The sequence below is a fragment of the Diplotaxodon limnothrissa genome, linkage group LG7 (genome assembly GCF_057381915.1).
Source record: "Diplotaxodon limnothrissa isolate DT_005_m linkage group LG7, D_limnothrissa_male_GT1.1, whole genome shotgun sequence".
NCBI classification, from domain to species: domain Eukaryota; kingdom Metazoa; phylum Chordata; class Actinopteri; order Cichliformes; family Cichlidae; genus Diplotaxodon; species Diplotaxodon limnothrissa.
Window position 1 is genome coordinate 69,936,441 of NC_140602.1, and position 70,295 is coordinate 70,006,735.

The 70,295-nt window shown below is 45.4% G+C and overlaps 4 protein-coding genes across 4 annotated transcripts in view; 1 reads left to right on the plus strand and 3 right to left on the minus strand.

Moving 5' to 3' along the window:
• The window catches only part of LOC146629749 (calmodulin-like protein 4), an 8,260-nt gene extending 2,135 nt beyond the window's left edge, over positions 1-6,125 (minus strand). Inside the window, exons 1-3 of the mRNA XM_085358850.1 lie at positions 6,071-6,125; positions 3,228-3,368; positions 2,015-2,203 (exon numbers count right to left, since the gene is read on the minus strand). Coding sequence (XP_085214976.1) covers positions 2,015-2,203; positions 3,228-3,368; positions 6,071-6,125 — 385 coding nt within the window. The remainder of the gene's footprint in view (positions 1-2,014; positions 2,204-3,227; positions 3,369-6,070) is intronic.
• Positions 6,126-7,858: 1,733 nt separating this feature from the next.
• LOC146629750 (ceroid-lipofuscinosis neuronal protein 6 homolog) lies at positions 7,859-14,450 on the minus strand. Its single transcript, XM_085358851.1, has 8 exons — positions 14,371-14,450; positions 13,169-13,289; positions 12,822-12,920; positions 12,545-12,733; positions 11,916-11,971; positions 11,575-11,697; positions 8,366-8,494; positions 7,859-8,006 (listed from the first exon to the last, which is right to left on the minus strand). The coding sequence occupies exons 1-8, from the start codon at positions 14,448-14,450 to the stop codon at positions 7,859-7,861; spliced, it is 945 nt and encodes a 314-aa protein (XP_085214977.1).
• Positions 14,451-15,625: 1,175 nt separating this feature from the next.
• Positions 15,626-20,779, plus strand: fem1b (fem-1 homolog b). Its single transcript, XM_085358852.1, has 2 exons — positions 15,626-16,275; positions 18,606-20,779. The coding sequence occupies exons 1-2, from the start codon at positions 16,028-16,030 to the stop codon at positions 20,239-20,241; spliced, it is 1,884 nt and encodes a 627-aa protein (XP_085214978.1). The 5' UTR covers positions 15,626-16,027; the 3' UTR covers positions 20,242-20,779.
• Positions 20,780-23,786: 3,007 nt separating this feature from the next.
• LOC146629752 (integrin alpha-11-like) lies at positions 23,787-60,322 on the minus strand. Its single transcript, XM_085360220.1, has 30 exons — positions 60,253-60,322; positions 53,311-53,422; positions 46,950-47,059; positions 46,511-46,602; positions 45,873-45,987; positions 45,670-45,797; positions 45,158-45,306; positions 44,423-44,567; positions 44,144-44,309; positions 43,889-43,959; positions 40,792-40,936; positions 40,224-40,372; positions 39,961-40,104; positions 38,326-38,529; positions 38,098-38,228; positions 37,308-37,480; positions 34,243-34,382; positions 34,046-34,156; positions 30,541-30,626; positions 30,244-30,448; positions 30,068-30,166; positions 29,336-29,412; positions 26,771-26,854; positions 26,571-26,667; positions 26,378-26,491; positions 25,893-25,979; positions 25,692-25,802; positions 25,433-25,528; positions 24,579-24,692; positions 23,787-24,448 (listed from the first exon to the last, which is right to left on the minus strand). The coding sequence occupies exons 1-30, from the start codon at positions 60,299-60,301 to the stop codon at positions 24,368-24,370; spliced, it is 3,585 nt and encodes a 1,194-aa protein (XP_085216346.1). The 5' UTR covers positions 60,302-60,322; the 3' UTR covers positions 23,787-24,367.
• Between the last annotated feature and the right edge of the window lie 9,973 nt (positions 60,323-70,295).

The following is a 70,295-nucleotide window of genomic DNA, read 5'->3' on the forward strand; positions in this document are numbered from 1 at the left end:
AAAAACATCGATGGTCTGTTTCAGCCAAACAAGTCTATCTTTAATTAGTCGTGCAGAGCGCTTTCTTCCAAAGAGGCGGCTCTTTGAAAGCACAGTGTGCTCAGTGCAAAATAGTTTTGCAGTAATATTCTTCTAAATGAGGACAGGCTTCATTTGTTTCTCTTTTATTTGAAGTATCACAAAACATGCTCTCCTCAGTCGGGTCAATGGTCCTGGACGACTCATGACTCTTCTTACAGTGGACTCGTCCATTTCTAATAACTGGGAGCATTTTTAAATCTCTTTCCTGCTTCTCAACCTTCTCTTTAGAGAGCCTCAGAGAGCTACTTAGATCAAGAAATGATGACATAAAATACTTTAATTACCAATAAGACCGACATGTTTCATGAGCTTTTTGACTGAACTTAAACTAAACCAGCCATTTCTGTAGTTTTTATATTAAACGTTTCAATAACTATTAGCATTTTTTTAAGTTAAATTGCATTTTAGCGTTGCACTTTTTTGACCCGTCAGTGACTTGGTGGATGTGTTGATCAAACATGGCAGTTCTACTAACAGGCCAATCATTTAAACAGAGATGCAGCCAGTTTGTTTCAGTAATGATGAAAGCAACAGAAAGAAAGAAGGATGGATTAGTGTAAGGTGTTCCCTCTCTCTGGAAACGACACAATCATTCAGATGGATTACACGCGTCCTCGGGGAAATGACGTGTTCTGATAGGAGCTCCTTAAACGACCTTTTATCAGCAGTTAAAGTGGAGAATGGGAACCAGTCAGACGAGTGCAAACCAAAACCCTGCAGGATGTGGAGAAGAACACAAAATATTATGAACCTCCTTATTGCGGCTCCTCCAACCAACGGCCGCGGCAGGCTAAACATGAGGACACAGATGACGCGCAACAGGAAACACATGAGATGCACTTCTGTACTATTTGCTCCTTTTATTCCACATGGTACTGTCCACTATACGAATCAGCACATGGGATCAAACTATTAAACAAATGCACAGACTGCACAAACAAAATAACTGCAACTCACAAAAAATTCCCCCAATTACTACACCAAACTACAACATCGGCCTGTGGCATAAATTAGTGCATAAACCATACATCAAGTTACAGTCAAGCTGACTCAAGCTGCGGTCGACAGAAGGTTTCCCCTCATGCTCACCCTACTTTTCTGCTCATCAACATCAGGTGCGGTGAACAGGTGAGTGCAACCACATTTACCACCTAACACACCCATGAGTCACGCCCCACGCCCGTGCACCAGTACAGTGATTGCATTTAAACCAACCCACTTAATCAAAAAAGGAACAACTCATATGGCTCCTACACTCCTCGTGTTCATTCCACATGCATAACAGCACGCATTCTTCTTGCTATGTGAGGCTTCAGGTATTAAAGTCTACAGAAACAATCTCGCTCAGCCATCTGTGGGCAACAAAGAAGCAAAATGCTGAGTTGTTGGTTTGTGATGCTGCAGAGCTCTGTTTTCACTGTCACCAACTTCTGTGTAGAAATGGAAATGCTGAAAACTGCAGAGCTCAATGAGCAGTAACTTTGCTGCCTGTAACAACACCGTGCACGAGGATTCACTTCCACTTGTCAAAAGCATGTCTTTGTCCTGTCTTCCTTATATCACAGCAGATGGCCCCGCCCCTCCCTGAACCTGGTTCTGTTGGAGGTTTCTTCCTGTTAAAAGGGAGTTTTTCCTTCCCACTGTCGCCAAAGTGCTTGCTCATAGGGGGTCATTGTTGGGTATATCTCTCTATGTACTATTGTGGGTCTACCTTACAATATAAAGCACCTTGAGGCGACTGGATTAACCCTCTCAGGCTCAAATTAAGTTTTTGTTGCTAATGCACAAGAGAATACCTGCAGTGGTACTTCTGAGTAAAAAAAACTCATAAAACATGTATGTGGGGTAATCGGGTTGTTAGTTTTTAACTGTTGCAAATCTGCAACGCCTGCCTCGAGAGGGTTAAATGTGAGTGGTTTTAGGAGACACTCACCCTCTTTGTCTGTCAGTTTCTCTCCCAGCCCGGTGAGTTTGGCTCGCAGCTCAGAGGCCAGGATGAAGCCTTTCTGCTCCTTGTCGGCCATCCTCATGGCCTCCAAAATCTCCTGCTCTGGCGCCTCCTGCTGGAGCTGCCGGTGCATGATGCTCAGGAAGGTGGAGAAGTCCAGCTCTCCTTCCCGGCCTGTGAGCAGAAAGAAAACAGAGATCTGCTTTTACTGGCACAAAGAAATGAGGCCACTGCAGGAGAAGGGAAGGGCGGGGGAGAAAGTACCACACAGTGTATATGAAATGAGCAAACACTAAAGCAATAAAAGCAAATGTAAAGAGTGTGGCTGTGAGGTAGCTGCTGACGATATGCAGTTAATTAACCAGAACACACACAGCTTCCTCCAGGCTGATCTCAGTGTGTATGAGAGAAACAAGGAAAAACAAATATCACCTCCTTTATGGAAACAGACACAAATATCAAAACTACAGCAAATTTAAAATTACTCCTCAAACTTTCGCAGCTTTCCAGGAAATCTAAGGTTCAGGGGCGCTGACATGGAAACAGGAGCTTCGTTCAGGCTTGCTGTCTTCTTACAACAATGACTGAATAACTTTTTCTTGATCTCAGGATATTAAAATCTTTATCTTCAGGTAAATCCATTAATCTGTCCACATTGGATTATTTATCTCAGCCCCTTCTGTCAAACATGATGGAAATACCAGCCCAATCTTGCATATCAGGGTCTCATTCCTCTGCCACGTCCTCCACCTGACCCAGCTGAGAGACCTGATCTCAGGGATCTGCCCCGGGGTCTCCAGTCTTTGGAAAATAAGGTGAACATTATCCAAACAGTAACACTCTCCTCCAGGACCTCCACAGCCTCTCGTGAGCATACGGGGGAAAGTGGAGGCCGAGAGAATCAATCATCTGCGTCTCCGACAACTTTTCACATGTTTTTGACTCCGTTGGTGCGGTGAGGAAGATGAAGGCAACACAGGGGACAAAGCAAGCAGGTCAGGTTTGATAAACACAAATGGAGCCATTAAGATCACATGAGGTGATAAATGCTTGGTTTGCTCACTGAAATAGCTGCGCTGCTCGTGGGCTGGTGAGCTGAACTGTTTCATTTCAGCACTTTCCCTGATTTGAGTTATTACTGCGTCACCTCAGAAATCAGAAATAAGGAGTCGGAAGGATGATTTCGGGAATACTCTACCCATGTTGTGGCTCAGGAGGTGGCGCTGGACCTCGGAGGGGGTGGGGCTCGACCCAAGGCATCGCATCACTGTTATCAGCTCCTTGGCTTCGATCTTGCCTTTCCGCTGGCGGTCGTACAGCGAGAAACACTCCTTAAACTCTGCGGACACATGAGCACGTTATACACATGTGCAGGAGTCCACATTGTTGCTTTGTCATGTGGACAGAGCAGGATCAGTGATGTCAGCAGGTCTCAGCCTGAGTGCGTCACCTGCTGGGAGAAGGTGGATGATGCTAACAAGGTGCAAAGGAAACTAAAGAGCAACTTCAGCCTTCACTCCTGAGACAAACGTGTTAAACTTCACTCACAGCTCCTCCAGAGGCAGCGAGACCGATCGGACACGCGTGCCCGTCCCATCTGCTGCAAATGAGCCTCAAAGGCGCCTTTATCTTTCTGTACCAAGGTTACATCTGTTCACATACTACAGTGGATGCAAAAGTATTCGGCCCCCTTGAACTTGCCCACAAAGAGTGTGGCTGTGAGGTAGCCCCACTTTGCAGTTATTTATTTGTACAAAATGTATGATTTGTGTTCCATTTCTCACGTGTGCACCACTTTGTGTTGGTCTTTCACCTGGAATTCCAATAACATTGATTCATGTTTGTGGCTGTAATGTGACAAAATGTGGAAAAGTTCAAGGGGGCCGAATACTTTTGCAAGCCACTGTACATACTATGTAATACACAGCCGTGCTTCACAGGACTCTGCATTCACTCCAGCCGAAGAACCTGTTTTAGCACCAATAACGTGCAGTGATGTCTTTATTTGCCTCATCACTGTGGAGGAGTTTTAGTTGCGTCGCCTCATTGAGGTTTGCAACATCTGCTCATGCACAGCTCTCTGAGCTCTGCAGCAGCTCCATTCTTTCCTTCTTCAGTCGTTCTGTTGCAGATCTGCTGCTGTGCTGGGATCTTTGTCCTGTTGATGAGCCGGTTTGGTCCAAGCTTCAGCTGTGGGACACACGGCCTCACACTGACTCTACAGAGGAGCTCATGGTCCACTCAGATCATCGTCCCTCCTCCACCGTGCTGACGGCTGTATGAGGTCTTTGGTTTCTTCAAGCTGCTGAAGTCTTGTTCTTTGTTTACATGCAGCTTTGATTCAATTCAATTTTATTCATATAGTGCCAACAACAGTCACCTCAAGGCGAAGATCAAGATGAAGAACAACATCACAGCGATGTGTTGTATCAGAGTTATTTCTTGTTAAATCATATTTCTCATTCAGTTCAGTTTTATTTATACAAATCACAACAACAGTCGCCTCAAGGAGCTTTATACTGTAAGGTCGACCCTACAATAACACATACAGAGAAACCCAACAATCATATGACCCCCTATGAGCAGCACTTTGGCGACAGTGGGAAGGAAAAACTCCCTTTTAACAGGAAGAAACCTCCAGCAGAACCAGGCTCAGGGAGGGGCGGGGCCATCTGCTGTGATTGGTTGGGGTGAGAGAAGGAAGACAGGATAAAGACATGCTGTGGAAGAGAGACAGAGGTTAATAACAGATATGATTCAGTGCAGAGAGGTCTGTTAATACATAGTGAGTGAGAAAGGTGACTGGAAAGGAAAAACTCAATGCATCATGGGAATCCCCCGGCAGTCTACGTCTATTGCAGCATAACTAAGGGAGGATTCAGGGTCACCTGGTCCAGCCCTAACTATATGCTTTAGCAAAAAGGAAAGTTTGAAGCCTAATCTTGAAAGTAGAGATAGTGTCTGTCTCCTGAATCCAAACTGGAAGCTGGTTCCACAGAAGAGGGGCCTGAAAACTGAAGGCTCTGCCTCCCATTCTACTTTTAAATACTCTAGGAACAACAAGTAGGCCTGCAGAGCGAGAGCGAAGTGCTCTAATAGGGTGATATGGTACTACAAGGTCATTAAGATAAGATGGGGCCTGATTATTTAAGACCTTGTATGTGAGGGGCAGGATTTTAGGCTTTGAAAAACTAAAACGTGCTGCCTTGTTCTTTTTAGAGAGACGAGTCTTGTTTGTTCAGTCTGTTTCTAGCTGCACTGTCACAGATTTTAACCTTTAACCTGCTAACTGAGGTCTGCAGAGTCTGAGATGGAGCTCTTGGGACTTTTGGTGTTTCACAGGCTGGATGCACATCGAGAACACATCCTGTGACCTCAGCTGAGATATTTCCAGTCCACTCTTCCATCCTGTCAAACTGTTTGACACTTAAAGACATTTTAATGATTTTAACAACTCAAACAAGAAAAGCCACTTCTTCCCTTTCCATTGTTGTGTTTGGAACATCAGGGAAATCTCACGATCTTCATCTTTTAATGACTCTTCCCAGCTGATTCGACTGTCATCCACGCAGACACTAAGTTTGCTGAAAACACTAAACTGATTGTAAAATGAGTGAATAAAAGCTGCATCTGTGCATGTTCACCTGTGTCAGAATAAACTTGTGTCCCGTGGGAAGCCCTGACGGCAGTTTAACAGACTGGAAGATGAGAAACCACCAAACACAAGCAGACTGAAAATCAGTGTTTGGATGCAATACCTCCTCATTAGGAAACACTGCGCTCGGACCCTCGCTGTCTGATCGCGTTAGCGGGTCAGGGAGGTCAGCTGAACTGGAACAAGCGCTGCTTTGTGCCGCAGCGGCCACACAAGACTCTTCTGTCTGATTAAAGTCCTGCTGCCTGTGGCTGAAATAATAACCTGTCCTTCCTGCTGCACAGAGACCATCACGGTCAACGCTTCGTCATCTGAATGCATCAGTTTAAGTTCCAGCAGTAAGCAGCTGTGTCAGGACAGCAAGGGCACACGTGTCAGCATCTTACCGTTAATCTGATCCTGAGTCAGGAACTTTGCCTGGAATGAAAGCAGGAACAGCATTAACAGAAATCTGGACGACAGCGTGAAGCTTCAGCGGGGACGTTATCTCACCATTGTGTCTGCTGTTGTGACGAAGCAGCCGGCTGTCAGCGCTCAGGAAAACTGATCCACGCTCTGAAAGATGAGGAATGTAACGGGAGCGGACGGCAGATGCTGGCTGGGACAGCCAGGCTCATCCCTCTGCTGCTGAGGTGTCGCGTTTATGTTTGAAAGCATATATATTTAATATCACACATGCTGCACATACGAGCAGCTGAAAGCCTCCTACACACCTCTGTTCACCTCTGACCCACGTGACCAGGGTCAGAGGTGAACAGTCAACACTGGAGGACTCCTGAACGCCTAAAAACTGCTGCAAAATCAACAATTATTTGAAACAAAATTCAGTTTTCATTAGATGGAGCAGATACTCTCAGAGAGTCGATGCACAGGAGCAGAAAAGGATTAAAGGTTAATATTATTTCTAGAGCTACACATATTTTTTTTTATCTTAAATCTGTAAAATGCTGTTTAGTTGGAAACCTGTGAATTCTTCTGTCTAAAGACAGACTCGGTGAATCGCTCACTGTAGGTTATTTAAAAGTAGAATGGGAGGCAGAGCCTTCAGTTTTCAGGCCCCTCTTCTGTGGAACCAGCTTCCAGTTTGGATTCAGGAGACAGACACTATCTCTACTTTCAAGATTAGGCTTCAAACTTTCCTTTTTGCTAAAGCATATAGTTAGGGCTGGACCAGGTGACCCTGAATCCTCCCTTAGTTATGCTGCAATAGACGTAGGCTGCCGGGGGATTCCCATGATGCATTGAGTTTTTCCTTTCCAGTCACCTTTCTCACTCACTATGTGTTAACAGACCTCTCTGCATTGAATCATATCTGTTATTAACCTCTGTCTCTCTTCCACAGCATGTCTTTATCCTGTCTTCCTTCTCTCACCCCAACCAATCACAGCAGATGGCCCCGCCCCTCCCTGAGCCTGGTTCTGCTGGAGGTTTCTTCCTGTTAAAAGGGAGTTTTTCCTTCCCACTGTCGCCAAAGTGCTGCTCATAGGGGCTCATATGATTGTTGGGTTTCCTCTGTATGTGTTATTGTAGGGTCGACCTTACAGTATAAAGCTCCTTGAGGCGACTGTTGTTGTGATTTGTATAAATAAAACTGAACTGAATGAGAAATATGATTTAACAAGAAATAACTCTGATACAACACATCGCTGTGACGTTGTTCTTCGTCTTTATCGGAGCTCTTATCGCGGTGTGCTCGTATAAACCATACTCTGAGCCTGAAGCCTCTCTCTACATGAACTGAGGTTGTATTAGAGCACGCTGCTGAATTTAATACATTGAGGATGTTTTTGAGGCATAACTCCTCCAAATTAAATTAAAAAGAAGGTTAAATTAAAAGATCTGAGAACTGAGACTTTGGGTATTCAGATACATTTACTTGGTTCAGTTTTATTCACATATATATCCACGCATATTTAAACAAATATTTGATTTTATATATTTCAGCTGCATTTTTCATGTTTCTTAGGGAAAATCCTTGAGCGTGAGCTGAGGAGAATGAATATTTTTGCTGGTTTGTGAGCTGCTTTCAGTTTTTGTATCCCAGTAATAAACAGGTGGAAAAGTGTGGATGCTGTGAGGCTGTATTTCTTATATCCAGTGAAAACCATAAACAGTTTCATCATGGCGTTCCTGTGATTCTGCGACAGATCCTCATTCTTCTCCTTCTAACTCCGTCATATGTGGCTCATCTGGTGGAGGTGGAGCGTGTAGACGGTGCAGGGCCGTGGGATGTAGATCAGTCCGGGGACTGTCGTCCTCAGGATGCTGTCGTTCCACAGACAGGCCACCCAGATCGCCACCAGGATCAGAGCTGCAGAGAAACTATCAGCACAGAGTCAAACAAAGGACGTCTTATTTGCAGTTTGCAGGAAGGCAGCAACCACTCAACAAGCAGTTGGGAAATGCTCATTTTCCCCAGCGTGTCACCAAACAGTCGCCTGTGTGAGCGGAGCTTTGGGCCCACAGATGGAGAAGAAAAGGTGGAGGACAGTGAAAACGAGCCGTCTGCGTTAATGATGTGAGATGTTGTTTTAACTATTATTGATCCTGAGAGCCTGAATGAGTCGGTGTATTACCAACTTAACCTTGAACCTTTAATGTTGGTCGACTAAAAACCTGAAAACATAATTATTTATGTTTCCCAGTTTGCTCATTCGCTGCGTTTTCTCTTTTTTTTTTACCTGTAGAACATGAAAAGCCCATCACTGTTGAGAAACAAGCCCCGCCTCCTCTGATGCATCACTGTAGTGGTCATGGCGAAGAAGGTGAAGGTGAAGAGGATGAAGGTCTGTCCTTCTGTGATTAAATACCTGTCGCCAGGGACAAAGAGAAGCATAACCAATCAGCTCAGTGGCTCCATCAGGTGGCCGGTGGGTGAAGTCGCCCTGCAAACGTCCACTGGTGTAAGCAGACCAAGCCGCTTCAGGGATCATTTCAGGGGAGGAGCCAGTCGGTTCGTTTTGAAGCTGTTTTTCTATAGGTGAGTGTGAGGAAACTTCCTGCCATGTTAAAAATGTGTTTTCCACTCAGTTTCAGTGTAATTCTAACTGACCAGAGTGCAACATAAGTGCACATCGGGCAGTTTTCCACCGTGTGTGTTTCAGTAAGGTGACCGTATTTTGATTTTCAATAAATAGGACACTTGGAGCAGTCATGAAGAACTTTAATAACACTGTTTCATATTTAAACTATGCTTTCTCTGTACGGTTAATGAATGGTGACATAAAAAAGGTCATATAGGCTTTTACAAGTCAACGAGTGCAAAAAAAGAGGACGGTTGGTCACCGTAGTTACAGTGAATCACAATCGTTTGAAACTTCCTGCATCCGCCAGCAACCTTTTGCTATCCAGCTGCAGAACGCACTTTGTCTCCGTCACACTCAGAGGTCTGAGGCTTTCACTATTTGTGTGTCAGAAAAATGATGAATTTTAGGTTTGTGTGTGAAAACAGCCATTCACCTGTTTGATGCGTTTATGTTGAAGGGAGCAGTGAACTGAAAAAGTTGCTTTAATTTAACAGCAGAGAACGAGCAAAGGTTTAAAAACTGCAACCAGCAGAAGCACAAAGTAAAACACTCGTTTGGTATTTAAAGGTCTGAGTCGACCTTCACTCGCTTCTTGAATTCTGTCCTCACTGCATAAACCAGGAAGTCAGCAACACCTGAGAAGCAGCTAATCAATTATTACTAACAGCTGGAGGTGATCACACACACACACACACACACACACAGCCTCAGGTGGTCGGGTATTGTTCTTCAACTATTTACAGGTGAGTTCAGCTGTTACCTGGTGGGAGGACAGCCAGCAGATTAAAGCAAAACTTTCAAATGTCCGAAATTCAACATAATGAAGATTTAACTTATAAGAGTTCTAATTACTGATATTTCTTTATTAAAACTCAAAATATCCACGATTATCTGTGACTTCAGCTGTGACCTGTGATTAAAACAAATATTTAAAAAATGATAATATTATTTTATCACTTAGCTTCAGTCCAACTCGGCCACCACAAAGGTCATTTTTGTCCATAAAGAAGCAAATATGGCGTCTTAAACTAAAAATAAAAACATGCTTTTATTTTATACTCACGCACTAGTCAAAATTCATTCTGTATATTTTTCACGTCCACGCATCTAAACTGTGTGTGTGCCGCTGTGATTGTATACTGGGAGAATATTTCATGCTCTGTAACTTCAAAGCTTCTCCGTTGTGTTCGTTGTTTCTGCTGCTGGGAGCCACCTGACCCCTGAGCTCTTTAGATCTTCTTAATTATGAATGAATTTAATTTTGTTCTGCCTGGCTGGCTGTGTGAGTGAGTGTCTCAAAAATATGGAAATGTCCTGGAGTAAAGTCGAGAATGAGCCTCTGCACGTCTGACTCTCACACAATACACAAACCTCTCACTGCAGACTAATGCGGGACCAACATCACCCTGCGCGCCACCTTTTCCATCTGCTGCCCTCAGGGAGAAGGTACAGGTCTATACAGGCCAGAACATCCAGACTGGCCAACAGCCTGTATCCACAGGCTGTGAGGCTCCTGAACTCTCTGCCCCCCTCTCACGGACAATAACCATATCCAACTTCTTAATAGCAATGAACTGGTCTGCATTGGTGCATCATATCTTTATTCTCTTCCCCCTCCTGCCCCCCCCCCCCCCCCCCCCCTCTTTCTTAAATAGATAACTATCATATCTGATATCATATCTCACAGTACAATAATATTGAATGGGTTGCATTGTTGTATTTTGTCATGTTTCTCAGGTCTTTGTCTGAATTTCTACGAACATTATTGCTAAGGATTGTCTTATTGCATTGGAGTCACACTGGGTTAAATATGTACACTTGGGTTTTAAGGGGTATTTATTATTTTCTTCTTTTTTTTGGGTTGTATGGAAGCCCCAAACGCAATTTCATTGTTCTTGACAATGACAATAAATAAATAAATACTAAATACTAAAATACTAATGCAGATTTATGTACCTGCTGCTGGACTTTTTTAATTACTACTTTCAGCCAACACAGGTTTCACTTGGTGCCTCCATCTGTTAGCTACTTTGGGTTTAAATAGAAAACTCTGTGGTTAATGTTCCTCTGAGATGAAAATAACAGCTTATTTGATGCTCAGTCATCCAGGTAAGGAAATCCCAGAAAGCCCACTGAAGACGCTACGTCCAGTTTTCAGTGGGAGAAACGGTCCGTCACTCATCCAGGTGACCTCTTGGTGTTGAAACATGTACCTACAGACTATTCACACCTACAGGCCAGTGGCCACGCCTTCAATGATGAGGATGTAACATCCTGGACAGGGAGGAACGCTGGTTTGAAGGCGGAGTCAAGGAGGCCATTTATGTGAAAAGGGTAGAGACCATCTCTGAATGGAGGAGGGGGCCTAAGGGTACATCTGTCACCATCTTACAATGCTGGCCATTGATTGGTGGTCAAGACAGTTTGCATATTATTGATCAAGGAAGTGACCTCCCAGCCCATTGTTCCTTCAGTGGGCTGGTTTCAGTCATTATGCAAATGTCCTGTTTCTAAGGTTGGAAAGCTGCAGTCAGCTGAGACTGAAGACGTCACCTGATGATGACGAAGCGTTGATGATGTGTTTTCGATGTCTTGGCTCTCACAGGGCAGACGGACGCATTTCATCAAAACTGGCAATTATTATTCCAAGTTGCTCTTTTTCTTTAAAACTCTGGATTAACGTTGCTGCACGTCTGTAAGCTGCTTTGCAACCCACCTCCAGCCCTTCACATGCTGTTTATGAGCTAAATTAGTATCAGTAAAACCTAAAAGTAAGTTTTGTTCTTCCCTCAGATATTTGCAGGGACTGAACTTTAAGCACGGACAGAGCATGTGCAGAGGATGTTGTAGTAAAGCAGACTGACCAGTAGTAGGCAGCGTTTGGAGCGAGTAGCATCCACGCTGACGGTGGCATCCTCTCCTCCTGCTCCCTGCGACTGAAACAACCATTGAAGAAGAGCACGAGGACGAGGAAGAAAGGGACGTACCTAAGGAGGAAAACGATCCTCGTTACAAGAATAAATGTCAAACATCGACATCGTCTGCTCTTTTGTTGAAAAATCGCTTTTCCTTTGAATTTAAAGCTGCATTTGTTTTTGTCTGTTTTGCAACATTTTTCTGTACTTGTGCTTAATTATAATTATACATTTTTGTCCGCATGTGGAGTCATCGCTTAACACAGCACAACAGCTTTTTCTCTTCTTACCACATCATGTGACCAACAGTGTCATCGTAGTGAAACAGCAGCTCAAAGACGTCGACCTGAAAAACACAAAAACTTTATGAACACGAATCAATTTTATTCATTTATTTGTTTTATTTCTCAAATAGCAGATGATGCATCAGTCATTCAACTGTTTCCCCAAGTTCAGATTCACATGTGTCCTCGGGTCTGCGGCGCTGTTCGTCCATCTGGAAGGTTTTGGTGTCAGCTGTCAGATTTCTGCTGCCTTCTGTATGAAGATCAGTGGAGGTTTCTTACATTCTACTTTCTCTGAACCACACTTCACTCACCAGCTTAGACTGAAGGATCAGAATCAATGTGTCAGAAACAGACCTGGAGTCCTTTAAATTCTCACTGTGTTGTTGTGCATTCAGTTCAGATTGTAATGGGGACGAGCTGAACTCTGTATCAGGAGAACAAGTGTTCAGCTTCAGTTTCACTAAATCTGACTCACACCGAGGGAGGATGAGGAGGAGGAGGAGCGGTTCGGTTCTTACAGAAGGATCTCAGCTCAAGGACCCCCTCCTGAGCTCAGATGTATATTTTCCCACCGTTCACGGTCCGGGGTCCTCTCACTGTTTGTTATTCGGTCTTTCGAGTGCAGCACCTACCAGGGCCGAAGGTTTGAGGTTCCTCATTATTGGATTCTCTCTAACAGGCAGGTGCAGCTGGTAACCAATCAGCAGCAGGCGTCTCGTGATGGAGTCTGCCACCAAGTGAAGGGTGGTTCCCATGGAAACGGCGATGATGCCAAGGCGGACGGCGAGGCCCGGGAGCATCCAGGGGCTGCGTTCAAGCATCTGAGACGGAGCAAAGTCAATTAAAACTCAGAAAATCGACACCAAAGGAGTTCGTCATGTGGGATAGCCTGAGGCGCGTCACAGTTACTTTGAGAAGTATGAGCGGAGCCGTGACGTTGTACAGGAAGTGGAGATGGTCTGCAACCCCAGGATGCTGCAGAGGGAGCCAATCGGCAGGGAGGACAAGCTGCCAAAAACAAGACACTTCATGGTTAGGTTTTCCCAACATTATTCCACTAATGCTTTATTATTATAATTATTATTATTATTATTCCAATGCAGATGAGCGAGGTGGCGTCTTAATGAAAATATAGCGACGACTGAAAGCGATCACGTTTCAGCAGCAGAACAAAACAGATGCTGAATGTCCTGTTAGGCTCCCTCTGGGTGAAAATAGAAAGTCCCGAAATTAAGCGCTAGTCATCGTTTTGTTACCATGACGACAGGACGGCCAACATCCAGGATCCAATTCTGGAAGGTGAAGCTGAGCCAGAGGTCTAGGTGGAAGCGAGGCCTCGGCAGAACCGCCTCCACCTGCGTGGAACCGGCCGAGCGGCTGCAGGACACAGAGACGAGCGGAGGAACGTAAACGCACCGTTAACACAGAAAAAACATAGAAGCAGCTGAAATGAAAATGGGAGCTCGGTGATTGCAAAAGGTGAAAAATGTCTCCAGCCTTCACAGGTTACGGACGTCAGGAGGTCTGAAACAACAGCACAGAGCCTGTTTGAAGGGAGGCTGCAGTGGACTCTGACTCTCAGACTTATACGAGCTTATACTGACTAGTTTAAGAGAATGGGTCGTATGAATAAAAAGAGCTTGTCTTCCAATGAAGTTAAATTGATATTCAGACCTGTCTGAAATCTCACAGAGCCCTCGTCTGGGCGCACACGCTGGACTGATCTCAGGAGCTGAGTTATGGATGTGGAGCGGGCTCCTGAGGTAAACTGGTCCTGGATGAGGGCCCAGAGGGCCACACAGAAGAAATCAAGTGCCCTGACCCTGGAGCCAGGACTGGGGAGGAGGGGCCACCTTTCTCTGGGCCAGGGGTGTCAAACAAAAGGTCTGGGGGCCAAAAGTGGCCCAGCAAAGACCCAAATCTGGTCAAATGAACAGCTCTGGATGTGTTAAAGCAGACGTAAGTGTTGGTTTTAAACATTTTTTACAAGTTTTACAGAAACAGACAATCAACTAACAGAAGTTCCTGTTTTTTCACAATCGAAGAAGTTTATTATTTTCATCATGAGGCACAGTTAAAAATGTAGTTTATTTCTCACACGTTTTAGAGTTGTGCTGATAGATATTTCTTTCATTTACTACAGCAGCGTTTCTTTATCATGAGGTGTTTTCAGGAAAGTCGGACTAACAGGAGGCCCTGAGCTGAATCTGGAATACTTTTATGAGCCCTGAGGAGAACTCAAGGACATGGACGAATAGATGGATGCAAGGATGGATGGCACAGTTTAGAGGTTAAAATTTTCATCTAATCTCATGAATTAATTAGTAAATAAATAAATTAGATGTTTCTGTAGAGGCGTCTGCAGATGTCTTTTAATCATTGGTCCAAAGCTGTGACATTAATTAAAGGTGAATAACTGATTATGGGTGGGAATTATGAGAAATTGAACTGCACAAACCTGCACATGAAAGCTGCTGCACGCAGAGCTGGGTTCTCTCTCTTCCTCGTGGACGTCTTCGTGTCTGTCCGTAAAGTCATATTCTCTGCGTTATTGTCCTTTTCATTCCCACCGAGGTGTCAGTCCCACAGCGAGCACCGGTGCTCCAGAAACGGTTTCTCTTCATCTGAAATAAATCAAAGCAAATGATTTCACCAGCACAAACACAGAGCTTCTACAGGAAGTCCATCCATCAGGTTAATCTGTCAGCAGATTAGCATTAATCTGCACAAACCCCCCTCCCAGTTTTTATTAGATTAATCTGGTTTAGATGAGCTGATCTCAGAGCTTATGGTCCTGGAGTTCAGTGTAAAGAGATAAAAACCTCAAAAACATGTTTTCATTTTACTGAAAAGGAAAAAATGAACCTGCAGCATCTGACTGAGCAGAGCTCAGACTGAGCTTGCTCTGCTGAAAGTCAGCACTTTGTAGTTTGAACTGCTTTCAGGTGACATCAGGCTGACTGGGACAGTACAGCTATAGCTCATCTTTTCACCTGCCGAGTGAAAGTAAAAAACCCAAACTTTGAAACCACATAATCACAACTACATTTTTTAAGCAGTCAAACAGTCTCAAAATGAATCTGCCTGAAATGCAGCATAAAATCAGGGAATGTACAGAACATAACGGATTAATGGCCTCTCAAGAAAAACACCACACTCACACTTTAATAAGTGTTAGAGAAAAAAACTGTATGGCAATTAATAAGAAAGAAATTGATTAATGACACATATCAAAAATTAATAATATAAAAATTGCAAATTTACCACAACTTGACACAAAAATTTAAAATAAGCAAAAGAAAAACTGGAAGATTTCCTTTTTAAAAATGTGAATAATAATAATAATAATAATAATAATAATAATAATAATAATAATAAATTATAGGCAATTTAAAAAACAAACTACGAAATATATGAAATATTTAGACAAATTTCAAAATAATCTGAAGCTTGGGAAATTAATGGCAAAAAATATCTATATAATTTTTTTTTTTAATCTTAATTTAAAATTCAAGTTAAAGTCATTATTTTATACTAAACCAATTCAAATGGATATCTCGTGATTATCCTGACGGTTTTTGTTTTGATGAGCAGATGCAGTAATTGACCCGGACCAGAGGGTGGCGCTGCAGTGCGGGCCCTCTCGCGGTGAGCAGCAGAAGAAGAGGCGGGAACAGAAGTTGCTGGAGAACGTTCCTGTCGGAGGTGTTTTAAAGCGGAAACTTCCGTGAACGCTGAAATCAGCTGTTTGTTTCTGAGTGTTTGACGCTGCGGGACGTCGTTTTTATTTTCAGTAACAACAGGAGGTGTCATTTATCTGACCTTTGACCTCAGACACGCTTTGGAAGCCGCTCCCTGACGTTAGCAGTTAGCCGTCGGAGCTAACCGGTCCACTCGCTCTGCTGCTGCCGGAGACGCACACCCAGAGTCCAGTGCTTATAGTCAAACCAGCCGGGACCTCTGAACGTTTCCTCCGGGGCTGTAGGTAGGACAGAGCCGTTTCATGTCACCCCCGGGGCCGGTGTGGACTCTTTAATGGGAGGCGGATCGCTCCGGGGGAGTGGACGCTGTCAGTTTGGAAGAACGCGGAGCTCCTGGCTTCCTCTCGGGCTCTCATGGAGTCTCTGGCCGGGTATGTGTACAAGGCTGCCAGCGAGGGCCGAGTCCTGACCCTGGCCGCGCTGCTGCTGAACCACTCCGAGGCGGAGACGCAGTTCCTGCTGAGCTACGTGACCCACCTGAGCGGCCAGAGGTCCACCCCGCTGATCATCGCGGCGCGGAACGGCCACGACAAGGTGGTCCGGCTCCTCCTGGACCACTACAAGGTGGACACCGAGCAGACCGGCACGGTTCGGTTTGACGGGTACGAGCTCACCCGAGGCTACCTGCGCTCCACAGCCAGGTTTATTACTCAGATATCACCAGTTTCATGAAGTCAGGCAGGACAGAGGTCACGCAAAACTCAAAGTGTTTGTTAAAAGAAAAACCGAGTTTACAGAAATTCGTCTGATGTAGTTTGACTGGTCCTCACCTGCTAACCTGCTGCACCAGCTTATGTCCACAGCAGCTTTCATATAGTGCCCTAAATAAGTGTCAATCAAACTAATCTTGGGAAATGAATAAACTTAACAGAAGTTAACAGAAACAAAACTGGTGCATTTGTGAAAAAAGGGTCAGAGGTTAAAAATGGAAAAAGTCTGACATGATGATGGAGAACTAATAAGACATTTTTGTTGGAAACAGTTTTAGAGGATGTTTAAAAAGGACAATTATTACATTTTACAGCTGTTAGCTGCTGTTAGTCTGCATTAGTGAAACTGTTTGAAATGGATCTGTCGTTGTTGGAGGAGGAGGAGAGCGGGATGATGAAGGCGTACATGTGTGAAAGTCATAGTATGGTCTGACGGCGGTTTGTGGTGTTTTGGGGATAAGTCGTACTCTGTGCGGGCGTCTCTGATCACATACATAAAATGTGATCAGGTGAAAAGACGATTTCCATCTCGGCCACTGTATTCCACTTCCACACGCTGCGAACCATATATACCGTATATTTTAATGGATTAATTCTAAGTTGATTCAAATTCAAATTTTATTTGTCACGTACACAGTCGTACACAGTACGATATGTAGTGAAATGCTTGGACAACTGCTCGTGACCTAAAGAAAACAAAAAAGGAAAAGGCTATGAATAAGATAGGAAATAAATATGAAAAATTAAAAAGGGTAAATTTAACTAGGAAGGAATAAAATATAAATTAAGGTTAAAAATGAAATAACTGTACAACACAAATTAGAATGAAGGGTAAATTTAACTGGGAAGAATAAGATAAAATATATAAATTAAAGTTGAAAATAAAATAACTGTACAACAAAATACACAATATAGAACTATATAAGAATGTATGAAGAAATCTAAATCTAAATAAATATATACACAATAACAGCAGCTGTACAAGTATTAACCGGAAATGAAGAATATAGTGACCAGTGTTGTGCGATCCACATTATGTCTTGTGCAGTGCAAATATGCTTAAAGTGATTTAAGTGATGAAGTGAAACCAAAGTCCAGAAAGTCCAGTGTGTGTGTAAGAACTGTATGTGTGGGTCAGTACTGTGTGGTGGTGTGATTGAGAGACCGTATCGCCTGCGGGAAGAAGCTCCTCCTCAGTCTCTCTGTGTTGGTCTTCAGGGAGCGGAATCGCTTTCCTGACCTCAGCAGAGAGAACAGTCTGTTGTTGGGATGGCTGAGGTCCTTCACGATCTTCCTGGCCTTGGTCCAGCACCGCCTGCTGTAGATTGAGTGCAGGTCAGGGAGGGGTGATGCGAACACATCAAGAGGATATATATGAATACTATAATCTGGTTTCTATCAAATACTCTAAAAAAATGAGGTACTGTATGTTTACCGTTATATAAGCGATCTGTTTCACTGCAGCGAGGTCTGCCTGTAAACGTGCTGTTAAATGTTCTTCAGTGCTTTACGTGATGAGGCTGAAGGCTCGGTTAGATAATCAGAGCACCTTTGAAGTGATAAGAGAATCCGGATCACGGGGAAAGACCAGGTTTCTGTTTCATTTTAAAAGCATTGAAACCAAAAGCTTCATTCAGCGGCTCTTTACCTCAGCAGAAGGTGTTTGCTTTTTAAATTATTCCTCGTTTAATGAGCAGTTTGTCAGGAAACAGATGAGCAGCCTGAGGGGTCGACATGCTGCAGGTCTGCTGCCGCTATCCAAACGTGACGGTTCAGAGTCTCCGTGGAACGGCACAAAGACCGCGGCGTTTTATCTCTGATGGTTCAAACATCTCGTGGAGGTCGACAGATGTATTCAAAGCATGTCTGTGTCCTCTGGTCCTCAGTCATCAACGTCACAGTCAGTCCCACTGTGTGCTCTCTGCAGTAAAGGAAGAGGGCGCGCTTGATTCATAACCAGACAAAAGAGAGCTTGAATTTTACTGAGATTGTTCTGTTTTCATGAGTTTTGGTAAACTGACACTGACACCTGCTCTACGTAAACGGCTTTCATTTAGAAAACACTGAATGGGTGAAGGACAGAACTCCTGAAAATTACAATTCAACCAACAGTTGAATCTGTTTTTATTGTTCTTGTAGTCGTTACTGTCGTTGTTGTTTGAATCGTGACCATTTAACCGGAGGATGATGACACGTTAACGTTTGTTGTCTCTGGCCTGCAGCTACGTCATCGACGGTGCCACGGCGCTGTGGTGTGCAGCCGGCGCAGGACACTTCGAGGTGGTGCGTCTTCTGGTGAGTCACCACGCCAACGTCAACCACACCACCATCACAAACTCCACCCCCCTGCGAGCCGCCTGCTTCGACGGGCGTCTGGACATCGTTCGCTACCTGGTGGAGCACAACGCCGACATCAGCATCACCAACAAGTTCAACAACACCTGTCTGATGATTGCCGCCTACAAAGGCCACACGGAGGTGGTGAGGTTCCTGTTGGAGAAGGGGGCGGACCCCAACGCCAAGGCCCACTGCGGGGCCACCGCGCTGCACTTTGCAGCTGAGGCAGGACATCTGGACATTGTCAAAGAGCTGATGCAATGCCAGGCATCCATGGTGGTGAACGGGCACGGCATGACGCCGCTGAAAGTGGCGGCGGAGAGCTGCAAGGCTGACGTGGTGGAGCTGCTGCTGGCGCACGCTGACTGCGACCCTCACAGCCGCATCGAGGCCCTGGAGCTGCTGGGCGCCTCGTTCGCCAACGACAGGGAGAACTACGACATACAGAGGACGTACCACTACCTCCACGCGGCCATGATGGAGCGCTACCGCGATCCAGACAACAACATCACCAAGGAACTGTTCCCAGCCGTCGAGGCTTACGGAGGGCGCCGCGAGTGTCAAACGCTGCAGGACCTGGAGGCCATCAGGGTGGACCGCGACGCCCTGCACATGGAGGGACTGATGATCCGAGAGCGGATCCTGGGCTCGGACAATATCGACGTGTCGCATCCGATAATCTACCGTGGCGCCGTCTACGCTGACAACATGGAGTTTGAACAGTGCATCAAGCTGTGGCTGCACGCCCTCCGCCTGCGGCAGAAAGGAAACCGCAACACGCACAAGGACCTGCTGCGCTTTGCCCAGGTGTTCTCGCAGATGGTCCACCTGAAGGAGCACGTGTCAGCCGCCGCTGTCGAGCAGGTGCTGAGTTGCAGCGTTCTGGAGATTCAGCGCAGCATGGTTCGCGTGGAGGCCGCCGCTGAATCCGAGCTGCCACAGGCCATGGAGAGTTACGAGTCCAACGTCTTCACCTTCCTGTACCTGGCGTGCATCTCCACTAAAACCACCTGCAGCGACGCGCAGCGCGCCGCCATCAACAAGCACATCTACGACCTGATCCAGCTAGATCCGCGGTCACGCGAGGGCGCCTCGCTGCTCCACCTCGCCATCAGCTCCACCACGCCGGTGGATGACTTCCACACCAACGATGTGTGCAGCTTCCCCAACGCGCAGGTCACCAAGCTGCTGATCGACTGCGGCGCGCAGGTCAATGCCATCGACAACGAGGGCAACACGCCGCTGCACGTCATCGTCCAGTACAACCGGCCCATCAGCGACTTCCTCACGCTGCACGCCATCATCATCAACCTAGTGGAGGCCGGCGCGCACACGGATATGACCAACAAGCAGAACAAGACGCCGCTGGACAAGAGCACGACGGGCGTGTCCGAGATCCTGCTGAAGACGCAGATGAAGATGAGCCTCAAGTGCCTGGCGGCGCGCGCCGTCCGGCAGCACCAGATCACGTATCGCAACCAGATCCCCAAAACGCTCGAAGAGTTCGTGGAGTTCCACTGACGCCGGACGATTTTTAAAAACGTTTTTCTAACAGTTCACACGGTGCTGAGGTTGGCAGCTCAGATCGTTTTTTGAGCATTTTTATATAAAAAAAATCTTTTTTTTCTTTTCGGCAGCACCAGGCAGCTTCCTGTTTTGCCTTACCTCTCTGCCAGGAAGCTGCCGCCACGTCGCCGCGATTGTGTAAGAAGAAATGATCGGACCGAAGGAACGAGTGCCTGAAGAGACGCCGCCGGACGACCGAGCTCAACCACCAATCAGCCGTCGCGCAGAAGATTATTTTTTAATTGGAGAGAAGTTTTTATTGGGGTTGTTCCTGACTGTGGCGGGTCGAGGCTGAATTCAGACGTCTGCTTCATCACGTTTGAGTTCAACTTTTTCTTCTGGCTCTAAAGAAACTGTGCGGACACTCCTGCTCTGAATCCTTCCACGCCCTTTTATTTATAGTTGTGGGTATTTATTTGGGCAGCGTTCAGCCTTTTTCTCATCAGCTGTGTCGGGTTTTGTTTTTGTTGTTTTTTTAATGAGATTTCTGATAAAATAACTGCAAATGAGCTGCTTCGACTTTCTCTCACTGTCTGAGAAATTCTAAAAAGAAACAGCATAAAAAATGTCAAAGTTTAGTGTTAGAAAGAAAACAGACGACCTTTACACGGAGTTTCATCAGATTTGTCTGAATGCAGATTTTATGTCCCGATAAAGTTAGTTTTTTTTTTAGTTAATGGATAAGTACGTGCCAAAAAGCCTCCGCCGAGGGTCGAACTGAGTCTTGAAGCCCAGATTCAGTTGAAGTGTTCAAACCGACGTCTCTCCTGCTGTTGTAGAAATCAGCAGGAGTTACACTTTGATGCCATAACGTGACAAAGTTTTATTTTATTCTAACTTTTGACACCAGGATGTGAAAAGTGAGCCAACAAAAGGCTCGTCAGTCGGTCTCTTACGGTTTAGATAACGAGCACATCTCAAGCTCGCCGTGATGGATGTTTCTCCACGCTGACTCTTGGGAAGCTGCGAGCGTTTCGGGGGCGGGGGACTCGACTGCCGGCGGCCTTCCGACTGACACGTGGGGAGCTGGTGCGGCGTCGCCTGGGCGTTAATGACCATATCTGCGTCACCCTTGCGCACTCGCAGACTTGAAAATTGACCGAGGCGTTGGGGATCTGCAGAACCGCCCGTGGAATTTACTGTAATGTTTTGGCGTTTGTTGAAAGCCTCTCGTGTTGGTGAACGCCCCGCTGCAAGAATCAAAGATTTTAAAACTGGATCTGAAACCAAACAAGGAAAAGAAATCAGTTTTGAGTGCAGGTTTCAGATTTCTGCATCGTAGGCGTCACCTCACCGGGATCAGCAGTGCCTTTAAGTAAAACGTCCGGATAATCCCGACTCGCATCCAGTCTGATGGGCCGTTTCTGGCTTTAAGTTTTAATATGAGCGTCGTTAAAGTGAGTGGTTGAGAAATAAATGGTAATCTTACTCGGTGCTAGCGTTTAGCGGTGTGAGACTGGAGTCGGCGGATTAATTTTCCAGATCTGGAGCAGGATCCTCCAGGAGGGACGTTAGAGGATGAAGGTTTTGATCGATGCTCTGCGGGCGTTTTTTGCATTCCTGCCGGATGTTGAATATCGACGCCGCGGCGTTTTATTTATCTGGGAGCAGGTCCGACTCTTCTCACATCCCTCCCCTACTGAAGCTGCCTGTCACTTTATAAACACCTTTAACCCAAACGTCACGTTCGTGAACATTTGTGCTCAGGTCGTTGAGCTTTAGATGCTCGCTAAGGCCCGGCCTGTTTGGTCCAAAGTGAGGATGAGACGTTTGAGAGCAAAGCTGTGGATGCTCCAGCAGAGGCCCGCTCTTATTTTCCACACAGGTGCCAAATCTCACCTGCTCTCATGTTTATTGCAATAATATGATGTTCAAATGTAGACCTGAGGTGGGAATGGTGTGAGATTTAGAAAAGTTTCCTGCTGATGTTTCCTCCTGTGTTTAACATCAGACTTTATTATAACACTTGGGAGGACGGCCAAGCGTTCGGGTTGTTTTACTCTGTTTGGGAGCGCTCGCACCTCAATTGACCGTTAAACATCAGGTTTAACAAGCCGATCATGGTGGAAACTTTCTCGAGGCTCTTCTTGGGCCACCGTTTGGCGTCCTGTAATCAGGTGTTGGAGAGCGTTTGCTCTCCTAATAAAACTCCAGCTTTTATTACCCATGTGCTCACAGGGCATTAGTCTGTGCCATCCACAGAGCTCGTTCTGTTTAATTCATTTTTAATTTCTTACAACTATCATTGCAGGAGTGTTTGTGTCCTGGTGGGACCTTTTTTTCATTAAAAGCAGGTTTCTGTGGCTGAGATGAAGCCAAAGGTGCTCAGTGTGCCAGGAAAACGTAAGAGATGTCAGCTGATGGGTACTTCCTGCGGGGTGAATGCTGTTAAATTAAAGTCTTCTGTCTGAGCTCAGCTGCTGTGTCCTGTTGTTGATTTCTTTTCCGTCTTTGAAATTGAAACTGCCAAAATTCAGATGAGTAAAGGGTCCAGGTTCAGGACTGCGGGGTTCCCAGCAACCACCTCAACGTGAGGAGGAAGAGCGGCTGAACGCCGAGCTCTTCAGCCTGTCTGAGGAGGAGCCTTGTGTCTGCGATGGCCGCCTTATTTCTGCCACTGGGCGGGAAAATGCAAACCACGAGTAAGGTAAATTTCTGAAAAAAGTTATTGGAAACGATTCTGCAATCATTCAAACGTCGGGTGTTTCAAACTTTCAAGCTGCTTCTTTATAAGATTTCCAAATGTTTAAGTCGGAACTTCATTGCACATCGACGTGCGGGAGAACGTGACACAATCCCAAATTTCAAGGATCAGAACCTCCAGATGTGTGGGTGTGTTTTGTGAAAACATATAAAAAACTGATCCTGGAGTCGAAGCTTTGGTCCGTGTTTCAGGACTCAGTCGAGCACTGAGAGGCGGGACCACACCTGAGGATGCAGACCGACCTGGAGCGGCAGCCAGCGGTGTGTCGGGCGTCACACGTGACTGTTTTACTAGTTTTATATTCAGTAGCGGTGTGCGTTTGAGCTACGAGTAAGAAAATGCAGTGATCTGATTGGTCAGATCTGAAAAACTGAGCTTGATTAAAAAATAATAATAATAACTGCCATAAATGTGTCTGGTCAAGTTACACGTCCCTGTAAAGGCTGTTACTTTTCAAAGTTTGAGTTGGGCGTCTCAAAATTTCAATTTTCGTCTAAATAAGTCGAAATTTGAGATTCTGAATTTAGAATTTCAATTTATCTCAAAGTGACAAAAACACGGATGGATGGGTACAACAAACAGACTCGGGAGGAACTTGAAATTTCAGGATCTCTGATTCAAACTTTTAAAATATTTACTCAAACTTTTGAGATTTATCCAGAAAATTTAAAGAAAATTTTGAATGATCTCAGATCTTTGGGTTATCTCAACATTTCAGGTTATTAAAGAGTCCAAATTTCAGACAAAGAAGGTAAACATGAGCGAACAGACGGACACGACTTTTATATTTCTCGTCTTTATTCTGACATTAACAGGCAGAGCGGAAACCGCTTCGACGGTGACGCCTCGGCCCTCATTCGTCATACATGTGAATATTTACACAAGTTCAAGTTTGACTTTTAAACAAAAGTGCATCAGCTACAATATATAAGAATTAATAGGATATATTTACAATTTAAGAAGATGAAATCAGACGAATGTTAGGTAGTTTTCTTTCTGCCCCGTCAGCCTCCGTTTAAATATTTACTCCATCGCTCTCCGTTGTCACGAGGCCTCCGTCACACCTGTGAAGTTCTCACATGAAAGGCAGACGTCGGCGACGCTGAAGAATCCTAACCCTTCGATGTTTCTAATGCTGACTCCGTCTTTTATATACAGTCTGTGGGTAGCTTCAATCGCACATCGCGTGGACGAAGAGGCGGGTTTAAGGTGAGGGTCGCAGTCCCTGAGTGACGGGTGGAGGCACGTGATGCGTTCAGGTGACCCATGTGAGGTCGTCAGATTTTCTCAGTGTCTTTAAGGTTAAATTTCATCGGGAACATTAATTTAAGACTTTGCAGGCCGGCGAGGAATGATGCGGCGGTGATGTCAGCCACGTTATAGCTCCTGTGCCGTCTTCCCATTGGCCACAGGCTGCTCCTCTTCCTCCTTTCTTCTCCGTCTGTTAAAGAAGCCGAGCTGAAGAGAAAACAAGGATTTACGGTTTGTGACGGACAGTAGAGCCGTTTGATCCAGACGTCCACTGTAGAGCAGAGTTCAGAACAGAGGAGTACTCTGATGATGTTCGAGGCTCCGTGTGTGTTTTTACCTTCCACAGAGCGAGGACCAGTAAGGCCAACAGCAGCAAACCTCCCAGTGAGCTTCCCACTATGATCCAGATGGGGATGGAGTGATCCTCCTCCTTCCTCAGGTCCAGAATGATCTGCAGTTACAGCACAAACCACCTGAGTGTGTGTGAAACCAGTGTTTGACAGATTTCTGTTTTTATGTCAGGCGGTCTAATGAAGTCCTCAAACACGGAGTATAATTTAACATAGAAATATGGAGTCAAACTTAAATAATGTTGACTGAAAATGATGAGTTCAGGTGTTTCTGAGGTTTTCTTCCCTTTTCCACCATTTTAAAATGTAAACTCAGAGACACGATCGTTGCTTCATGTGTAACAAAGAAATGTTTGAAGAAATGCAAAAATGAAACAAGATACAATAAAGAAAATACATTTGAAAAAATATGCAGAAATAGAAAATTAAAGAGACGTACATTATTGGAGAAATTACACAGGATGTAAATAGAGGAACCAATTAAAAGGAAATAATATCAGAAATAAGGTTTTATCTTCATTTAGATTCCGACATAATTAAGGACTAGTTTCTTTTTATATTTTATTCGTTGCATTTTGGCACCTTTGGTCCTCCGTACTCCATGTGGTTCAATGTGTTTTTAATGTAAAGCAAAAGGGTGTAATAGTTCCTGACAGCAGGTGGCAGCACCGCTCTGTGTGTGTGAAGCGCTGATGATCAGGTGATTTAAAACGTTGGCGTGAACGTTGTGGTCAGCTGATAGAAGGCCACTGGGTTCAGTCACAAAGAGTTGGGAGGTTAAACCTGTTTATCCCAGAGTGACCTCTGTCCTCCAATGGGAGAGCGATGCTGATGGGCTCACCTGTCTGACAGGTCGGTCCTCCTGGAGGAAAATGGGACTAGACGCTTCCAGCTGGATGGAGGCGGCGGTCAGCAGCTCCAGAGACCTGAACTTCACCTGAAAGAGTTAAACAGGTAGTGAGCGCCACCTGTGCTTTCTCCTGCGGCTAATCTGAGTTTCACTAAACTGAGCCTGTTTCTGGTTAGTCGGGAATTTGATGGACTTCCTGTTTCCTGAGCTTTGTCTCGCTTTATGAAAACAACAGATGGGAGGAACTCACGGCGAGCAGAGCAGCGAGCTGAAGGCTTCCTGTGAGCGTCACCTTCACCTCTCGGGAGGGCGGGAGGTTCAGTTGGCACCGGACCTCCATGTTCGCGCTGTTACTGTGGTTCTGCGCACACACACACACACACACACTCTGGGAAACACTGTTGTTTAACTCCACTGTTATCCTGACTCTAACAGGCTCCTTCAGCCTTACCAGCTGTGACAGGTGAGTCAGATCCTCAGGTGTGACAGGACTGCTCATTCTAACGTGAGGCAGCGTGCAGCGGGATCCCGCTGCCTGCTGGGAGGAAGAGGAGGACTCCGTTATAATGGTAACCTCTAACTTTAATTGCTGCTTCGCCAATCTGGGCCAAAACATTAAAAAAGCAGCTGAGCACAGTAAGTCAGAAACACGGCGACAGGACAGAAAAAGAGAAACCCTCCGTTTGCAGTAGATATGTGACAGGCAGGTGGCGCTGCTGTCACTCACGCTCCTCACAGTTTAGTGAATAAGTGATGCCTGTACAGTGAAAGCTGAGGGCTTTGCAGCAACAAAGGCGGGAGTTTCATTTTAAATCGATTTAATCCTTCATTAAGGGTAAAACCTGAAAGTACAGGGAAGGCTCATTCAAGCGAGCCATCTGTTCCTGCAGCGTCGGTGAACAGAGATAACCACAGCAAAAAGATTTCCAGCGTCACCTGTTCGATGCTGACGTCCGTAATGTTCAGCAGCTGGTTTCCTCTCATGGTCACAGCCCAGACATCAGCCCCGAACAGGACGCCCTGCACCGAGAACAGGCCCAGGTTCTGGATCTGCACACACGGGAGAACCGCATCAGAACGTCTTTATGAGCAAACATCTGCAAACATGCACACAGTTTGTTTCACTCACGTAATAGGAGAGGTTGAAGGTGTGAGAGCTGCTGTCTGATTGGTCCCAGGACGAAGAGGAGGAGGAGTCAGCTCTGATTACAAAACGAGGAGGGTCTCTGTCCAGAGAAGGAAGAAAGCAGACACACGTGAACTCTTCTGAATGCGCAGATGCAACTTTTTAAACTTTCAAATCACAAAAAGCTCAAAAGCTTCAGCCACCTGGTGAAGAGGAGCTCGGTTTGGTATTTCAGGGGGAGAAAGATGTCATTGGTGTTGTCGTCCGGGTAACCCTCGTCCCCCTCACTGAGTAACACACAGATAAGCACGCTTAAAAGGACGAAAGCTTGAAAGTTCAACGTAACACTTTACAATACAGCCCACGGCGAAGGGCATAATTAATCTGTGATTACAAATAATTCAAAGTATTTTATTTATATTTACTTACAAATACTCAACCAAACACTCCAGGCTGTGTTACCACCAAAATAAATGAAAGGTTTAAACTTTGTCCAAGATGAGCAGGAGAGAATCGCGCTCGTCCCACCACGTGTCCATAAATTATGACATACATCTGGCTCCATCTGACCAATCAGATGCATCCAGGTGTTTCTTTGGTCGCACCAATCATCGAGCCTTCGCCATCACAGTCAAACCTCCCACAGGAAGCGATTCTTTTATTTGGAGCAAACTTCCTCTTTCCTCCTTTAAACAAAACATTTAGAAACCAAACCTGTATGGACTGGGTTTCTTAAAATCAAGTTTTTATCGTCTTTTTTACTGTTTCCGTCTTTAAATCATATCATCTGTTTTCTGGTTGTTTCTTCTGCTTCATGAAGCTGAACAGCGATACCTGAGTCCCTGGATCTGGATTCATCTGTGAGTAATCACCAAAACACCATCACACACGCTCAGGTAGGAATTCACCTGGTCTCCTGTCGAAGTTTCTAATGTTCTCCTGTCTCGCAGCCATAAATGATCCTTCTGGAAATTCCTGGATCCAGATCCAGATGTTAATCGACTCCAAAAGTTAATCACTTCGCTACCTCTGGGAACACTTTCATGCAAATCCATCCATAACTTTTAATCTAATCCTGCAGCAGTCAGGACAGAAAACTCACATAACCTCATTCTTTCCTCTTTAATAAACACGGCACAGATTCCCAGCTGATGTTTTATGAAACTGGATCAGGGATTAAATAATTATTTGTCATTGACCACGAAGAACTAGCTAGTTACTTACATCTCTGTGCTACGGTTAAAATACGACCTAATCAGAATAGTATTAATATAATAAAATATTATATAAAATATCATATAATAAATGTTACAATAAATACGATAAAGACTCATTACAATAACAAGTCAGTTAAAAATATACTGCTCAAACATTTCTCCTGCTATATTTAGGTTGTCAGTTTTCTGTGTCTGCCCGTCCTCGTCAGGTTCAGATGTACACTGTTCATCTCACCTGTTCCCGATGAGCTGATTCCGTCAGCAACTGCTTCCCTGCAGCTTTCCAGTGATTCCCAGTGTTCCACATGCTTCTCATTTGGTTCGCACATTCCTACTCAGGACCCTGATAATCATATTTTAGGCTGCTTTCACCTGCTGCTGCTGTCAGCCTCTCTGCAACCCACCTCCACTCCAGCTGTCTCATTTCATATCTATTCTTCATGATGTTCTCCCCAACGGACGTCAAGGTGTCAGGGTCCTGGGTCTCCTGACCCAGCATGTTTAGTTCTTTGTGATGTTTGTATTATCGTACTTGTGTGAGTTATTCTATGGTTTCTAGTTTCGATCCCCTGCCCTTCATGTGTCTCTGTGTCCCCTCTGTTCTGTCTGCATGTTTGAGTTTCCCTCTGTGGCTTTCGGTTCTTAGAGTCCTCTGCATTATGGTTTATGTCTCTGTGTTTCTTAGTTGCTGTCTCCACCGTGTCAAGTTCGCGTCTCTGTGTCATACTTCCTGTTTTACTTTGAAGGTCCGTGTCTTATGTGAATGTGTCCTGCTTTGCTTGTCTCGTCAGTCCTGATTTCTCCCAGCTGTGCCCTCCTTCTGTGTCTCATTCCCCTCGTTACTTCCCAGTGTATTTAAACCCTGTGTTTCTCTGAGTCAGTGTCGCGTCGTCCCTCATGCTGTGTGGATCTCCCTGTGTCTCTCTGTGGGTTTAGTTTACTTTTGTATGACTTTTTCCTGCCAGCAAATAAAGCCGAGTTCTTCGTGTTTAAACCTCGTGCCTGAGTGCCTGCATTTTGGGTCCAACTCCTTCCTGCCGCACAGCGACTCATGACACAAGGAGGTCCCAGAACACAGCGGTACCACTAAGTTTACCTCTCTGAGGTCAAACAGCTCATCCTACCCCGATCGCCCCAATCACCCCGATCGCCCTGATCCTACCCCGATAACCCTGATCCTACCCTGATCCTACCCCGATCGCCCCGATCCTACCCCGATCGCCCTGACCCTACCCCGATCGCCCCAATCCTACCCCGATCACCCCGATCGCCCCAATCCTACCCCGATCGCGCCCCAATCCTACCCCGATCGCACCCCGATCCTACCCCGATCGCCCCGATCCTACCCCGATCGCCCCGATCACCCCGATCCTACCCCGATCGCCCCGATCGCCCCGATCCTACCCCGATCGCCCCGATCCTACCCTGTGAATCACAGGATGGAGTTTTTGTTCTCCTTAATATTGTTGTATAAAATCTCGTCAGAGGACAGAAAATAATAATCGTGATTTACTTCTGTGACATCACGTTACACATGTTCAGTTGTCTTACCTGGTAGTTACCATGACCACATGTACGTAATCCAGGAAGATGTAGCGGCTGAACTCAAACTCCACATTGAAAGTTACCTGGACAGGAAAGGAGCAGGTGCAAATTCATCCTCTCAGGATCAAAAGCATTTAATCGTCTCCTTCTCCTGGCCTAACATCCTTAATTAGAACATTTTAGTCAGAACGTTAAATGTCTGCTCCATCACATCATCGTGTGAAGCTTCTTTGTTTTCTGTTTTTTATTTATTTTATTTTCCACTGCAGCCTGTCGTCGTCTGCGGCTGAACCCGTTTTCCCTCCGGCTGTGTTCTCCCCCCAACCAGCAGCCGGAGCCTTTTTAACAGGAAGCTGGAAATAATCTCCAGCACAGTCTTATTCACACAGCAGCCCTGAGGGGCCTCACAGTGAGGGGTGGGGATCACGGTCATGTTTACAGGGACACTCGTTAAGGTAATGAAGGATTTTAGTCAGCAGCTATCATTGGCAGCATATTTCTGCCCAGTTTAATCACTGTTATTAGTCTGGCTGTATAACAGCGGTATGATGAGCTAATAACCTGTTTATCTGTGATGTTCAAACCTGTCCACATATTTAGGAGGAAGAAGAAGCTCCATCACCCTAAACAAAGGGCTGTTGTATCAGGGCAACAATAATAACCAAAGAGGAAACTGCAGGTGGTCGATCCTTTTTTCATCCCAAAATCATAATTTGAATGAAAATAGCTCTGCCCTACCTGAGACAGCGACTTCATGAATGGCGCGCTGATGTTGCAGATCCTCTGGGTTGCCAGTCTGTCCTCAGAGGAGCACTCAATCTGGATATCTGATTGGTCCTGAGGGAAGAGGCGGCATAACATGAATCCAGCATGCACTTTGACCTTTTTAGGATGAGGAAAGAAAGTTTGAGTACCTTCACTAAGAGGCTGGAGAAGATCAGGTTGGAGGAGGTGGAGATGTGGATGGCAGCTCCGTATGCGTTCTCTCCCTGGTTCTCCAGTCGGGCGAACACCACCATCCTCCTTCGCTCGGACTCCACGACAAACGGCTGCCTCTCAGGCGCCCCCTGGTGGCTGCAGATGGAGCTGGCAGCCCGTCGGTTTGACCTGCAGAACTGCCTACAGGTGAAGCAAAGAAATAATTACCAGTCTCTTAATAATTTACACGGATAGACGTGAGGGATTAGTTTAGTGGAGACCGGGTTACTCACTGAGCACTCATCAGGTCCGTGTGACTATGGAGGATGAGGTCAGGAACGCAGGTGTCTTCCTGCTCACATCCGTTCCAGAAGTGAATCTACAGGGGAAAAAAGATGATTAACGCATTTATCCATTTGTTGCAGGACATAAACACTGAAGGGAGAATTCTGAGATACTTCCAGTACAGACGACAGGCTTACAAAAGTATTCGGCCCCCTTGAACTTTCCCACATTTTGTCACATTACAGCCACAAACATGAATCAGTTTTATTGGAATTCCAGGTGAAAGACCAACACAAAGTGGTGCACACGTGAGAAGTGGAACGAAAATCATACATGATTGCAAACATTTTTTACAAATAAATAACTGCAAAGTGGGGTGTGTGTAATTATTCAGCCCCCTGAGTCAATACTTTGTAGAACCAGCTTTTGCTGCAGTTCCAGCTGCCAGTCTTTTAGGGTCTGTCTCTACCAGCTTTGCACATCTACAGACTGAAATCTTTGCCCATTCTTCTTTGTAAAACAGCTCCAGCTCAGTCAGATTAGATGGACAGCGTTTGTGAACAGCAGTTTTCAGATCTTGCCACAGATTCTGGATTGGATTTAGACACCAGACAGGTCAGGGATAAAGTTATTGAATAATTACGCATACTTTTGCAAGGCTGAATACTTTTGCAAGCTACCGTATGTATGTGTGTGTGTGTGTGTGTATATAAATAAAAAAAAACACCCAGCACGCCCCTGCGGGCGGTTTATCCTTCAAGCTCGGGTCCACTACCAGAGGCCTGGGAGCTTGAGGGTCCTGCGCAGTATCTTAGCTGTTCCCAGGACTGCGCTCTTCTGGACAGAGATCTCCGATGTTGTTCCCGGGATCTGCTGGAGCCACTCGCCTAGCTTGGGAGTCACCGCACCTAGTGCTCCGATTACCACGGGGACCACTGTTACCTTCACCCTCCACATCCTCTCGAGCTCTTCTCTGAGCCCTTGGTATTTCTCCAGCTTCTCGTGTTCCTTCTTCCTGATATTGCTGTCATTCGGAACCGCTACATCGATCACTACGGCCGTCTTCTTCTGTTTGTCTACCACCACTATGTCCGGTTGGTTAGCCACCACCATTTTGTCCGTCTGTATCTGGAAGTCCCACAGGATCTTAGCTCGGTCATTCTCCACCACCCTTGGGGGCATCTCCCATTTTGACCTCGGGACTTCCAGGTTATACTCGGCACAGATGTTCCTGTACACTATGCCGGCCACTTGGTTATGGCGTTCCATGTATGCCTTGCCTGCTAGCATCTTGCACCCTGCTGTTATGTGCTGGATTGTCTCTGGGGCATCTTTACACAGCCTGCACCTGGGGTCTTGCCTGGTGTGATATATATATATATATATATATATATATATATATATATATATATATATATATATATATTAGGGGTGCAACGATATTCGTATCGATATTGAACCGTTCGATACAGTGCTTTCGGTTCGGTACGCATATGTATCGAACAATACAACATTTGTAATTTATTTTATCAACTTTCCTTCTGACGATGCTGTCTGTGTTGAGCGCTCAGTGAATCTGTGTTCGACTACTCCGCCTAGGCTGCACTGTCGAGCGCAGATCCACTGAGCGCTCAACACAGACAGCATCGTCAGAAGGAAGAGCGCAGGGCAAGCTAGTGAGACAGAAGTTAAGCTCTCCTTGCAACATGGACCTCCCCCACTCTCATTCAGATCTGGCGTTTGGAATTATTTTGGTTTTCATGTGACGTATGACCCTGAAGGTAAGCGAGTCATGGACTAAAGTAAAACAGTATGTTGGATGTGCCATGCAATGCTCAATTACATGGGTGGGAACTAGTGTGTTAGCGCAGTTAGCTCGTTAACGTGTTGGCCGTCTAGCCCCATGCACGGGGCGATCGGCGGTAGCTCGTTAACGGAGATTTGCCGTGTTGTGGCGTTAAGGTCATTTCAACGAGATTAACCTGAAAGCACTAGTGGGAACACAACGAATATGACTGCACATTTACGCCGACATCATCCTAGTGCAAAGACAAAAACAACAAGCATGCTACTAACTTTAGCCGAGTCATTTAGACAGCTGTTAGCACAGGATTCTCCTTATGCTGCTGAGAATATAGCCCAGAAGAAGCGGATAGTATAGCTTTTATTTTGGAAAGAGCCATTTCTCTGTAATAAACTCTCTTTTCCAAAGATGAGTGATTCCTCAATCAGATACAGGGCTTGCAATATCGCTAGCCCGACATCCCGGAGCTAGCGATTTTTTCAGTCGGGCTACCAAAATCTATCTCTTCCCTGCCCGTCGGGCTATTGTAGGAAAAATATATGTCAATGCTTTTGCATTCTTTCAGAAATGTAGCTGGGTAATTATGTCATTGGCATCGGTGAGCCACTGTCAATATGTGACATATTGAAGTCGCGTTTGAATTTGCGCTTGTTTTTTTGCTTTCACTTTGCAATCGTGCGAACTGTGTATAGAGAGCGACAGCACTGATCTGTGAGTGATGATAATTTGTGCACCAATTCCTCTGACATTGTCTTATTAATTGTTAGCTTACTATGCAAACATGACAAGTGAAATCTCCCGCAGCTTAAACATGTGAGAGGTTGATCGCGCAGAGAATCGCTGAGCTTATGTGAGTGTGTGTGTAAAAGCAGCAGGATATATATTTTAGTTCTGCTGAGCCAAATAAGACAGGTCAGGGTGAAGAAGTGACAGCCAAAGAAAAGCTTACCACAAAACGGAGAAGTTATGACAAATGAGACTATAAGGCAAAAAGAAAGTGCAGCTTTATGGTTTCATGGACAAAATAATTTCTGTGGCTGCAATATGACGAGCTAAATAACCAGGGCTGCACATAAGTGGTCCGCAGGTGCGCATTCGCTGTCAAAATAAAAAACACGCACAAGGGTTAGGGTTAAATTTAAAAACTGTACTTTTGAGTTAAAATATATATTTATAATTTTAATAAATGACAAATTAAAAAGGCATGAACAATTTTTTTGTATCGGAAAAATATCGAACCGTGACACCAAAGTATCGAACTGAACCGTGAATTTTGTGTATCGTTGCACCCCTAATATATATATATAGCAATTCTAAGTGTACCCCGCCCTCCAGGGAAGAGCCTGATTAGTTGCCCAACGTCCCTGAACTGGCTCCTCTTGACATAAAGTTGGAGCCAACTTCGAGCTCCGTCAGGATGTCTGAACTCTTCACCTTTCAGAGGAAACTCAGAGGAGCTGACCTCATACTTCAGGCTGTTACCCAGATCGTGACCACAAGGGCGGGTTTAAGATTGACCAGTAAATCCAAAGCTTTCAGATTATCATCTTCCCATCAGAAAATACATCTCAGAGAAGCTGACTCTGGTCTGCTCTGAACAACAACTTCTTTCTTACCTTTTTTCACTTTTTAAAAAGTGTCCTGTGCAAAAAAAATTTCTCTGCTCTGAAGCTAATCAGGCAGTTCAAACCTGTGTTCGAAGCTCTCACCTCGGTTCTTTGGGTGCTCTGCCAGTCCGGGTCCAACACCGGCCCCTCGTCTGGGTTCTGCAATCCTGTCTCCAGGACGACAACTATGGGACGCCCGTAATCTGTCGTCTCCTGTTTGTCGTATTACATTTTCGTGTTTAAGGACTCACACATAATGGGAATCATTTGACCGTGATTGTGCCCGGGCTGTTTCTGACCTGGACGGAGAAGCCAAGGCGTTTGCATATCTGACTTCCTGTCTGGAGAAACAAACTTCGGGGCTGCTGTCGATCCGATTCGTCCAGCACTGCCCGGGGAGGGAAACGCCTCTCATCCAACAGCAGACTGTACCAGACCGCTGAAGAGGAGGAGGAGAAGGAAAATGTGAGCTGAAACAGAGGCTTAATGTGGCACAATGAGACTGTAAATACAAGCAGACTTTTACAGGTCCTTCAGAGGATATGAAAGGAAGTGATGTCATCTTTTGTAGTCGTTAGTCCGAACTGCTCCACTTATGCTTCCAAAAATGTTTTGGAATAAATTAGAAACAAGTCCACCGACTATTGTTTCACAACATAATCAAGTACCAGCTTTACAGCTTCCTGTAAAGAGGGAACTGTACACTGTAATATTCATTCAGCAGTCGCCTCAAAGGTACTTTATATGAAAGTAAAGAACCTACAGTGTTAGGGAGAAAACCACAACAGTCAGATGCTTATCAATGGTCACCACTTAGCAACACTGGGGAGGGAGAACTCAAGATTAGGGAGGGGCAGAAGAGAACACATAGTGACCATGAAAAATAAAAGAAATTGTGTAATATAAACACATTGGGAGGGACAAGAGGGGGTCACCTGGTCCAGCCCTAACTATATGCTTTAGCAAAAAGGAAAGTTTGAAGCCTAATCTTGAAAGTAGAGATAGTGTCTGACTCCTGAATCCAAACTGGAAGCTGGTTCCACAGAAGAGGGACCTGAAAACTGAAGGCTCTGCCTCCCATTCTACTTTTAAATACTCTAGGAACAACAAGTAGGCCTGCAGAGCGAGAGCGAAGTGCTCTAATAGGGTGATATGGTACTACAAGGTCATTAAGATAAGATGGGGCCTGATTATTTAAGACCTTGTATGTGAGGAGCAGGATTTTGAATTCTGGATTTAACAGGAAGCCAATACAGGAGAAATCTGCTCTCTCTTTCTAGTCCCTGTCAGGACTCTTGCTGCAGCATTTTGGATTAGCTGAAGGCTTTTCAGTGAGTTTTTTGGACTTCCTGATAATAATGAATCACAGTCGTCCAGCCTGGAAGTAATAAATGCATGAACTAGTTTTTCAGCTTCACTCTGAGACAGGATATTTCTGGTCAAAAATGACTCCAAGGTTCCTCACAGCGTTACTGGAGGCCAAGGTAATGCCATCCAGAGTAAGAATCTGGATCCTGCAAACTAGCAGGTAGCTGCCTCTCCCTGATCCTGGGTCTGATTCAGGTTCTTCATTAAGTCATCAAAACAATACCTGTGAAGGTTGAACTCGGATGTGGTTGTATTACTGAAGTTTCAGTGCTGTGCTGATGTTTGTTTTTATGTCCGGGACTCGTCGTGCTTTCAGGCTAAACTAAAGCAGATCCTAATAAATAAATATGTTGACAATGCAGCTGGTGTCAGTCCGTTATCTGGACCTTCGTGAGCTTTCACAAACACGTTGCCGGTGTGTGTTCTTCATCTCCGTGTGCAGCTAATGTCTGAAACGGCATGCAGCCAAACTGTTCTTCAGTCTGAGAGCCTTTAGAAACTTTCATAATAGCAACGCACGCGTAAAATACAGCAACTACTTCTTAGTGCTTGATCTACAGTAATGAAGTGACGCATTTCCTGCGTCCTTATTAGTTGCTGGATGCAGCAGCCTACAGTGTAACTGCAGAGCTCGTGTTCATCTGTTTAACAACTGAGTTTGATTTATGAGAGCACGGAGAGCCGAGGTAAGCTGCTGCTCAGCTGGTGTCAGAAACGCCACGTCCACACTGACAAAAACGGGTCGATATTTGGTCCAATCAAACAGAGGTTCAGCCTGTGGCTCAGATCTTCGATCTGTTGAGCCACGCTCGTGTTCGTGTTTCTGTAAACGTCCAATCCAGGCTGGACGCTTAGGGAGGCGGGTGGGCAATAAGGAGCTCGAGGAGAGGGAGACGTGAAGAAGGTCTGAGGTGACGGAGAGAGAAGCAGCGACACAGTTAAACAGCTGGCTGGCGTTAGCATGTTAGGGAGGTTTCCATGCAGCCGGCCCAAACATCTGGAGCTGGTTACACAGAGACACGACAACAGCGCGGGCCTCTGCGACCACGACAAGCTTCCCTCCACACAGACAGAAAACAGCTGCGTCCACTCAGCTGCAACACTGCACAGCTGTTAGCAGAAGAAGAAGAATTCATATTTCTCTTCTTTTGAATGACACGTAAACTCGGCCGGTTCAGAGAGAGACTGGATGAGCTATTCCAGGATGATCTCATACTGTGACATCACAACAGCAGATTAGCTGCTACCTTTTTCCTTCGGACACAAATTTGGCTTTTGTTAGCGGCCGACCTCATTTCCAGGAAAGTGTGAATGCTGCCAGATGTAAAAACAGAAGGAAGCGATTTGTAACTCATAACAAACACTAAAGACAGAATCACGCCAACCTCCCGTTCAAAGTCATCTTCTCCTTCACCCCTGGACCTCGTCCAGCTTTGCTGCTAGGCTCAGGTCTCTAGGCACAAGTCCTAGGATGTACATTTTCCTCTCAGATGGGTGCTGCGTCTCCTCTGGGCCAGGTTCCAGAGATAAGATGATGCACCATAGTTACCTCCGGTGAGGGAACTAGTGGTGTCGAGGTGTAGAGCGGGGTCATGTCAACAATCCATTAAACTTTGACTTCCATCCACTGAGATCTTCAAGGTCGCCTTCATGATTTGTCAGTGGAAAGTTAACAAAAATCCTCAGAACTTAGAAACTATAATCATTACAACTGTGCTGTGTGTTGTCAACATATAGAAAGTACCACTGCATTTGAAATATGTCACATTTGACCTCTGACCTCTCCTTCAATCAGAGGTGTCAAAGTGATAATAATGTTTCTGGATCTTTGAACTCTATGTGTGGATCCAGTTTTTTGATTTGATTCAAAAGCTCATTTGAGATTGATTTAAATGTCATTTCTGAGGAAAACGTGCCTGAACCTGAGGCAGGACCTTTCAGTGTGGTGATCAGATCCCACGCAGGTGAATAAGCAGACATGTTTGTGTACTCCTACCAACATCTTTCCTGGTCTTCGTCCTGGTCTTTGTCCTGAAGTCCAGACTCAGACAGACGATCACGGACATGCAGGTGACCTCCTTCCCTCCTCGCTGGCAGTCCTTGTTAAAGATGTTGACCTTCTCGGGTTCAAAGGTTAGTTTAGCCTGAATCTGCACCACACCACGTGACCTGCAGGGATGAAGCATTCTTATTATGAGTGTTTGTGCGTATTGGAGTTCCAAACTGTGGAGAGTCAGGTCCCGCATAACTCGGTTTTACTGGATGTACTTAAACTAGGGTTTGGTTTCACAAAGACTCCTCAGTGAGTGCAATGCCCTCCAATCTGATAGGAAGAGTCTATCTGTCTATAGTTTCCTATGGACCACATTGATCCCTCATAGGTGGTGGTGACTCATCGTGAGTCTGGTTGCTGTAACTGCAACAACCTCATACAGGCTCAATCTGAGGGCCTGAGTTTTTCAGAAGGAAAAAACACCTATTGGGAGGTGACTTGTCAAACACAAGTTAGCCACGCCCTAAATTATCCCCTGCTTTCTGACCCTTGTTTACTGAACAGACATCATGTTGTGTTGAAGATGCTTTGAACACAGTCATTAAAGCTTAAACTCATCACAAGTGTTTAGGTCAGTATTTAAGTGAGCTGGAGGCTCATTTTCTCATAAACTGCTACAGCCAGACTTCAGAGGAGTCGCCCCCTGCTGGCCTTTAGAAAGAACGCCGATTTGATTCGTTTTTCCAGCCTTACAGGGTCAAATCATCTGTCAGTTTATGAATGAGGCTCTGACCAGACAATGACAGCAGCTCCCAGCGCTCCCACTGCGAGGTCGACAAGTCCGTCTGCATTGATGTCCAAGACGCCATGAAGGCTTTGGCCAAAATACTGAAGACCTGCAGAAAAACCAGCCGCAGACAGACGCTGGAGAAGCAAAGCGAGAGAAGATTAAAACTCTCTGGGTTCTCTGATGCTGCATTATCTCTTCCAGCTAAGGTCCCTTAGCATCCGGACTGGTTACCTGTCTGTACTGAAGCTGGATGGTTTTGTCTTTGCCATGGAAGACGTAGACTGCCCCCTGGTGGTCATCCTCCAGTGGTGCTCCCACAACAAGCTCTTTGAACCCGTCTCCATTCATGTCAGGTACCTGAGCCAACGCTGAGCCCAGACGGGAGTTTTGGGAGTGGTCAGACACTTCCAGCACCCCCTGCAGGACAAACGACGTCTGGACAGAAACAAAACATTCTTTGGTTCAGGTTTTGTTCTTTTTTAATCAAGGTTTCATTTAAAAAAGTAATTTCAATCCAGTCGTGGACAGATTACTGAACAGGCCTAACAGCACACAGATGGGGCATGAACAAGGCTTTGTTTGAAGTCATAGTTCACATTTGGCCAAAGGAGCTTGGAAAGAAAAGCGTCTGGACTTCTTTAAGTTGCTTGAAGACGTTTCACCTCTCATCCGAGAAGCTTCTTCAGTTCTAAGGTCAAATGGTGGAGAGTCCCAGATATAAACCTAGTGGGAGTTTCCCCCCACAGAGGGACAAAAGGACCCCTGATGATCCTCTAATCGCCTGAGCCAAGGTGTGAAACTGGGTGTGGGTCCCAATCAGCCAGAGTTTCGGGTGTGTTCATTGTGAAACCTGGCCCCACCTTATCATGCGAATTCCTGAGGTCAGATGGCCCAGGATGTGAGTGGGCGTTAAGGCGTCTGGGAAGGGATCTCAAAACTGGATTATAGATGGCAGAGAGTTGGTGTCGTAAACCCCGCCTCTTTTCAAAGATGGTCGCTCACAGTGGACATAGATGGCTTCTTTCACTCCTCTTTCAAACCATCTGTCCTCTCTGTCCAAAATGTGAACGTTGGCATCCTCGAAAGAGTGACCTTTATCCTTAAGATGCAGATGGACTGCTGAGTCTTGTCCTGTGGAGGTGGCTCTTCTGTGTTGTGCCATGTGCTTGTGAAGTGGCTGTTTGGTCTCTCCAATGTAGAGGTCCCACTCCCACTAGGTTTATATCTGGGACTCTCCACCATTTGACCTTAGAACTGAAGAAGCTTCTCGGATGAGAGGTGAAACGTCTACAAGTAACTTAAAGAAGTCCAGACGCTTTTCTTTGCAAGCTCCTTTGACTACGATGACCTGGATGACTGAGAACCTTCACAGACATAGTTCACATTAGGTGATGGAAGGTCAGTCACACAAACAATCACAAAGCGACAGATAATTCTGCAACTCTTTTTCACCGTTTTAAAACAAGTGAAAAACATTCAAAACGACACAGAAACCAATCAGGAGGAGAGAGAAACTCAAAATAATCACGAAAACCAGCAAACTGACCACTAGTTGAACCTCTGTGGCTCTCAGTCATCCAGGTCATGCTAGTTTTAAGAGCTTGAAAAAGAAGACAGCTGGACACCTTTAGGTTTGAGCCTAAAGAAGTCTGCCTGCCTTCTTTTTTGAGAGCCTGAAGAGATAAAACTAGATAAAGCTGTCAGTGGGGGTTGAGGTACTTTTACCAATCTGTGCACAGGACCTTTTGTCTCATAATTTGTCCATGACTCTTGTGTGGGGTTATCATCTTGTGACAACTTCCTCTGCTATAATGACAGTTACAGAGAAATTGGTTGCTCCTTTGTAGCAGTACGTGGTTTTTATACCTGCGGTGTAACAGAGTAGATGTAAACCTTGCCTCTCTCCCAGCCATGGCTGTAGTACATGGGTGCTGCCACCAGGAGGACATCAGTCTGTCCGTCACTGTCAATGTCCATCGATAGCAACTCACTGCCAAAGTATGACCCAATCTAGACAAAAACACAAATAAACCATAGAAACTAAACAAGATATTACACCAAGGAAGAGATACCTGAATGTCCACCAGGTTTGATTCATTCAAATATGGTCACAGTGGATTAAAACACACCTGCTCTCCCAGCAGTGCATGCCAGATGGTCAGGTCTCCACTGTTCTTCAGGGTGAATATGATCACCTTTCCAGTGTGGTTGAATCTTGGAGCTCCAGCTACATAAAGCTGAGAGCCGCGGGATGAAATGAGTGAACCCACCGAGTAGCCTGAAAGAAGATGAAAAACTGATTCGTTTGACTTGCACACATTGACCGTTCCATTTTGTTAGACCTATTTCCTCGGATTCTTCCAAGGTAAGAAAGCTTAAAGTAGACCGACTCTGCATTTTCTTATTTCCTGTCATATGTTTCCTGTTCCAAAGGGGGATGTTCCCATTAAACCTGACTAAAGTTTCTAGTAATGTGACCAGAATGGGCCAAACACACACTTTAGACTGCTCTAAACAGTCAGTTTATCATGTTTTATTTCTACTACTGAATCTGTATGACATCATAGAGGGCATAGCCTTAGAGTGATCTCATGTATCGCAGCTATACAACCCCTGTGCTCACCATTCCTTCTGAAGACCCACAGACTACAGGCTGGTATATCACATATCATGTTGTACACTTTATATCAATATTACCCAGATAGGCTGCATGGTTCTTCAGCTCCTCTGGAAACTCATCCTGGTAGGATGATTTCGGTGGAACAACTTTCCCGTGTTTGCTTTCTTTCAGCACGGCACCATTCCAGTCATAGGCGCCCACCGCTCCGAGAAGAACACCATCCTAAAGGAAAACATGGATTTAAAGGGAAGGCACTACCACCCACTATGTTTGAGGACTCCCAGAGGCGACCCTAGAAACTCTAGGTACCCACTCTAACCCTGACTGTATGTCCAGATATTAAAGTTGTTACTGAGTCATCGGACAGCATTGAATGACCAAACCTTTGGGAAAAGCACAGAGTCCCATCTGGGAGGTCTGAGTTGGCCCTGACTGATTTTGGCACTGCACTTCCCCATTAAAGGCCCTTTAGTCACTCGTGACCAGAGATGGGCAGTAACGCGTAATCCGATTACTTTTTTCAAGTAACGAGTAAAGTAAGGGATTACTATTGCAAAAACGGTAATTAGATTACCGTTACTTTCCCGTAGGAACGCTGCATTACTGCGTTACTAAAACCGTGATTTTTTGCGAGAATGTCTCACGACAGTGACGTAAGCGAGTGCCCCGTTCGTGACAACAGCTGTGTGCAGATCAACAATGGATCACATATCGAGTGCAGAGAGAGTATGAGCGTGCAGCGTTTAAAGCGTGGAAGTACTGACCTTACTTTGAGTTTGATTCCATAAAAAGTGACAAAAACATTAGTGTCCGCTGTGCGTGGGAAGAAAACTTCTTTTTACAGCGAAAAAAACCCCTAAACTTCCAAACAAGCACCGAGTAGCTACGACGTAATGGGAAACTCACAGAGAAACTCGCGGATTCTTCCACTGACCGCGGCACACCTGCACCAGGGTAAACCTCCGCCTGCCCCACTCCTGCTTTACAGGTGAAAATAGAGCAACAGGACCGCTGAGTCTTTGACTTTATTTATTTTCTGCTGTGTTTTACTTGCATCTATTTGAAAGACTGAGTGTAAACACACAAAATATTTTATTTTATGTGCTGGAATGTGCAGAAAATAGGTTTAAATGTTAAACTAATTTCTTCCAGTCAGAGAATGTTGCAGATAATTAAATTTTTGCTTGATGCATAAAGTTAAAAGATTAAAACTAATAAAACAAATTTTAAAAAGAGACTTTTCCATTTGATTACATTTTGTATGATGGATTATGCAGAAAAAGTAGAATTGGGCTGAAAGATCTATCACTTTATCACCTACTCAGGTTGTAAATCGTGTTTTTAAAAAGTAACTAAGTAACTAAGTAATTAATTACTTTTGAAAATAAGTAATCAGTAAAGTAACAGGATTACCTTTTTGGGGAAGTAATCAGTAATTAGTTACTGATTACTTTTTTCAAGTAACTTGACCAACACTGCTCGTGACTCCTGTACTGTACTTGAGTACTTTTGATAGGACAGTAACATCATCAGGTGGCTGGTGAAACGCCTGGGTTAGTTAGGTTGTATTTTAGCCACGTTAAACAACTGTTATTTGAAAAGAAAACTCTGGGAAATGTCGCTTTCTAAATGAAACCTTGCAGTTTTATATGATTTCCATCTTGAGAAGAACTGGATAGAAAGACCATATAAGGGCGTGTATGAGGACGTAGGCCCTAAACAGTTCACAAGTGACAAGATGTTACGCAGGGAAACTTATTGAGCTCTGAGCTGCAAACCTGAAGACCCCACGATGAAAAAACCTGCTGGCAATGTTGGAACTGAAATGGTTTCTGAATCGTCCTTAAACTCAGTTGAACTGTCTCAACACACGTGTGAGCAGCCAGGCCGTCGTAAAGTCCAGATATGAACGTTTTTAAATCTTTGAGTCATCGTCTCTCCGGGACAGAAAGTCGAGGACGGCAGTGAGTGACCAAATTTTTGGCGGTGCCAGCGCCACAAAGTGTCCCGCCTGCAGGACCTGAGCTGCTGAGCCCTGCATGAGTAAACCTGCAGGAAGGAGCTGAGGATGGTTTTCCTGCAGGCAGAGATGATGCTATGATGCCTGTTTTCCTCATCAGTCTGCCTCATTTTACCTTTTTAATCCCAAAACTTAAGAGCAGAAACACTTTGCATATTTGTGTGTGTGTGTGTGTGTGTGTGTGTGTGTGTGTGTGTGTGTGTGTGTGTGTGTGTGTGTGTGTGTGTGTGTGTGTGTGTGTGTGTGTGTGCAGATTTGCATCTATTCTCCAATGAGTTCGTGCCTGCAGCTTTACGTTCAGGAAAACCATCTGTTCTCTGTTACACACACACAGTTTCCACCTCACATTTTCACTCCCTGACGCTGGGATACGATTTTCCCTGGATGAGAAACAACAGAAATATTTCTCGAAGCTTCTCATCCTGCAGCTTTAGATATTTGTCAGGACCAGAACCAGGCTGGTGATGGATGTTCGAGGACGATACCGATACCAGCATTTAAGTTTCTGTTGGCAAAACCGCCGCTCTGCTCCTGTCTTCTTTCTGGGTTCAGCTTTAGTGAAGAAAACTTGAGGAAATTGAATAATTGATACTTTGCCAAGTCCCTTTTTATGCAGAAAAAGTAGATGAAGATGTTTTTCAGCAGTAATTTAATGGAAGTTATTATTTTTTCTGTCCAGAGTGGACAGATCTTTGAAATCTAATCCTAAAATGGAAAATCCACAGATCTTCTTTTCCATTTTACTTCACAAATTCTTGTATCGCTTTATCCAAGTTAAACTTCTATCACTTAAAAAGTAATACTTGTCCTTTGATTTTCTCAGTCAATAAAAACCATGTGCCGTCCAAATATCCCATCACTAAGTCGTGTGTTACTTCGTATTTCTTTTAAAACATGAACTCGTCCTCTAAAAGCTGTATTTACTCTGTTATCTGTCTACTGTTAGCATTTGTTTGATGATCTGAAACACATCAGTGTGACAAATATGTACCTGCACCTGTTTCTGCACTCAGTGCTCTGCGTGTTGAATGTAACAGAGTGGGTCAACAGGAAAACCATTTTCTATCATAGACAGATTTGTGGAAGCTTTTGAAAGCGCTTCATTTATCACACATCACTACCACTGTGTAAGAATGCAGCTGTGAGTCACTCACTTTGACTAAATGTGAGGAGAAACCGGCCTGAGCCATCTGCAGACCGAACCCTCGACCCTGACTGCTGGTTCCTGCAAACCGGACAAACAACAAAGACGACTTAACTTTTCCCTCCAGACCCTCCAGTCCTCCTGTTACACTTTAATGAATATCATTAGATAATACTTTTCAGAGTTAATTGTGAAATGCTCGTTAGTACGATGGATTCCGCTTTTCTGTAAATACTACAGTTTAACAGGATAAATGTTAGCTGACCTTCCAGAGAGAAAATCCTCTCTCCCAGGGCGTCCACAATGTCCTTCAGCGCAGATTCATCTGTCACGTTGAAGAAGTGCATCTCATCAGGGTCACTGGCAATAAACTTGATTTCCTTTAGAAAGGCTTCGGGGTTGATTCCCCGGCGGTTGTAATAACCCAGAACCTGCAGGAGATGCAGAGGAAACAGGATGTTAGTCAGAGCTTCGTAAGTCCAGAAACAACCAATAGAAACAGAGTTCGATGGGTGGGGGTGGGGGGTCTGGGGCTAAGACTCACAGCGATGGCATACATGGTGATGTTGTCTCTCTCGCTGTCTGTGACGGCCTGCACCAGGTGAGGACTGTCATGTGATTCACCGTCTGTAATCACAATCATCACCTTCTGAGCTCCCGGCCGGCCGCCGCGCTGGAACGCCTCGGATCTGCACAGGAACATCGGATGAAGTTCAGAAGATTCAAAGCTCTGAACGCTTGTTCTGGCTAATCTTAGCTAGCTGCTTAATGTACCTGCTGGTGTAGCTTGGTTGCTAACATTATCTCTATCTAAGTCCTCTGTGAAGGCACTTTGTTAGTTTTCATCCAGAGCTTGCTTTGGACTTTTCTTGGTAGTCGTCTCAGAGAGACTCAAACATCTTTTGGAAATCCTTGGCCTTTAGCTACGAGGCCAAGAAAAAGAAACAGGAGCTACGGCCTCCAGGAGCTGATGGGGAAAGAAAAACTTGCTTTGGCTGAAAAATGCTGGAGATGCTTCATCTGTGGGTTCATGTTTGAGAACTTTTATACTTTGCCATATGGAAGTAATTAATGTTCTGACTGGTTTAATTTTGGTAGGTTTAGTAAATTATACACTAGGAAACTTTGGTTCAATCCATTTTCCCAACATGAGTAAATGACTGGAACTCTCAGGGTTGCTCAGAGTAGGTGGGTAATGGTATCAGACCAATAACTATTTAAGGGTAAGTTTGTGTAGGCCCAGCACGTTTTTGTTTGGGGTCATAATTTGGTGTCGTACCGGGCCACGTTGATTCCCAATGCCGTCCTCGTTTCCTCACCACCTCTTTGGTCGATGCGCCTGGCAGCGTCCACTACGTCCTCCACCGTCTGATACTCATCCAGTGTGAACTCGTGGACAACCGAAGAGCCGTACTGAATGACTCCCACCTGCAGCCAAAATACAGCTCTGTCCACATGAACAATAAACCACTCATGCAGCACCTGTCACCTTCAAACTATGAACAGATGAACTCTCAGATCTAAGATCAGTGGTAACCCAACATTTCGGAGAAGGTCAAAATTGACTTTTTGGGGGAAATGTGAATAGTTTTGGTGTTCCTTGTTCCCGGACTGGAAAAACTTGGCATGACAATATAATTAAAACAAGAATTGCATATTCTGACTGTGTGGGGTTTAGAGCCGGGCACTGATGATGACTCAGACCTCAGAGGGTTAAAAGCACTACAGTCTTTGTGTGCAGATAGGGCAGGATGCTCACTTTATCTGGTTCTGATCAAGAGATAAACTAACCTGTGTCTGACCTGGTCCGATGTAGAACTTGTGCAGGATGTTTATGAGGAAGTCTTGAACTTCATACCAGGGGTAGATGGAGTTGGAACCATCCAGAACAATCACAATGTCCATGAACGTCTCACACCCTACAAGATTGTAAAGGAACGTTAGAAACTGGATGGACAGATGGACGGATAGGTGGATGGAAGTGTGCTGATTACTCTGCAGGGCAGGTGCGATGGTGTTGGACAGCTTGAAGTTTCGGCCGACTCTGGAGCAGATCCCAGTGCTGTACAGGGAACTTCCACATTCGTGAGACCAGAGCGGACCGCAGGTCTGAGGCAGCACACACACCGAGTGGACAAACACAAGAGGAAGGAAGAAAATCAAAGCTTAATGACTTGGTGTGACGTGCAGAAACACATGAAATAAAACAAAACCAGTGACAACAGCAGAAGCTCTGCACGGTGTTTGTGCTGTTGGTGCTTTTTAGTGGCTCAGGAGGTAGAGCGGGTTGTCTACTAATCAGAAGGTTATGGGTTCGATCCTCAGCTCCTCTAGCCTGCATGTTAAAGTTTCCTTGACTGTAAATGTTAGGTGAAAAGCACTTTAGGGAAAGGTTGACTAAGCTTTGGAGTAAGAGAGTACTAAGTACTCAAAGTTCTATGTAAATATGAGTCGTTTACCATTTTTTGACCATTTTTACTACAAGTATGTTGTAAAATCTATAAGTGCTGAGCAGTTAAAACAATGGTGACTGTTTGTTTTCACTTCCCTCTGCTCTGTTCTTAGAGGCCTCTACCTTAGCTTTGATTCTGGCGGTGACTTTATCGTGATGAACTCTTTCGGTGGGACTCACCACAAAGCTGCTGTCTTTGGGGTTGGAGGTCAGCGTCATTCCCAGCCTCATCTTGTCCTTCCTCTCAGACACGTTGTTCAGAGTGAGTCTCCCTGATCACAGCCAGAGCAGATGCTTTGTGATTTTAAGTTGAATGTTTTAGTGTGTTTTCCTGTGAAAGTCCTGAATCTTCCTTCCTGTAGCAGTTCCTGCTGTCTGAAACATCTAACGGAAGCATTCCTACATGCAGCAGCATTTCCACTTTAAAGGGCCGACAAAGCAGTGAGCCTGAGGTGGCAACAAACCGACATGAAACCTGAGGCCAAGGCGATGACACCATGGTGAAAATGTCTTCACCATGAGGTCCACGACCTTCCCCCTGCAGGTTTTACTCTGACCTCTGTGACAGTTTACACACCTGAAAGCACCTGATCATCAATATTCATGCACTGCTGCTCACCCAGGTTGAGTCGGCTGCAGTTTGCAGAGTTCTTGCTGTCCAGCGGGCATCGGTACACATCGCCAGTCTGCTTCTTCCCCGTGGACTCAAAGGGAGCTCCAACCAGCAACCTGCAACCACGCACACAGTTTGAATCACAAACTTTATTTATAATGCAAAAGTCACGAATTCTAGAAAAAGAGGGACTCGTCTTTGAGGCTCGAACGCCGTATCGGACTGGTTTTATATGGTTAGATGTCCAAAGCCGAGCTGTTGGACTGCTGCACGTACACTTTATAATACAGCTCACAAAGCTCATGACTTTTAAGTATTTGTGGGTAAATATAATGACCTTATAATTCTAAATAAAATATATTATTACACCCTTAGTTGCGAGCTGTATTATGTCACCAACTGAACTTAAGTGTGTGTAACCTGAAGCATTATGTCATTGTCTTTGTCCAGGCTCAAAGCAAAGAGGAGGGTTTGCTAGGATTAGCCCGAGCGTTCAGGAGCTGTGAAAGACAGAACAGGAGGTTTCTGCACCATCACTCACAGCCTCCACTCCACTCAGAGCTACAACAGCCTACAGTGTGTGTCTGATATGAAAACGTTATGTTTTGTGGTCTGTTAATCCTTTCATTGGAGTGCTCTTGGTTGGGTTCTGGCCCAGTATGAGCTGCGTTTAAATCACAGACCTTCTTGGTATTTTTCTGCACGTACAGAAACTTTTTCACTTCCCCTCCTCAGAGGTCAGTCCTCGTGGCAGCGGTCATGTTAGACACAGATCCTGCTGCCACAGTTACACTCAGCAGGCGGGTCATTAGTGTTAACCGGCGTAAACGCCACCACATGTGGCCTCAGTGGCGGTTCTGGGAAGAGGGCTGACTCACATACCAGAGGAGCTGCTGCGGCAGAGCGCTAACCCTCAATCTGCTAAAGTGTCTCCTGTCCACATCAAACGGCGGAAAAGCAGGGCTGACAAACCACATCCCAGAACGCAGGCGGCCCGGGTTCACATCCTGCAGACAGAAGCACGCCTCCGAGCCTCTGACATCATCCCGCCATGCTGATCACTTCCTGAGCAGGTGATGTTGTTTAGCTTTCGGTGAAACTTCAAACTGCACGGGCTCTTCTGCTGCTGCTTTACGGGACTCTTTGTCATTTAATTGATGATCTCCGGGATGTTTTCCCCGAAACCAACAGCTCGAAGGTGAAGCCTGATAAATCTACCGGCGTAGACGCTGCTGGAGTTAAAAGTGGTGATCTTCTATCAGACAATTACAGTGTTGCAGACTTTCTGGAGTAATCCGATTACAAGTCAACCAAAGCTTTCCTCTCACAGGTTTGATTGCTTTTATGACCTCAGCCTTGTTCCTGCACAAACATCCCAGCTGACCACCGCCGAAGAGCCCAAACCAGCCTGTGTGGAAGACAGCGTCAGCCATGCCTCCAGCATCTCTTCTTCTTTCGATGCCACTCGTTCCCCGATGACGATGACCTCACGTCACAGCTTTTATGATCAGTTTATATGAAAACAAGTGTTCATTTATTCCAATATCTTTACTTGGTGATGCCACTTTTAGGCCATCGCTTGTGTTTCTTAGCGTTGTCTTTCTCCTCGAGTTCTCCATTCGTCACTTCCTGTTTTATTTTGGTAACAGCCTGTGTACATCCTGTCCTGCCCAACATAGATAATTTAATTACATGTAAATTTTGTTAAAAGTAACAAACTTTCACTGTTTAAAACATTGAATTTAATCGAGTGTGGTCAAATAAAGTGTACGTGGCATGGTAGAGATTCATACTAAGCTCATTTTCCTTAATAATTAATTATTTAAATACAAAAAAAATTAAATAATAATCAGTTCCTGCGAGTTTATTTTGGATTTGTGATGAACTTGTTTTTATTTTTGCCTGCATCTGCTCGTCTCCTGCAGCACCTTTTGTTGCTCTTTCACATTTAGCTTCATTAGAGTAGATGTCTTACAGCTGGCTGTTACTGAAGGAACGCAAGTCAGAGCCTCTGGTAGCAGCTCGGCCTGATGGTGCACACACACACACACACACTCACACACACACACACACACACACACACACACACACACACACACGGACAGCAGCTTGAATCCTGGCTGAGGAAACGCACAGCGGGAGGTTTGACCTCAGATGTAACTGAGGTCACCACAGGTCCTTCGGCGGCGACTCTGAGCCGTCGCTCTCACAGATGTAACCGAGGCAGATGTTTGCTCTCTGTTACTTTCAACAACCTGATGAGCAACACATCTGCTGTCTAAGTGGAGCGACACTCGATTGTGTTGCAGTTTTGCAGACGCAGCACCTGAACCAATCGTGAGTGAGTAATCAGTCCTCACTCGTACTTCGAGGGAATCACAGACTGCAGATCAGATTAATGCAGAACAAAGAAGGGGAAACAGGGATGACCAATCTCTGATTACACTGTGATTTATGCGCTTTGGGACTATGATGAGGAAAAAGTGAAACTCGTGTTGCACACGGTTAAACAAAACCAGATAAATATCCAAACCAGGACACGCAGGACAAATAGAGTCGATAAGAGATGCATGAGGACATTTCCTCTAATGTTACAGACTCAGCTGACCTTTATCAGCAAACAGTTTCTGCTTCAACATATTTGAAAGGTTTCACACAATCCACCGAAATCGATATCGGGGATCATTCGTCTTAGAGACGTTTAAAGGAAGAGTCAAACTAATGAAGCCACTTTAAAACGATGAAAACAGCTTCATGATCAAAGCGGGCTCGTCCTCACTCTCATGGCAGCTCTCTGCGCAGTGAGCGAGGCACTGAGGAACATGGAGCTGCTAGTGAGGAGACCACAGCTTCTCTTCATGGTCATTGGCCAGAGGGGCCGATGGCGCGATATGGCGGCCTCGCCTCTGTCAGTCTGCCCCAGGGCAGCTGTGGCTCAACCGTAGCTGCCTCCACCAGTGTGTGAATGTGAGAGTGAATGAATAGTGGCATTGTAAAGCGCTTTGGGTGCCTTGAAAAGCGCTATATAAATCCAATCCATTATTGTCTCAACCCTGCATGTGGACAGTTCACTCCTGTGGGTACCCGCTGCATTAAAATGCGACCTAACACAATTGCGACCGACCCACGCTGAGCTTCGAGAGCGCTCCAGCTGAGCCGTCCACAGAGGAGAGGAACGCTCCGGGGTTCCTACAGCCTTTTCTCCCAAAATAATCTGACGTGTTTATGCTGCTACACGAATACGTTCAAAGGACAACCTCTGACCAAAGCCTCGCTCTTGTGTGACCGACCTCCAGCAGAGAAGGTGAAATGGTCAGCATTCAGGTCAGAGCAGCATCCCTGAGATCTATCCATACAACATCTGTTTGACAGAAAGTCTTTCCCATTTCCTTTATATTGGGCTGCCTGTAGATCAGGAAGCAGACCAGATGATCATCTGTTAGCCTGAAGGTTGACGGTTCGATCCCTGGCTGCTCCAGTCTGCACGCTAATGTGTTTGTGAAGCTCAGGTACTCCCGATGAGTCCATTGGAGTGTGAGTGTTAGATAGAAAGTATGCAGGTGTAGAGGAAGTATTTACTATTTCAGTGGACCGCGTCCAGCTGCAGACAGCCACCCACTGAAAACATCTGGAGCTTCATGAAACCAAAATAATAATTGTCATTTCTATGAAAAGGAGTACCGCAATCTTTTTATTAGCCTGAACAAACAGGACTTTAAACCTCATCAATGTACAGAGCAGGAATGAGAAAGACGACTGATCGCGGCTGAAACAGGAAGCAGGCGGCAGTCGCAGAGCCTGACGGTTTATTGGTACAAAGAATTCTCCCATGAACTCAGGAATATTGAGGATAACTGGGAAGACAGAAGGCGAGGATTATGCCTCTGTGCCGAGTGTCAAACACCTGAAATGCAGATATCACCGTGCAGAAAAACAATCCTGCTGAATTACTGTGTCAGATCCCCTTTACAACACGCACACACACACGCACACACGGTGGCGAGCGGCGTGATGGGCTTCACAGAGGGAGGCTGGGGAATAACAAACCACAACACATAGTTTCCAGATCCGGCGCTCCGCCTCCAGATGCAGGAGAGACTGCTCGCAAGACAAATGCAAATACTTTCCACTTGTTTACCTGAGACTTCAAAAGGAAGAGCGATTCTGTAATCCTGGAGGATCGCGAGGTATGCGTCACGGCTGAAAGAGTTTCCAGATAACAAAAAAACTGTTGGACAATCTCACCTGCAACCGCAGACAGAGGCTGAGAGGAAAACAACAGCGTAACCTCCTGATAATTAACTAAGTGCTCACAGGTTTCTGCTGTTTCATTTTCTGCCCTTCTGATTCCCAGGTGACGAACAAACACTCGCTGACGCTGCCAAACGTTTCATTCTTTCCACTGATTCTGAACTTTATTTAAAAGATTTCAAACAGCAGCGCATCATGCCAAGATCTAAAGAACCAAAGTCAGCGACGTCATCAGTCTGAAAGGTTACAGGCTTTGGGAGTGCAGCGAACCACAGCGAGAGCCGTTATCCACACGTGGAGGAAAACTGGAGCAGAGCTGAACCTTCACAGGAGCGGCTTCAACGGCTCATCCAGAGGCCGCAGAACAACATCGACTCTGCTCGGTTAAGGTCAGAGGTCATGATTCAACAATGAGAAAAACACGGGGCAAAAATGACCTCCGTGAAAGTTCAAGGCTCATCTCACATCTGCCAGAAAACATCTGGATGATCCCAGAGAGGGTTTGAGCCCCGTCACATCTGATGAGACACCATCACGGCAGCAGCAGACATGGTGGTGGTCTGGGCTGCTCTGCTGCTCCAGGAGGATGTCCTCCCATCAGTTCATGCCATGAAGCTCAAGAGCACTCAGGCAGCAGGACAATGATCCAAATGAAGGTCTCGGAGTGGACCTTAAACAGCTGTTCATCCTGGAAAAACCTCCAACATGTCTGAATTCAAACAATCCTCCAAAGATGAGTCGACCAAAGTTTCTCCACAGTGACGTGAAAGACTCACTGAAGGCATCACAAACACAGCACTGCTGTTTCTGCTGGTGGAACAACCAGTTACCAGGTGTAGGGGCAGTTACTTTTGCACACAGGGCAGGTAGGTTTGATCACTTTGTTCCCTTAATGAATGAAATCATTGGTTTTGTGGTTTCCTTTGTCTGATATCAGATACTTTCCCACAGCTCTGTGCAGAGTTTTTGTCACCAAGACTTGATCAGTTTCTCAGTGTTCCTAATATCTCGTTTTTATTCTGAAGCTTCTTCGTATTTTCATATTTCTTTCTAAAGTCGTCTTCTTTCATCCCACTTTAACACACCTCATCTCCTCTGAAGGCCCGCTGAGAGTCCACGAAGGCTGAAAATATAAAGATGAAGGATGGGAGAGCAGACTGAGCGGGGAGCCAAGGACAAACTGTACAGGAACGAGTGTTTGCACGAGAGCGCGAGAGTGACGACCTGCGTTATGAAATCTGGATTTTCAGCAGTAAGAACTATAAATAATGTCCACATGCTCTGCAGAGAAATGTTCCACGTTTCAGTCTCGTTGGTGGAAAATGTGTCATCCTAACATGATCTTGACATCTCGACATAATTCACGGCCACGCTGCAGAGGGAGGACGGAAACAGACGAGCGGCGTTCCAAGTCGAAGGTATTTCAGCTCCATGGCCCAGAACATACAAACCTGCTGGCTTCAGACGGGCCGCGGCCTCCAGTAAATCCCAGCACCCCGCCATTATCTTTCATCCTCAACCAGACACGCAGACACGCAGACACCATCTATTCTGTCCTCACCTGGAGGAGATGTTCAGCTTGAGCTGAGCCTCCCCGAGGAGACGAGAACATTTTCCTAGAACTCTCTCCAGTTTTGAACGTGTTGGAAGCCTCGAGATGGAGCGCTTCGACATCGCCGGCCGGACACGACGAGCAAGAAACCGAGAGATGTGGCCCCGCCCTGAGTCCTCGCCTGCGTCAAAACGGACATCACGTTTAATTCAGGCCTGAAACTCACGAGGGAAGACTTCACTGAGCCCTGCAGGCTCATCTTCACATAAACCTCCTTCAGTCAGACTTTACAGGTGTCGCCCCCTGCTGGCTGTTACAGTAATGCAGGTTTAAGGCTTGGTTTTGTAAGCTGCTGCCATCTTTTCACTTCAGCCTACACCTGACTGCACCTGTCAGCCGTGTGCCATCCTGCTAACGCCAGCGGGTTAAACTTTGCTGTAACCATTGGACTCTCAGTGGAGTCTCGGAGCTACTTGGACCCTGAAACAGTTCATGAACAGGTGGGTTAAAGTAAACCAAGGAATCTATAAGAACGGGTTCGGGACGCGACGCCGGGATTCTCACCACTGCTGTCCTCCCGCCTCGTGCTGCTGCACCGTGTACCCGAACTGAGCTTCTTTAGACCCAGCGAAGATCTTGAAGTTCTTCGTGTCAAAGTTGAAACAGAGCTGAAGATCTGAAAGACAGAAAAAGGTTTGTTTTTATTCACCACCCATTAAAACCAGTCCACAGTGAGTCCTGCAGCCACGTGAGCTGGGAACGGCCCAACAAAGTGAAAGCAGCTGTAACGCAGGCTGCTATCGCTCTCAGAAGCTGTGCTATCAACCTAACATCATCAAGCTGCTGACGTAGACGGTATCTCTGCAGTCCAGACTTTATTCACGTATCACCAAATCACAGCAACAATCACTTCAAGGTGCTTCATGTTGCAAGGAAAAACCCAACAATCATATGACCCCTATGAGCAGCACTCTGGAGACAGTGGGAAGGAAAAACTCCCTCTTAATAGGAAGAAACCTCCAGCAGAAAATGGGAAATACTATTTTCACACTGCTAAAAATGACTTGTGCTGTACTTAAATTTACTTAATTTATCATTTGTGTTTCCTTTCCTGTAAAAACCTGACGCGTGTTCCTGCCTTTAAGTGTTTGCAGGTAAACATATAATACTTACACATATATATATATTATCATAATTATAATACACTGACATTCCTTTTAATCACAGGGGAATTCTGCCTTTAGTCGTGGGCCGTATCTTAAAGTGTTACGGAGCGTTTTATTGTTATTTTAGTTTTCGTTATTTTAGTTTCGTCTCCCTCTGTCTCCCTCTGTCGCCACGACCGCCGGGGTGATCGTGGCTCAAGAGTTGGGAGTTCGCCTTGTAATCTGAAGGTTGCCCCGGCTTGGACAGTCTTGGTCGTTGTGTCCTTGGGCGAGACACTTCACCCGTTGCCTACTGGTGGTGGTCAGAGGGCCCGGTGGCGACAGTGTCCAGCAGCCTCGCCTCTGTCAGTGCGCCCCAGGGTGGCTGTGGCTACAACGTAGCTGCCATGTGTGTGAATGTGTGGATGACTGGATATGCAAAGTGCTTTGGGGTCCTTAGGGACTAATAAAGCTATACAAATACAGACCATTTGGTAGTCTCATCTCTTTGTGTGCCTTTTACTTCCTGATTGTGCCTGTTGCCTGCTCAGACCCCAGCGTGTACATACAGTTGGTCCTGTCCTGTTATTTTGATCTAATCCCATAACTCATCCATGCCGTGGTGGATCTGATGTCATCACTGGTTGGTTTTGTGTCTTTCCTCCTGCTCCGATGATGTAATCAGCTCTCAGCTTTCTCACTGAGAGCGTTTCTGGTTACGGGATCATCTGATTGGCTGATATGTCATTCACCAGGTTTAAAATGCATATGGCATTCATTCACAACCTTTTGATCTCAGTGTGACCTTTTGACCATTTGCTTTTTGTCCGTATGCTGCTGAAGTATTTCCTGAGCACTCCGGTTTGCTTCTCCCAGCTGTGGCGCGATTGGAAAACTGGGCACGCTGCCGGGATCGTTGGCCAGCAGTGGTGATGAGTTTGGCTGCTGAGGACAAAAGTGAAAGACGCTGGAAGCCAGAAGAGTCGTGTTTGTTTGCTCGTGGCTCAGAGGAATCTGCCCCTGTTTGAGCTGGGCCAGGAATCCGGGCAGGGATCGATCCGGGTCTGACGGTCGCTGATGTGGACGATCCTCCCGACCTGTGGTCAGTGACAGGTTTTTCTATGTGCGTCTCATAATTGAAGGCAGATTAGAATCCAGATTGAGTATCAGCTGTGAGATTAGTTTTGTTCCTGTTTCCACAGAAATCTCCACTTTTTTTAGAACAGTTCAAAGACGGGAGCGTTTCATGATCACTGCTCGACGAGCTGCCAAAGCCCGTCTGTGCCGCTTCCTGCATCAAACTAACAGCATTTCATAAAGAGAACGTCACACGGTGGAGGTGTGATGGTCTGGGCTGCTCTCCAGCTTCAGGACGACTCGCTGTAAGTGAGGAAACCGTGAGTTCTGCTCTCTACCAGAAAGCCCTGAAGGCAGCAGGACAATGAGCAGAAATGCATGTCCACCTCTGATTGGCTCAAACAACAAAATGACGTTTTGGAGCAGCCAGTATTAAATGAGCGTTCATGCTGGAAAACCCTCCATTGGTCCGAATTCAAACAATCCTCCACAGTGACGTGAAAGACCCACTGAAGGCATCGCAACACTGGACTGCAGTTCTCACTGCTGAGGCTGGAACAATGAGTTACCAGGTGTAGGGGGCAGTTACTTTTGCACACAGGGCAGGTAGATTTGATCACTTAATGAATGAAATCGTCATTTAAAAAGTGCACTGAGTTTACTCTACAGATATCTCCAAAATACACAAACAGCACCACGAGCTCCACAAACACTTCACTATCTTCGTCCGAGACGTTCTATCAGACCTTTGTCTGTTTTTAAATATCTTCAAAAACATCACTTTTTCCAGTTTGCTTCAAAGTTTCTGCTTACATAAGACGACACGTATCAAAGATCATGCTGATCATCATCCAGAGCAGGCCGAGCTGCTCCCAGAGCTGGCTGCGCCGTTAATACCTCTGCTTTCTTTAGTTATATAAAAGTTTTCTATGTATCAGAAGAGTTTCAGGCTGTTCTGTGCCTGAAGCAGACAAAATCACAGCAGCACGCTGCATGTCTGTGGTTTCTGTAAAACGCCAAAACCAGCAGAAACACGAGAAGCTTTTCAACTTTCAGTTTGTTTGGTTACTGTGGCTGGAGGTGGGTGTAGAGCAGTTCTCCCTCTAAGCTGCCCACTGCTGGCACAGAAAATCTGCGATGCGCACAAAAAAAATCTGACCTGCACTGAAATTAAAATTAAACTTTAACAATTCTGTTCTGCAGTGTTAGTCAGTGACTGGCTGCTCCCGTGTGGGATCAGAACGATGCCGCCTTATCCCACAGTCCAGCCAATGATGCGATTCACATTCGTATCCAATCAGCGTGGTTTACAGGCTATGACGCGTCCTTATGTGCCGGTGTTTTAGCAAAGCAGCTGATGTGGAGTGAAGCCACGTTAATGCCAACGTGTACAACCATTGGAGATGTGAGCAGGACAGACGGAACAACTGACGGACAAAGTGAGGACTTTATACCAGTTTTTAAATTGTGTTGATCGGCCGCGTAAAACCAGAGTTATGATAAAATATCTGCAATGTTTGGTTTTCTTCCTGAATACTGTCGTTGTTTATATTTACTGCAGGAAGAAACGGTAAAAACGGCGTTTTATAAGGAAAACGCTCGAAAGCCTGCGAGCAAAAACACCAAAACTCCCAGCCTTTCCTATTGGTGGAAAAATGTACCATGTTGACCAATCAAAAAATGATATGGCAACATGGCCTTTAGTTGTTTAGGGAGGGGGAAGTTTTAGGAGTGACGGCGTGTTTGAGATGTGAGAGATTTGAGACGTTTAGCACAAATCTTGTGTAGTTAGTGTGTAGTTAGTGTGTAGTTAGAGTGTAGTTAGTGTGTAGTTAGTGTGTAGTTAGTGTGTAGTTAGTGTGTAGTTAGAGTGTAGTTAGTGTGTAGTTAGAGTGTAGTTAGAGTGTAGTTAGTGTGTAGTTAGAGTGTAGTTAGTGTGTAGTTAGTGTGTAGTTAGTGTGTAGTTAGAGTGTAGTTAGTGTGTAGTTAGTGTGTAGTTAGTGTGTAGTTAGAGTGTAGTTAGTGTGTAGTTAGAGTGTAGTTAGTGTGTAGTTAGAGTGTAGTTAGAGTGTAGTTAGTGTGTAGTTAGTGTGTAGTTAGAGTGTAGTTAGTGTGTAGTTAGTGTGTAGTTAGAGTGTAGTTAGTGTGTAGTTAGTGTGTAGTTAGAGTGTAGTTAGTGTGTAGTTAGAGTGTAGTTAGTGTGTAGTTAGTGTGTAGTTAGAGTGTAGTTAGAGTGTAGTTAGTGTGTAGTTAGAGTGTAGTTAGTGTGTAGTTAGTGTGTAGTTAGTGTGTAGTTAGAGTGTAGTTAGAGTGTAGTTAGTGTGTAGTTAGTGTGTAGTTAGAGTGTAGTTAGTGTGTAGTTAGTGTGTAGTTAGAGTGTAGTTAGTGTGTAGTTAGAGTGTAGTTAGTGTGTAGTTAGTGTGTAGTTAGTGTGTAGTTAGAGTGTAGTTAGAGTGTAGTTAGTGTGTAGTCAGTGTGTAGTCAGTGTGTAGTTAGTGTGTAGTCAGTGTGTAGTTAGAGTGTAGTTAGAGTGTAGTTAGTGTGTAGTTAGTGTGTAGTTAGAGTGTAGTTAGTGTGTAGTTAGTGTGTAGTTAGAGTGTAGTTAGTGTGTAGTTAGTGTGTAGTTAGAGTGTAGTTAGTGTGTAGTTAGAGTGTAGTTAGTGTGTAGTTAGTGTGTAGTTAGAGTGTAGTTAGAGTGTAGTTAGTGTGTAGTCAGTGTGTAGTCAGTGTGTAGTTAGTGTGTAGTGTAGTCAGTAGTGTTGTTGTGTGTCAGAACAATGAGGCGCCTGCTGAGTGTTACAGGTGTTACAGCAGTGACACATCTGCTGCTGTCAGGCCTGCAGGTATCAGGCTGTTGTTCTCCTTCATCTCATAATAGAAATTATTTTTTGTGACACAAATAATTTGTGTGGCATCAGATTTGATGCAGAACAGCTGATTGTTCTGTAAATAGTTTGAAATGTTTGTTTAAGAAACACCTTGGCTGCATTTTTAGGTAAACAGCTGCAAAAACACTTGTTTGCAAAACTCAGTTACTTTTTGAAGAAGTAACTAAATAATTAATTACCCAACATTGGTCATTATTTACTGTATGTTGCAGACAGAGTTACAGACTCTCTCCCAGACCACAGACTCACAATACAGTCAGAGCTTTATTGGAGTTCAAGTTATTTTTGCTTCCAATAGTGTTAACATGCTGCACATGAACAAGATTGTTTAAGTTTTCATTGTAAGTGGGCTGAAGCAGTTAATTAAAAGTCGTCTAACATAAATGCTGTAATTTGATTACTTTAGTAAACATGTAACTTGGATGCTGGCGTGACCACAGTGCACACGTCTGCTGGCGCTCACAGTGGTCCACGGGACGCTCAGGGAGTTTGTGTGTTCGCTCAGACACGTGGAACATTAGAACGCTGGTGTAGAGACAGCTCTGAGCGGCAGGTTAATCGGTTTGCAGATGAGGTGAAATCAGATTCAAACAGCACAGGAACGAGTTCTCAGAGCACCTGTTGAGGAGGGTGTGGTAACTAATGACTTCCTGTTTGGTGCAACCAACCACAAACTGAGGAGCAGCAACAACAGCGAGAGCGTAACGATCTGCCTAAAAGCCACGGCGTGCTGTTAAATCGTTTTATCCTCTGACATCCTGCAGAAAACCTCATCGCCCTGCAGACCGCCGAACCTCCGGGGACAACAGCCTGATCCTCCAGCCATCACACCAAACTGCACTGATGCAATAAAGAGGAGAGGGACGGCTTCAGTGTGAGGAAACAGTTTAAACAGAAGAAATCAGGAAAAATGGTTCCTGCGACCGTCCGCTGGGACTGAGGAGGGCCAGTCTGTAATCCTACACCGCAGTGCTGCAGAGGATGGAGACATCAGCAGCGCCAACACGGCCTCGCATGCTTTCCAACAGATGTCACAAAATCAAATGATGTTCCTGTTATTTCCTGTTTTATTTTGAAGTTACTCCGTTTACATCTTACTGCGCTCAGCTTCCTGCCTTTGTTGTTTTCCCACACAGGTGGTCAGCTGATCGCTCTGCACAGCAGGGATGCTGCTTCCTGCTCGCTCAGTTTTCTTTTCCTACTTTGTACGTTTGTTTCCTCGCACTCCCACTTTCCCTGATGGACTGCCCAGCCTGGACTGAAACACCAGGGTTTCATTTGGGTCTTTCTACCTGGGAATTCTTGCCTTGTAGTACCATCAGGTCATTTTTTACCATGATAAATAAGCATGGCACCTTTTTAATGGATTTTGGAATATTCCAGTTTAGTCTGAAAGTTGTTGGTGAAGCTTCAGTGCTCCCTGTCTTCACCAAGTTAAATGCAAAACCAACATAAACCTCTTGAACATCCTCTCTGAGACCTCGATCTTTAAAGACTCTGCAGTTCCTCTGACGTCCAGCAGAGGCAGCAGTGAGTCAGTCCCCATAGACTTCTGTGTTAACCCTCTCAGGCTCAAATTAAGTTTTTTGTTGCTAATGCACAACCAAGTCCTGCAGTGGTACTTCTGAGTAAAAAAACTCATAAAATATGTATGTGGGGTGATCAGGTTGTTAGTTTTTAACTGTTGCAAATCTGCAACGTCTGCCTGGAGAGGGTTAAAACGTTACAGCAGAAATAAACATGTTTGCAGCCTGACACACAAACTTCACACCAACTCTATTGAAGTTTGAATTTCGCATTAAGGAGCTTGAGCCAGAAACCGCAGTCGGCCGGCTACATCCACTTTTGCACACTGCTCTCCACACACCTGAGTGTCTGAAGCAGCCATTACTCCAATTTAAAATCTTCCTTCTCATCTGGGAACTCTCTGCTGCGCCTCAGCAGCAAAACACAAGCCTGCTGTCGGAGAGCTGCATGTGACGTCCTTGTTTTGCCTCATCTGCGCATGCGGGTCTCTTCGGGACCGCAGAAGGCTTCATGTTAAACTAATCTGAACACCTGCACTAAACAAAAAGGATCTGTGTGCACTCATGCTCACGAAGGCTCACTGTCTCTCGAAAATGTTAGAAAGTCTGACAGAGGCTGATAAATGTCAGGATCTAAGAACTTTTAACAAACCAGAGCGAAATGAATTTTGGGAAGAGAAAGAAAAGTCCAGATGTTGAAGGAGCTGCAGCCTGTCTGCAGTTTCAAAGAGGAAACAGTCCACATCCAAAAGCTTTCTATCCAGATTTTGGACCTGGACTCAAAGTCCTCATCTTGCTGGTGGACCATCAGCAGCACCTGTCTGATGTGACCTCTCTGACCTGCTCTGTGTTACCTGTTGCATCGCTCACCTGGCAGGAAGCTGTAGGTCCACAGCAGCAGAAGGTGGTGATAATCCATGAGTGCGTCTGAGAGAGAAATAAACAGAGTGTGAGTGAGTGAGTCCCGGCTCTGCTGCTCTGATGTGTGAAGAAGAGAGGAGGAGGAGGAGTAAATGCACCTCCTCCTGCCTCATGTGTCTGATTTTTTAAAGAGCCTCTTAAAGGTCACCTTTTCTTTTCACAGCAGGAGCTTTAATGTCTCAGTCGCTGCACAAACAGGAAATGCCTCCATGTGAGTCTGTGATTCCACACGGTGCTGAAGCCCAGATGTGAACATCTGCCCAAAACTCCCCGGGAGCACCGGGATAATGGATAAACAGTCAGGAAGTGCATCCAACCACAGAGCGGTGCAGTTTTAAATACATCTGTAAGTACACGTGTCCATAAGCGCACTTGATCATTTTGAATTGTTTTGTTTCAAACCTGCTAACAAAAAAAGCTACACAAAGCCTGCAGTTCCTCTCACGCCCACTCCAGGCTCCAAAAACTGTATATAAAAGATGGACATAGTCACCATGACGCCGCCTGTTGGTTTTGGACGTAACGTAATTTTAGGATTGTGAGCGTGACCGCGTTACGTATTTGTTTGGAGCGAGAAGTGACCACGAGTGGGATAGAAGTGATACGGTATCAGCTAATACTGCAAACTTTACACGTTAATACGATTAAACACGTGAGTAATACAAACATCCTCCCTCGTTCAGGGAGAAATTAAGAGGTTTGTGTATCAGGATGTAAACGTGTTTGTTCCTGCTTGCTCACAGGGGCCATGTGATTGTTGAGTTTCCTCTGTATGTGTTATTGTAGGGTCTACCGTACAACACAAAGCGCCTCGAGGTGATGTTGTTGTGATTTGACGCTGTATAAATAAAGTTTAAGTTTGAGGAATTATTCATCTGGCCCGTGACAGGAAGTTTACTTCCACATGTTGAACCTGAAGCTGAGCTTATTGTCCTTGGATGGGACGAAACTCCACAGTGTGACTGTGTCAGCACACTTTCCACTCTGTTAATCATACTCACACTCACAGACGCTCCCTCCCCATCAATAAAAAGATGCTGGCGTGCAGCGAGCTGGACGGCGGCATGCTGCTGTCACTCTGTCTGGAAAAACAAGTGGAAACTGGGAGTGAAAGCAGCAGAATTAAAGCGAAACAGATGGACGAGCAGCCGAGGGTCGGTCAGCGAACGCGGCTCCCTGCGTGACACCGATTATGTCCTGGTTCACTTTCACTCAGCCTCTGTTAGCTTCAGCTCTCGCTGCAGGAAAAGCAAACAAAGCTTATATTTATATTTCCCTGAGGATCGTACAATTATTTCTATCACACAGCAGGAATCAAATCTGAGGTGAAAGATGGAGAATTTTCAGTTCTTTTTGCGTCAGTGTTATTTTATAACCCATCATAATTTATGTGACATGAGGCGGCAGAGAGGAAGATTTTAAGCTTTCAGCTCAGGTAGAGGTGGATGTCTGATACAAAAAGGACCGAGTGTCTCTTTAACCGTGCCCCGGTCCAAACGCATTTCCTGAAATCACCTGAACATCCGCACTGAAACCGAGCCGGCCTGAGAGCGATTCTTTCCTGGGGCATTCAGACGGCTCATGTCGGAGCCCCCGTGAGCCCGTGGGCTGCAGTTACACCCTGAGCTGCTCATCAAAGCTGCAGAGGCCAAGAGTGAGGAAGAGGGCTCACGGTCGTTGCATCAGACACCAACATACTGTTTTCAGGGTTCTGAGTCTCAGTGACAGAGACCTGCAGCCTGTCACGTGTCTGTCAGAAAGACTCGTTTCTGGGTAAAACAGTCTGCTGGACAGTTGTCATGTTGTGTTTGTGTCCTCTGTCATGGACGTGTTGTACAAAGTTGTATTTTTCCAGTACTTAGCTGAGCTTACTGGGAGTGAGGAAATTAAAGAGCTCGGTTTAAAGGCTCGGTGGCAGAGTTATGAGTCTGCTCTGTGGTTATTTCTGTGGATGAAATGATCTCAGAGCGCTGTGGTGTTTTCAGTCTGTATTTGTCACCCTGTTGGTGGTTCTCGTGTCAGAGCTTCATGTTATTCTGGTCTGTTTCGACCTCTCTGGTTACACTTACGTCCCCGTCTGTGGTTTTCTGCTTTCGAGCGCACCCGCATCATGAATCAAACACCTGCTTGAATGTTTGATGCACCTTCAACCTGTTTTTGATCATCAGGTTTTTCTCTCTTCAGTAATCAGACAGGAATGTGTACTTACAGAGAACACGTTGAAACAGAGATCAGTGTAGTTTACTGAATGCTAACCATCACAGTTCAACTTCACTCAAAGCTCTTAAGCATCTTACATTAAATGGAAAACAGTGCATCCAGTAAGTATGTTGTTTTTTGTTTATTAATTAGAATAAAATGATAGATTTTGCTCCAGTAGAATAAAGTAGTCTGTATTCTAACAGTCTAATTCCAGACCAACTTGGTCATGATTGGCTCCTCTCACTGAAATTTACTGACAGCCATCCAATCAGGTCAGACTGCAGCTTTAGCAAAATAAGTCATACCTGACATCGGGGGGGAATGGAAGAAGGTTAACACTGATCTGACTCCATGGAGCAGACATGACCATTGTTAATCAGCTGTTCTCACATGTGATGAAGGTGCTGGGAGTGTTGGGCCCTCCTCAGGTCACAGGTGAGACCATCTCTTGGTCCTCGGGAGTGGATGGTGCTGTAACAGCTGCACACTCGCCTCCTCTCATTGCTCAGGTGCATTTAACACAATGTCATGACATTCAGATTTAGTGTAGATGTAGGTGGGTGTAAAACAGGAAACTAACTTCATTAAAGGCAAAGAAAAGTCCAGAACACACAAAGTCCACAAGGAGGAAATTAAAAAACAGACGTCCAGCAAGAGAACTGATTGTAAACACATGGAGACAAAGAACAGAAGCAAGACGGCACAGGACGAATGAGGGGGGACACAGGTGATCACACAAGGGAAGTCACAATAAATGCAAAACAACAGTGACAAGTAACTATCAAAATAAAACAGGAAGTGAGAACCATAACTAAACTGGTGAACAGACACATGGATGAACTTAACCTGAGGGAGCTGACACAGAAGGATGGAACAGGAAACACCGAGGAAACGCTGATGTGGACCCTCGGCCTCCGTGGACCCTCGGCCTCTGTGGAACCTTGGCCTCCGTGGACCCTCGGCCTCCGTGGAACCTCGGCCTCTGTGGAACCTCGGCCTCCGTGGAACCTCGGCCTCTGTGGAACCTTGGCCTCCGTGGAACCTCGGCCTCCGTGGAACCTCGGCCTCTGTGGAACCTCGGCCTCCGTGGACCCTCGGCCTCCGTGGACCCTCGGCCTCTGTGGAACTTCGGCCTCTGTGGAACCTCGGCCTCCGTGGAACCTCGGCCTCTGTGGAACCTCGGCCTCCGTGGAACCTCGGCCTCCGTGGACCCTCGGCCTCCGTGGACCCTCGGCCTCTGTGGAACTTCGGCCTCTGTGGAACCTCGGCCTCCGTGGAACCTCGGCCTCCGTGGACCCTCGGCCTCCGTGGAACTTCGGCCTCCGTGGAACCTCGGCTTCCGTGGAACCTCGGCCTCCGTGGAACCTCGGCCTCCGTGGACCCTCGGCCTCCGTGGAACTTCGGCCTCCGTGGAACCTCGGCCTCCGTGGAACTTCGGCCTCTGTGGAACCTCGGCTTCCGTGGAACCTCGGCCTCCGTGGAACCTCGGCCTCCGTGGACCCTCGGCCTCCGTGGACCCTCGGCCTCTGTGGAACTTCGGCCTCTGTGGAACCTCGGCTTCCGTGGAACCTCGGCCTCTGTGGAACCCCGGCCTCCGTGGAACTTCGGCCTCCGTGGAACTTCGGCCTCTGTGGAACCTCGGCTTCCGTGGAACCTCGGCCTCTGTGGACCCTCGGCCTCCGTGGACCCTCGGCCTCCGTGGAACTTCGGCCTCTGTGGAACCTCGGCTTCCGTGGAACCTCGGCCTCCGTGGAACCTCGGCCTCCGTGGACCCTCGGCCTCCGTGGACCCTCGGCCTCTGTGGAACTTCGGCCTCTGTGGAACCTCGGCTTCCGTGGAACCTCGGCCTCTGTGGAACCTCGGCCTCCGTGGACCCTCGGCCTCCGTGGAACTTCGGCCTCTGTGGAACCTCGGCCTGCGTGGAACCTCGGCCTCCGTGGACCCTCGGCCTCCGTGGACCCTCGGCCTCTGTGGAACTTCGGCCTCTGTGGAACCTCGGCTTCCGTGGAACCTCGGCCTCCGTGGAACCTCGGCCTCCGTGGAACCGGCACTCTATGGAGACCACGCATGATTTATATGTAAGTGACAGTTTTTCTCAGTCGCTTTGGTGCTGTTCTCAGATCAGAATGAAAACTCTCAAAACCATTAGTGCAACCTCCACAACATTTAGTCATTTGTGAGCATCATAGTGTCGCCTTCCTCTGAACAAACTGCAAATGCTCTTGGACGTATATCAGTTGCTTTCAAACAATTCTCTGCTGTAATCTGCTTTACTCTGTGTAGTTTCATGCAGTACAATGGCAATTCAGTGTATATACTCACAGAACATACAAAATGCATTATGTTACACAGGAAACGTTCTTACATTTCTCTCTGTAAAGTGTGGAGCTGGAAGCCAGAGCACCACTGCACACATTCATATACATTGTTGAGGTGGTTTCAGTCTGGCCAAAGGCAGAAGGCGTGGAAGAAATCGCACTGACAGAGAGCAACCACTGATGTCCCAGGCCGTTTTCCAGTTTGCACCAGTTTTGAGAAATACACAAACTGCTGTGCAAATGTTAATAGTGATGTGAGAAAACTGTAATAAACAAATAAAACACCGTGTATGTGTGAAGATGGCTGATCCAACAAAACATGGAGGTGGACACGGCGGTGCAGAGCAGTCGGCGGCATTTCCAGAACACTTTCCTCAAACATCTCTGATTGGATAAAAGTTTTATGGTAGAAAGATTGAAAGGTTGAATGTATATTTATTTATAGATAGATAGATAGATAGATAGATAGATAGATAGATAGATAGATAGATAGATAATGTTAAGAAATATACTCTAAAACACTTCTTCAGTAAAGACTCAGAGAAGAGAAACACATAGAACTTCTTGCTAGCAAGGGCGGCCTCCAAACTGAGGCTCGTGCTGAGGACTGCCCCGGTCTTTATTTATACTTCAGTGTGTGTGTGTGTGTGTGTGGGGGGGGGGGGGGGGGGGGGGGTGTCCTGCTGATCAAAGGGTCGTATAACATGAAAGCACAAAAGGTACATCCTTGGTCATAAAGAGGGTAGTCTCCCCCTCACCCTAGATGGTTCATCCTAGATAACACAGTGAAGAAGTCCAGCAGTTCATCTAAACAAAAGGCACTTAGACTATAACAGACATAGCTACGTTAAAACAATAAAACAAGGTACGACCTCTCCCCATGCTCCCAGGATGTGGGGGTGGACGCTAAAACACCTTGAAGTGTTACAGGCCTCCTAGGATGAGACATTCTTTCAATATGCCACCAACTATATACTTCTACACACAAATGATTACATGCAGCATTCTACCATATGCAAACTTATATCACTAAAAGATTATACTGACTACTAAGTACAATTTTCCTATTAACAGATAGATAGTATTGTAAATCCCATTGTCCTTCTCTCACCCCAACCAATCACAGCAGATGGCCCCGCCCCTCCCTGAGCCTGGTCCTGCTGGAGGTTTCTTCCTGTTAAAAGGGAGTTTTTCCTTCCCACTGTCACCAGTGTTGTTCATAGGGGGTCATATGATTGCTGGGTTTTCTCTGTATGTATATTTTTAGGGTCGACCTTACAGTATAAAGCACCTTGAGGCGACTGTTGTTGTGATTTGGCGCTGTGTGAATAACACTGAATTGAACTAAAATATGAACAAAATGAATGCAGTCCTGTAAAGCCCGATATGTGAGCACACACTAATACAAACACAAATCTCACTGCAAAAATCAACCAGTGACAATATTCAATTACAATTTTATATATAACATGAAATTCTTAGTCTCAAAATGAAGAAAATGCTGTTTTCATTCAGCTTTCATGCTGGATTGAGCAAATATGACGTTTTATCTGACAAACTAAAATATCAGTAGATAGTCTGATCTGAACAGAACTGACATCTGGAGTTTCCATATGGCACACTAATTATAACAGAGAAATTAGCCAAGACTCAGACATTTTGTAATGTATCTGTCCCAAACTGTACTGATTGGTTTGGATGGTAACAAAGACCAGTGAAAACATCAGGATTTTATCTTTCTGAGACATTTTAATGTGGCCTGAAAGTCAGTTGGACAGTCCTTCTTCTTTTAAAATAAATAAATATAAAAAATCATCATATATGTTCAAACTTTGTACCATAAAATCTGCATGTAAATCATCCCGTGTTGACCTGTGATGGAACAACCCTGTTAGTAATATCTCATCATTATCACGTCGACTGCTGTAACAGAAGAGGAGCGGTCCAGTGTCTCGTGTACTTTTGCAACCCAGGGTCCTCCTGATACTCCTTCTGTGGGCTCCTTAAACAGTGCTGGCTGCTGGTTGGAGGCCCGGCTGCTCTGCATTAAGATTCAAGGCAGCGTTCCCGACAATCTGCCAATTTTGATAAACGGCTCAACATTTTCTCCAAATCCAGGACGGCTGAAGTCTACCCTCTCTTCCAGAGGGGATGAATCCGGCATGCTGACGATCTGACTGTTTTTGGTTTTTGTCAGAGATGAAAGTGAAAAGTAGGGAAATTTGGGAAATTTTCACCCTTTTTGTAGCTCAAGAAGGAAAGACGCTGAATTCAAGGAATGCAGTTAATAATAATAATAATAATAATAATAATAATAATAATAATAATAATAACAATAATAATAACAATAATAACAACAATAACAACAACAACAACAATAATAATAATAATAATAATAATAATAATAACAATAATAATAATAATAACAATAACAATAATAATAACAATAATAACAACAATAACAACAACAACAATAATAATAATAATAATAATAACAATAACAATAATAATAGCAACAACTTTATTTTTAAAGCGCTTTCAAACAAAGTGCTGTACAACTATTTGAAGCTAAAAAGATAAATAAAATAAAAGCGATACAGGTTAGACATTAAACTGTCATTATGTTGTTGTTATTATTATGTTACTATGTAGATTATAAATTAAAATAACACTGCAATTAAAACTGCTGAAACAGAATCAGAAACATGTCTGAGAGATGTTTCTGATTTCACACGGACCCCCTTATCCCTTCCTCCACCCACGACCAGTTCTAGGTTCCCTCCTGCACGCCCCACCACTCTAAAAATCCTATTAACGGCCCTGCAAAGGCCAGGACGTGGACAGAGAGCAGCTTCCCACGCGAAAGGCCCATTTTTAACGTTTTCATGGTCGTGGTTTTACACTGTCAGCCGAGGTTAACGTCAGGGAAAGACTGTGGTCCGATTTAATCCAGAAGAATGGGACTTTATCAGCATTTAGACAAAACCGCCTTCTTTCCATAACTTTACTTAAAGTGCTTTCATTTCCTAACCGCAGATCAGATTGTGGAATATGAATCGTGGTCTCGGGCGTGCAAACATCTCTCTGACCTTTACCCAGCGGCTCCTTTTACTGCCTCGGTGTAACCGTGAGAACAGCGACTCTGCTGCTCCTCTGGGGAACATCAGGCCCGAGATGTGATGAAGCAGGTCTGAGTGCTGCTGCTTCTGATCTTAATAAAGTGGAGTGCTGTAAAACACTGAAGCTACAGCCGCTCTCCAATAAGTGCCATGCTGGATTTTCAAGAAATCATCCTGCACATGCACATCTTTAGGCAGGAATATTTCAGCTCAACATTTAAAGGAGAGAGTCACTCAATCATTTCTGATCATTTAATGTTGCTTTTGTTGCCGGGAGAGTTGCCCGGACCTGCTTTACGGTTACAGACGCCGTTAACTGTTCCCAGATGGCCCGCAGAGGTTCAGGTCCAGCCAGGGATCGGGACAGGCGCACAGCGTTAAAGGGCTTTTCCACAAACAGGTGAAGCTCTCACAGCGGCGCAGAGCTTCAGCTTAACCTGGATATCTGTTTCTTATCTGGCTTCGCTCACCCTAAAATCATCGGTGAGGCTGAGACGTCTCATGGAGGTGCTTATCAGCTCGATAAATTAACCCCAGGTTTCCCACTCTCTCTGTGTGTGTGTGTGTGTGTGTGTGTGTGTGTGTGTGTGTGTGTGTGTGTGTGTGTGTGTGATAAGATGAAGTCTTTTTAGTTGAAAACTGCTACATGGATAACGTCTATTTAAAGCCTGAAAACACAAATCTGTCAGGGCACAGAGGTCCAGCTCATCATCGTGCATTCCTTTACAGTAAAGTGTAGACGTGTGTGCAAGACCATTTTACCCAGCTGACGTGTCTGACAGCAAATACAGAGCAAATTAATGTTTTATAATAAGTCAACAAATACGAGGCTTAGGCGCCCTGGTTTGCATTATATCACTGTGTGAGCTCAGTGCGGCTCCAGCGTGAGTCTGTAATCTTTTCCAGAGACGCGCTTTCTGAAATTTCCATCGCTGCTCATCGCTGAGCAGAGACGAGTGTCTGCTGCCTCCTAGTGGAGAAATCAGGGGACAAGCTGAGACGTTGTCCGGTCCATACATGACCTCAGCAGAAATGTGCCCTAATTTATAATGAATTACTCCAGGGCTGTGTTCATATGGCGTTATTTTTGTGCCTCTGAGCGCACGTAAAAAAACGTTTGCAGGTGCAAGTGTTGCATTTTGAGGAGAAATTTATTTTGAGCGAAGAAAAGCTGAATCTGAGTGAACAAAATTCATTGCTGCGTATTTCAGTGTTTGCTATGTGTTTTGTGGCACAAATATAACGGTGTAGAGAAAGAGTTGAGCGCGCACGGGCAGAAATGTTGAGAGCGCGAGCGACACACTGCGAGCGAGCGCAAATTCAAAAGCTGAGCGAGAGGAGCTGCTGTTGTGTGTGTGTGCGTGTGTGTGTGTGCGTGTGTGCGTGTGCATGCATGTGTGTGTGCGTGCGCGCGCGCATGTGTGTGTGCGTGTGTATGTATGTGTGTGCGGGGATAACAGCAAACACTGAAATACAGTTTTTGCACGCAGCAATGAATTTTGTTCACTCAAATTTCTCCTCAAAATGCAACACTTGCACCTGCAATTTTTTTTTACGTGCGCTCAGAGGCACAAAAATAACGCCATATGTTCATGAGCTCATACACAGGTGTGCAAAAGTGGAACCCCTTCACTCCAGGAGAGTGACGGGGTTAATAACAGAAGGATACCCGAAGTTCAGCATCTTTCATTTACAGTCAGCGACTCCTTCAGTCAAATATGAAAATATTTCATTCAAGTCCATCATGGGCAGAAACTAGCAGCTAGTTAACAGTGAAGGTCAGCAGGCTGACTAAACTAACCTTCACCCCTTTAAGTTCAATATCATTGCTAAATTAGTTTAATACTAAATGATCTACTCATGAGTGAGTGAAGCCTCAAAAGCTGACTTAATAACTGAAGCTCCTTTTAATTCTGCTAGTTAGGCTCAAAGTGGTTAACTAACTCATTAATTAGGCAGAACCAAAGTATCCACTAGTTACGAGTTTTGACTTTAAAGGTGAGATTTTACTTCATTACAGCAAATAAATCCAAGTAGGTAACTAGTAAAGGTAAAAATGATGAGCAACGAACTAGTTGAGCTCTTTTTTCACTTACCAGTAAAGTAGCAAGAAAAGTAAGGCTCAAAGTGTGTAGTTCACTGGAAAGGCCACTAGTTAATTAGTGAAGATCCCTAAGCTGATTAACTTGTTACTCTTTTAGTTTGATCTTTTAGATTACATACTACTTAACCTACAGTTAACTAGTATCTTTAGTACAACTTTGAGACAAATTGTGACTTTGTTCCCTAACTTGTCAAAATGCAGATCAGCTAACCGTGAAGGCAGCTATGTTAATTAGTGAGACTAGTGAGA

What these genes read in the sequence shown, in the direction of transcription:
- LOC146629750 (XM_085358851.1), bottom strand. Translation starts at nt 14,450, where the DNA reads ATGACTTTACGGACAGACACGAAGACGTCCACGAGGAAGAGAGAGAAC. An exon ending in GCAGCAGCTTTCATGTGCAG is followed by an intron (nt 13,290 to 14,370) that starts GTTTGTGCAGTT and finishes TGTGTCCTGCAG; the next exon opens with CCGCTCGGCCGGTTCCACGC. An exon ending in CTCCGCTCATACTTCTCAAA is followed by an intron (nt 12,734 to 12,821) that starts GTAACTGTGACG and finishes GCTCCGTCTCAG; the next exon opens with ATGCTTGAACGCAGCCCCTG.
- fem1b (XM_085358852.1), top strand. Translation starts at nt 16,028, where the DNA reads ATGGAGTCTCTGGCCGGGTATGTGTACAAGGCTGCCAGCGAGGGCCGA. An exon ending in GGCACGGTTCGGTTTGACGG is followed by an intron (nt 16,276 to 18,605) that starts GTACGAGCTCAC and finishes TCTGGCCTGCAG; the next exon opens with CTACGTCATCGACGGTGCCA.
- LOC146629752 (XM_085360220.1), bottom strand. Translation starts at nt 60,301, where the DNA reads ATGGATTATCACCACCTTCTGCTGCTGTGGACCTACAGCTTCCTGCCA. An exon ending in CCTTCAACCTCTCCTATTAC is followed by an intron (nt 26,492 to 26,570) that starts GTGAGTGAAACA and finishes CCGTGTGTGCAG; the next exon opens with ATCCAGAACCTGGGCCTGTT. An exon ending in AGGACCGACCTGTCAGACAG is followed by an intron (nt 24,693 to 25,432) that starts GTGAGCCCATCA and finishes CTGTAACTGCAG; the next exon opens with ATCATTCTGGACCTGAGGAA.